The 72089-nt window shown below is 33.6% G+C and overlaps 2 protein-coding genes across 2 annotated transcripts; one reads left to right on the top strand and one right to left on the bottom strand.

The window, feature by feature from the left end:
* Positions 1-875: 875 nt before the first annotated feature.
* On the top strand, positions 876-30010 carry LOC140157462 (uncharacterized). The gene is made up of 14 exons (XM_072180664.1): positions 876-934; positions 6016-6147; positions 6661-6797; positions 11153-12058; positions 13877-14074; positions 15795-16080; positions 16778-16852; positions 17508-17836; positions 20476-20614; positions 22577-22659; positions 24384-24465; positions 25066-25400; positions 26212-26356; positions 27348-30010. The coding sequence occupies exons 2-14, from the start codon at positions 6042-6044 to the stop codon at positions 27443-27445; spliced, it is 2919 nt and encodes a 972-aa protein (XP_072036765.1). The 5' UTR covers positions 876-934; positions 6016-6041; the 3' UTR covers positions 27446-30010.
* A 7902-nt stretch (positions 30011-37912) lies between these two features.
* Positions 37913-52360, bottom strand: LOC140158003 (organic cation transporter protein-like). The gene is made up of 10 exons (XM_072181252.1): positions 51974-52360; positions 51151-51254; positions 43853-44007; positions 43135-43303; positions 42352-42478; positions 41474-41562; positions 40890-41101; positions 40413-40521; positions 39632-39841; positions 37913-38159 (listed from the first exon to the last, which is right to left on the bottom strand). The coding sequence occupies exons 1-10, from the start codon at positions 52343-52345 to the stop codon at positions 38030-38032; spliced, it is 1677 nt and encodes a 558-aa protein (XP_072037353.1). The 5' UTR covers positions 52346-52360; the 3' UTR covers positions 37913-38029.
* Between the last annotated feature and the right edge of the window lie 19729 nt (positions 52361-72089).

Raw genomic sequence — 72089 nt, forward strand, 5'->3', positions numbered from 1 at the left:
GTAGGCCCACTTAATATTGTAACTGAATATAGGCCTACATATAACTAGGACTAGGGCCTACCGATGGAACAACTAATATAAGTTTGCACCCAGGGTGCCGTTTTACCGCATAGGGGGGGGTGTTCCGTTTTGCCCCGATAGTGGGGCAAAACGGATTTATTTTTTTGAAAATATTTCTTCATTTTTATAAAAAATTGTAAGATTCAAGTTATATTGGTTAATGGTATATTAAAGGTAAATACAAACTTCAACTGAATAAATAATTTTTACAGTCATATTACTTATGGTGACGTCACAGAGCATCCTCAAAGTTAAGTGTTCCGTTATGCCCCACCTTCCCCTACAACGTACGGTCTATGGAGCAGTGTAGGCTAATACACATAATCATGCATAACTCGCAAACGCAAATTTTGGGAATATGCTTTTTTCGTGGATATGTACTGAAAAATGTCATAAAAAGAGGATGCTAGGATCACGAAAGGCCTACTCCTTTAAAAGATGTAGGGGCCTAAAATAATTTTCCCGCCAAACACACTGATCCTGCGTGCATAGGCCTATAGATTTTTGTAGTTTCTGGAATTTCCCACATTTTAGCCAATTGTCTTTGTTACTTTTTAAATAAAAGATGTAAAATTCCAACTTTTTCCGCCAAACATAATGATCCTGCGCTGCGTGCATAGGCGCAAGGCGGTAGAGTTTCTGGAATTTCCCGTTTTGGTAACCATTCTATTTATAATCTAGTCTCAATCCCACATTTAAAATCCCAGATAAGCTTATAGCTCTTTCGTCACATGTTTGAGGCATAATACGTCTGGGATTGAGACTATACCCTACCTAAACATGAATGCGATTGCGCGGTTGCATTGACCTTACTTCCGGTGCGGCAGACACAAAAAAATATATCGCTAGTTGATGAAAGTTGGCTCAGAAAATCGTAAGTTATGACATTTTATGCGAACTTATTATAACTACAGTATAATTCGATGACAATTTGGGGTTTTGCAATATTTAATTTGTGAAATTAATTAACAGGGAATGTTGGTTAAATCTCAAATTTGCGTAGATGCTCATCATCATCATGCATGCATGATCTGATTCTTTATTGAATCTAAAATAATAATTAAAAGCTTACGTGTACATGAATGATTGATTGATTTTATTGATTGATTTTCATTATTAATTCAACATTCATCTAAATAATACATCGAATATAGGCGATCTTTTCTTTTAGACCACCCGAGCTTTATAAGGTTAAAGATAAAATTTAATACGAATTTATCAAATTGTTCAACTTTTGCATCAAATCATTCATGCATTTGTCATGATTTGTAGACAAGAGATAATACCCTGTGTGGGCAAGTCATACATTGTACTTCAGTATGACTTGCCCTGAACATCCATATATGCTCGGAAGAGACGGATAAATTGCATGACAGCCTGCCAATTTAAGCTTCCTATAATATCAATTGCACATAACATACGTAAGTCACAAACTTACAAACTTCAATATGCACTTCAAATACAGCAGACCAGCTGTTAATTATTACCGATCCTGCAGAATAACTTAATCGTCCATTTCATGGAATCCGTTGCTCAGAATTGCCAATTTCATTTTTATCTGTCAAATGCGCTGTGGATGTGCTCAGAGATTTTATGATGTGCTTCATTAAATCACAGGTGTGAAACTGACTTTATACCACTCGCTCGCTTTCGCAGAAAAGCGAAGCCTCCGGCTACCTCGTGGCATGACGTCATCATGGACGTGTACAAAATTTCCGATGGGCGCCTTATTTATTTATTTATCCGTTTTGTGATTGGTTGCAAACACCATTCATCACAATCGTAAGCCAATCAATGAACGCGGCGGCCTTTTACGGTATGAATTAATGTGACCCGCCAGTAAAGTACGTCTAACCTGATTGGTTTACAAAACAACTTTGATAAGACAGGGTTCGAGGTTTGAGTACGGTTTCACTGCCAAATGTGTGAAAAAAATATTCAGGTGTGAAGAATACTTCTAAAAATGAGCATACATGTATAGTATTTCTAAGGTCAAAATGTCTGAATTTTCAATTTTTCTAACTTAGAATACTGTATCTTAAGTCATTTTTGGGTTAAACATGGATTTATGGCCATTTTTTACTGAAAATTACCAGTTTTAGGTGAAAAAAAAAATCACCATTAATTTTTAATCCCTAATATTTTCTACTATATAGATAAATGTTGTCTTTCTCTGTTATTTTGTATTACCTGATGGTTTATTTGTTCAAATAAAACTGTTTTTAATTGATTTCATCGCTTACTTTGTATACCATACCGGATAAAGTTGAACTTGAAAGTGAAAAAAACGAAGCCCCAAAAGGTCATTTTTAGAGATTTGTATCTTAGTTTCGCCATAAAATTTGATCTAAAGAGGCTAGAGACCTCATTAACCCCTCATTTTAATGATATTTCAATTTGCCACACACTGATAATAATTTTAACTTCCTTAAAAAAGAGAAATTGAAGAAAATTGCAAAATGTTACCCATACCCTAAGCGTGAAAAAAATATGGCAAATTGTAAAAAATATTTGGGAAAAACTTATGGAGGTACAGCTCTGAAAAGTTGATCGATTGTGCACTCTACCAATCCCCACAATCGATTAGATTTGTGGAATGATGCCATGTATACTTTTTTCAAAATAATTTTTTTTACAACTCAGATTTTGCCCCATTTTGAGGTTCACACCATTTTTCTGATGTACATGTATCAACCCCTTAAACCCAAAGGTCACACCCATAAAAGTTATTCCAGGAAGAGCAGTCAATGCCTTTCATGTTGTGCCCTCAAATATGTAATTATAAAGGGATGATCTGATGATAATACGACCACCGATGATGAAGAATCTTTCACACGGGAGATGTAGTATGGGCAAAGCATGGTTGCTACTGGTATCCAGCTAAAGTCATTTCCCCAACTGATGTACCTGAACATCTATCTGAAGTTCTATCCTGAGAAAACTGAATCAGAATCAAGTAATAGTCAAGTGGTATGGTGAAGAGAACTTTAGTTCTGTACCAGCTCATCACATCAACCATTTATCCAAAAAAAAGTTGATGCAGCCCATGCTGCTAGATCACACAATATTCAGTTGCACTATCAACAAGCCATTTCTGATGTCAGGGGTGAATAAAGTGCTATGCTTCAGTATAAACATTTTAAGATTGTGTAAAGGTAATCAGTTATACATTAACACTTTAAGAACATCATTTCTTTATGAGTTTAGACATCAATAGATTTATTGTCTTGACACCAAACCTGACCGCTATATGTTTACTAAATATATAGGAATACAGGGCCTCAGTACCAACATCATTTCATTTTCATACATGAGAACAGTGTTTAAGCAGTCTTTATAGTTTGTTTAACATATTTATAGATTCAAAACAACTTAACTGAAGTAATAATGCTCTGTAACTTTTTAAAATACAGTTGTGTTCCAAGTAGACTCCCAGGATTCTTCGTAAAAACAACATGCGCTTAGAATTTGTTACATATCTTTAAAATGGTGATACCCTGTGTATTAAAAACTTCAGAAATGGACTCAGCACAAAATTCTAGTCCAGAAAACATGTATAATGTTATGATAACATGAACTTCATTTTTCCCCCATTTTGGCAGTAAAACCGTACTCAAACCTCGAACCCTGTCATAATTGCCAAGGCTAAGCCAGTCAGCGTGCTCGATGCTTAACAACCTGGTCATAGAGGTTTTTTTTTTTTTTTTAAGAGGCGAATTCACATGGTGATCCAGCGATCGAGTATAAATTCAGCATGACTTCTGCTTTCGCAGGTGCAATAACAATACATGGACACAATCAGTGACATTTACACAATGCAATAATGAATTATTTATGACATGCATGGGCTGGATTTTACGATCGAGGTAAGGTTTTTGGCCTGAGTGTCCCTGCGTGAATATTGTTAGTTTTCAGCATCAAAGATACTTGCGATGACCAGTTTTTTGCGGACACTTTGATAACAGGTAACTTTTATAGGTCATAGGGTAAAAAAGATAGTTGTAGGCCTACAATTGTACGAAAATACATGTATACATTTTGTTATAGGCCTAAAATGTTTACAAAAATATATTGGTCCACACGTTGTGCATGTATTCAGTTGTTCGACGTATAGACAAGAGATGCCAGGCAAACCTTTAGGCCAAGTAAAATAAATAATGTGTATATCGTCCCTGCCCTCACCGATTTTTGGAGATTTTCAAATATTTTTGTTATTTTTCCTATTGCTTCCTTGATGCATTTTCACATGTCAAGCAACATCGGCATCGCTGGGGAGATAAGATTTCTTCAACTCACTTTTACCTCAGCGTCAGTGATTTTTATTGCTTAATCAGCTTGCCGCTCTGAAAATGGAAGTAAACACTGAGCATATGTGAGAATTGACTTTCTGCAATTTTAAGCGATCAAGTATAAAATTCAGCTTGTCAAGCCATGCTCTCATCATTGCCCACCCGTGATTACTGCACCGTATCTGATGACAGAAGATTTACATGAAACTGCCAATATTTGCAAACGAACTTGTATTCCAAAGGCTCGGTAATAATTAATAGTTTTTGTAAGTAGTGCAAGTTGAAGTTTAATACTGAAGTTTAATACTGAGTTTGTAGTTTCGTAAGTTATGTACATTTGTACAAAAGTGTTATCTTATCATTATCCATTTTCCAAACACTGTTTGATTGCTCTTTCAACCTGTGGAAATAGAAAAAAGTAAGTGCTAACCAAATGTCAAAAAATGTGATTTCAAAAACGTTTCTCATTTTTGTCCCTATTCACCCCTGCGTCCCTATCCACCCCATTCTAGGAAACTCAAAAACAAGAAAAATATTAGCAAAATTTGCTTGAACAGGTTTGCTACAACTCAATGGTCAAACATCAGTAGTGCAATACGGAATTACACCCTGGCTGACAATTATAATTATAAATTCATCAAGACTTGCAGTTGCAACTTATGTTTTTAAATTATATTGTTTTGAACCATCCAAATATTGACCGAATGCATAAAAAACTATTTATGGACTCCTTTATTTCTAAATCAAAGTGGATTGTAATTCATTTGACAGCTACACCCATAATGTACTCTCAAAATTAATATGATCTCATGGGCCCCCCAATTGGGCCCCAAACATTGAGGTTCATTTTGCAGCAAGATTTTCTGCCTACCTCCCTAAATTTCAAGTTATTACTCCTGCGGGAAAACAAAATGGGAGTAAGAAGCTCAAAATTTCAGGATTTTCATCTCATCAATACATTGTATCTATCACCAGTCACACAAAATAGGAAAAAATAAACAGATATACGCGTTGGGGGTAGCAGATCTGTTTTGCTCAGTAAGGGTGTGCAATATCGCTCGAGGCAACAATATCGTGAGCAAATATTAATTATTGCGATGTGATAATTCTCACTGCTTCATCGATGACCCAACGATAAACTATAGACCGAACATCTCCCAAACAGGCCTTACATGTATATTAAGTATGCCTGGACCAGGAGCTAAAATGAGCTCCTGGTCCCAAAGATGGCTCCCTGGGATGGCTCCTGGTCCTATAGTTCATAGTGTAAAATATTGGATACACCAGGAGCCAAAACTGGGTGCCTGGTTAATATAAGTTTTGCTCCCAAATGAAAGCTGAATAAAGTCGCCAATTTGGCAATAATATTACAAGTTTGTAGTCAGATTTTCGTCATTTTACCTTTCTAATACATGTATAATGAAGCACTAATTCCTTTTATTAATCCATTTAATATTATTTCAATTATTGGTTTGACAAAAATGGCGCGAAAATCAGGCTGAACGTGAACGTTCAAGTTGATCGATATCGTTATTGTTTTTTGAAATAAAATCTTTTAACATTGAAATATTAAAACTTTTTGTCGCAATATGGAAAACCCTGGCGATGCCCACCCTTATTGCTCAGAAACCCTTATTTTTTACCATCTTTGCTATTTTTTTTCCAGAAACTGTGGTAACTTGATAAGCAACAATGGCAAGTAAGGGTGTGAAAGATAAGTGCTCAGATGTCATGGAGGAGGAGAAAGAGATTATTCATAAAGTAACTCAAGAATTTCAGGAAGTCAAAATAACAGATGGTAAGAAAGTCTTCAGATTTTGGTTTTATCAAACTGGATCCTCAGGGTTAGAATTTCAGCACAAATCATAGATCATGTCTTTGTGATTATTATTGCGATTGATTCGTGAAAAACAACAACCAGCAAGAAGTGTTTGTGAGATGAATGAAAATGTCCTTCTGGAATGATACAGCGAAGGCCACTTGTAATCAAATGATAATTGCGCGTCCTAAAGTATTCACACGTATTACAACATTATTCTTCAAAGATTGTTTATACATGTAGGCCCAATGGTAAAATTAAACATTCTAGAAGTACGCTCTCTTCACCTAACATGAGAACACACAAATATGGTGGGGTCCTAATTCTTCCAGCCTACATGTAAGTAATCAGCGGTGTAGCGCGAGTCATCCGGGGTTGGGGGAGGTGACATACACTAGTCATATTTTCTGTGGGATTTGAGTAATTTTGACTTTTAATGAAATGAGACAAACTAATCAGAGAGTGAATTCAGCTGATATTGTTTATTTTCAGATCTTGATATAAATAAAGACCAGCCAGAAGAGGTGAAGGTGAAAGAATCCTTGGAACTAAAAAGCAATGAACAAGTCATCAATACGTCTACGCTCATCAAGAAGGCAGAAGGAAAAGATAAAGGCCAAACTTATGAAGTAAGTGTCATTTTGGTGAACTTGTACAACTGTATATGAAGCCATATGATATCAAATGTAGGGGTTTAAACTGATTTGTTAACATTTGACAGTAGATATTGACAATTTTTCAAAGACTGGTAATCCATTATTCAACAACTCTTCCTATACCTTTGTACAGGAGCCAACCGTTGTTAATCCGTGATGAATCTACACTTGCAGTAAGCGTATAGCGTATACGCGAACGCCAGCGCACATCCGTATTACGCGTGAGCGCTTAAAATTCTTCATGTCTGGAATCTGTGTGCGTATCACGCTTACAAGTTGAATTCAGTATTTTGGAAGTATCGGATCAAGATTGCCGTTTTATTCAGTTTTATTGCTGATATCAACAGAAATCACCGATCTTTTTGTAACTAATTAAGGCTGACTGTCAATGATTACTAGTAACTGACATTCCTCATGAAATAATAATGTGAATTATACGATCTTAAGCTTGTTTTCGTTGTTGAAAGGGGTTCAATCATGTTTCACCGTTGTTCATCACCTATTAACAACTCGCGTCCAGCGCGTCTGCGTGGTTTACTTTGCTCGGGCTTAGCTGCCCTTGCGAAGAAACACGGGCACGCCATATCGGAGCTGCTCCAAAGGTACTCTTAAGAAGCTACTCTGAAGTACATCTGATAGCTGTCAGCCACGAGCCAACCCTGGAGTAACACCGAAGTCAGCTCCGGTGTACAACCCCAGCCAAACGGGTCATTGACCGGCAGCGGTAAACAACTCGCCGAACGCGTAATCGGCCCCGTAGTACGGCGTACTAGTGCGCGTACCTAGCTATTTTTAGCAAAGCGAACGTTTGTTGTTTTGATTAATTGATTGACCATGTTTGTACGTTTGCATAGGGCATCATGAATCGTTTTCAGCCACACGGAGCGAGAATTACCGTTGTATGTCACGGAGACATTTTGTTTCTATGGTTGTTTCCTTTGTAGAAACTTGTTCTTTTGTTTAACGACAGTACGACTTCTTCTCAATTTGTTTTTTAAATCATTTTTAATCATTATTTAATTTTGTGTTTCTTGTTATGTTTTTAGTTTTGCTAAACTTGAGATGTTTGCGTGACATTGTTTTTCTGTATTTTAAAGAAAGTGTGCACACTGCGGTGTGCGGTTCTACTTTCCCATGTTGTTTTTTATTACCCAAGTTTATTATTAGGCCCACAGTTAAAATTTATTCATGATTTATACTTCCTGAATTTCTTGTTTTCACGCCGTTTTCCTAACATTTTGCACCACATTACTTTACTGTTGCAAGTCGTAGGCCTAGGCAGTTTTGATATCTTACATGTTTTGGTTAGGCCCTACTACATGTAGTCTTTCATCTTTCATTGATGTTATTCGCAGTTTTCATATTTTTTTTACTTGGTTGTTATATTACTTTGACTTACCTATTTGATATGTGTTTTTTCGTTTGTTTGAGTAGGCCGTATTTTGTTTGTTTTTAAACATTTTTTCTTTGCTTATTATACTTGAATGATTGGTCACTTATTAAAAAGTAAATATTTAAATAACTTACTAAACAATTAAAGGAGTATTTCGTGATCCTAGCATCCTCTATTTATGTAATTTTTCATTAGATATCCACGAAAAAAACCTATTCCCAAAATTTCAGTTGCTTCCGATTTTGCGTTCGTGAGTTATGCATGATTATGTGTATTACACTGCTCCATAGACAATGCGTTGTAATTTCGTTCTGGTGCACCAGAGCGAAATTCAAATTTCACGATATCTTTGCTAAACGAATTAATCTGCAAGAAATATTTTGTACATAAACATTATGTAGCCAGAGGTTTCCAGTGATATAAAAATCTCAACTTTTTTTGAGAAAAGTGGAGGGATGAGGCTGTGGATCACGAAATGCCCCTTTAAATAGTAAATAAGTAAAATATAATACATATAAAGAAATAATAAATATAAAATTAAAAATAAATTTAATAAAAGCGTAAAAAATAACTGAATAAAAGTGGGGTCCTAAAATAAATATTAGCTATAAAATGGCCAATCATTCAAGTATAATATGCAAAGAAAAATGCTTAAAAACATACAAATGCAGGCCTACTCAAACAAATGAAAAAACATGTAAGCAAACAGGTAATCAAATTAAAAAGCTAAATAACAACCAAGTTAATGATATTTATTATCATTCTATAATTGATTATTTTACATAGGCGTAGGCCTACGATTACTACTATTCATTTTTTTTTTTTATTTAGGCCTAATACACATGTTTACTTACCGGTATTTACTTTCTTATAAATGTGTAGTTTTTACTTGTTAATTTAATTAGGCCTACCGGTACCTATTATTTTATTTACTTGTTTATTCATTGATAAATTTATTTAGTCAGTCATTTACTTCATTAATTTTACTTAATTTTCTGAACTTGTTTATGTATTTGTGTAGGCCTACATTTGTATTTACTTGTTTACTATTTTCTATTATTATACTATTAACATATATTTGAAAAATAATAAAAAAAGAAAGAACAAAAATCCCTAATATATCCTAATAAAAGCATAAAATAAAGCCAAATTGAGAAAATAGCATTCAATCTGGCAACAGATCATCACACATTTTTTTACGGAGTACCTCTAGAGGTACTCCGCTATAGAATGTCTCTACGGGAGTAGTCCACGGATTTTTGACTCTCGTTACGGTGCACCGCTGCAGAGTAGCCCTGGGGGTAATCTGGAGTAGCTCCAGAGTACATCCAGTGAGAAATTGGATGTGTAGAATTCACGCTCTTCAAGTCTCTTTGGCCCAGTACATGTACATTTTGTATCATTAGCGCAGCAAATGTGTTCGTAACATTTTCAAATGACCAAAAAAATCCCAAAACAAAACACCAAATTTGTTTCCTGCAGGCTGCATGGTATGCACATTTTGTTTTTGGGAGCAATTTTACTGTACTTATGTATTTTTTTTTTTTTTGAAATCCAAAAAAAATTTAGCAAAAATTAATTTTTTTCATACTTTTTGTTACAACCAATACAAAACAAACAAACTTTGGGTTTTTTAACCATAGATTATAAAATGTTTTAAATAACATTCTCAAAATATTTTCAAGTGTTGCCACACAACATGTGGAAAAATATTTTGTGACAAAATATTTAACATTTTTTTTATAGTAAATATTTTTGGAAAATTTAATGTTTTGATATTCATTCATTTCATTTAATTTCATTTCCACAATTCACATAAAAATACAAAATATGCACTAAAATATCATTACATCAAAATACCATCAACGAATCATGGAGGAGATGGCCAAAAGGCCAGTAAGGCCAGAGGTAGCCACCCTCTTTAACAGAAAAGTTACCAAACACAAAACACTACAGCAAAAAATTAAAATTAAAAACAACAAATAAACAAACAAGAACCAAAAAATCTACAATGCTCGGCAATTAATCATATTTTGAAATTAAGTGTCTCTTACGTTCCGGAAATGTTTCACAGAATAAGACGGGTAAAGACGCTCTTAAAGATTTTTGCAATGAGTTCCATAATATATGGACAGCGTGATCGGTGAATACCCTGCTATTTTTAGTTAAGTTATAGTTATTAGCGTTTCTTGTTTGGTAATCATGAATATTTAGATCGTAGGGTAAATAAACTGTTAAATAAGCTCGGTAATTCATTAATACTGTACTTATACATATAAAAACTCTAAATAAATTATAATTTATAGGTGTCATTGTTTGCCAAAATGTTATATTTGGCAAACAAGGGGGCTGTAAGACTTCTATAATGACTATTGGCTACTGTCCTTATTGCCCATTTTTGGAGTTTCACAATTTTATCCAAATATGTTTTGCATGTGTTTCCCCAAATTAATATTCCATAATTCACATTTAAAAAGGTTGAATAAAGGTACAATATAGAGTATTTATTTATTAAGAATGTGATCTGGTACAAAGAATTTGAGTTTGTTCATTACACCAATATTCCTTGAAATAGTTTTTGTTATAAATACAGTTAATATGACACTTCCATGTTAAGTTTTCGTCTATGAGTACTCCCAGAAATTTGGTATTATCTACCCTTTCAAGAACGAAATATAGCCCAATCTTTTTATAATTAAAAATGTTTTTACAAGGTTAAAAAAATGTTTTAAACATGTTCTTAAACATCTGTGCATTTGTTGGGAACTTCAAGAACAAAGGAACCTGTTATCTTTTCACACTTCGCACAATCCTTGTTGTATGCATACAGATTCCAGTTTAATGTACACAAATGTCATTGGGTTAAATGTATTGATTCTTGACTGTTTCATTAATATTATAATTTTGTTTTGTTTTGTTCTTATTTAATAATTAGAATCTAAACGACAAAGATTCACAAGCATCGGTTCATGCCATCGATTGTCTGACACAGCCACAACATCGCGACACCATACTTGGATCATTTCATCAAGGAGACTACCAACGTTTCTCTGAATCATCAGCAGGCAAACAATGTACTGTAGTCTCATTAGTTGCAGCTGTAGATGCTCAACATAATCTTCCCGACCAATGGAAAACTGCTGATTTAGATAGAGTTGTGATAGCTGGAGATGAGAGGTACAACTCCCTTAGACTATCTGGCTATCCTCATATAGATGAGGTACCTAAATTTTTTTTCCTTGGAGATTATGCCATTGAATGGCAAGTCAAAAAAACTTTTACGGGTACCCTCTGCATGGAGGATTTAGTCAATCTTTCCAGTGGCCTTCATCTAGCATTTGACAATGAAGGATCAAAAGCGTGTGCATTACTGGTTTGTAATTGGTACACTACAGCCATTGTGAAGATTGGTGATTTTGATACTTATGCCCTGGTGGATTCGCATGGAAGAAATGCAGACGGAGTATGTGACCCCAACGGAAAAGCTGTTGTGCTCATCTTCACTTCTTTGACAAAACTTTACAATGGTCTTCTACGACTCTTTAAATCACTTAGAGCTAGAGGTGATACACAGTATGATCTACATACATTGGCAATTTTAACGAGTACACTTGATGAGCAACAAGCACAGCAGGCACAGGCGCAAAACAATGATGACAGTAAATTTGATGCTACTAAGGAAAGGGAAGAAGATTTGAATAAAAAAGAAGGACTTAGATTACTGAACGAAAGGGCATTGCTAGAGCACTTTTTACTGGATCTTGTCCATGTCATTGACTGCAGTGGCTGTAAAAACTGTTTCGGAAAAAGAGGTTCCATGACCTATGTAACTCCCCGAAATGTAAGTATGCTAGTCACCTCAGTATTTGGGTAAAGCACCCTCCTCTGAAAATCCCAGCTTACAGGATGGCTTTTTACACAGCCGTGACGTTAGTCACGGCTGTGTCTTTTTTCTTACAGGTTCTTTCTTCTTTCTTTCTTTCTTTCTTCTTCTGTCAACCATTACATTTGCTCTAGCACTCACACGCTTACATCGATTTTAACCTAACTTGGTCACAATGTTCATTGACCGTGCCCCTACATGTCACATGAAACTTGTGGGGTCAAAGGTCACGCAGAGGTCATAGGGGTCAAAAACGTGATTTCAACTAAAATGCATCTTCTCCCACAACTTACGTAGGACAGTGACGCCACTAGCACACAAGCATTGTTATCATCCAGTGTCTATATGGTGTACACAGATTTGGGGTCAAAGGTCGTTAATGGGTTACTTCCGGTGTAAAATGAAATACCTTCAAAAAATTGTATTAGCTAAACAAAATATAGGGCAGTAACGGTATGTTCACATCTGAGTTGCAGTTACCTAGTGTATATGTGATATTTTTTATATGGGTCAAAGGTCATTAAGGGGTCATTTCCGGTATAAAACGAAATAACCTTTAAAATGCATCTTCTCCCACAAATTACGTGAGGACAGTGACGCCACTTGCACACATGTATTGTAATTACCTAGTGTCTATAGGGTGTACACAGATTTGGGGTCAAAGGTCATTAAGGGGTCACTTCCGTATAAAACGAAATATCTTCAAAAATTTTTATTAGCTAAGAAAAACGAGGACAGTAACGGTATATGCACACATAAATTGTGGTTGCCCAGTGTATATGTGGTATTTTTTATTTTGGGGTCAAAGGTCATTAAGGGGTCACTTCCGGTATAAAACGAAATACTTATAAAATGCATCTTCTTCCACAAATTACGTAGGACAGTGATACCACTTGCACACATGCATTGGTGTTACCCAGTGTATATGGGGTGTACACAGATTTGGGGTCAAAGGTCATTAAGTGGTCACTTCCGGTATAAAACGAAATACCTTCAACAAAAATTTTATTAGCTAAGAAAAACAAAGGACAGTAACGGTATGTTCATATATGAATTGTGGTTACCCAGTGTATATGTGGTATTTTTTATTTCGTGTCAAAGGTCATCAAGGGTCACTTCCGGTCTGAGACGAAAAACCTTCAAAATGCCCCTTCTGCCACAAGTAACATGGCATAGTGATGCCACATGCAAATGTACATTGACACTAGCCAATGTCTATGGGACTTTCATATATTTTGGGGTCAAAGGTCAATAAGGGGTCACAACACGGCTGTGTTCGTGGTCTTAGACCACAGCTAAGTCTAGTTTAGTTTGTGCCTAAAATTCCAGTTCTATCATATAGGCAGCCCATGTGCGCCATTAGGCCAAAAGGCCTTGAATTTGTCTTTGGTGGAAATTCTGTGGTCAGTGAGTGTTTTACATACAAGTTGAAGTTACTTTTGGTACTTGAAAAAAGAAAAGATATTAGAAAAAAAAGTTAATACCTTGGCTGTTTTAGCCAAGGCTGATTTTGGTATTACATAGAAAACACAGCTATATAGTCACATTTTTATGAATGTAACATCTTTTTTTTGTCATTAATTGATGAAATATAATGTTGGGGCATGTATGAATAGATTTGATAGAATTGAGGGCATGATTGTAGTTTATGCTGTCAATTCTACTATTCAAGGCTTTTGAATAATTTTAATTATTATTGCCCATACCTATTTTAAGATGTCTTTTCAAGATTACAATTTGCCCAATTAAATATTAATTTTTTTAAATACATTGTAGGGCATTTTATCAGGTGAATCCGGGCAACAATATTTTGAGGGAGAGCACTACCGTGAAATTGATGAAGACCCCGATCCAGAACCAAATCCTATACAAAGTGGAGTGACCAAATCGTCCAGTGATGAAACAAATGCAGGAAGTTACGGCATCGTAGTTAAAGCAATTGATGTTACAACAAACAGAATATTTGCTTTGAAAGTAAGTACAATTTTTGTCTTTTCAACCCAAGCTTTCTCCTAGCTACACTATTTTGCTAAGACCTTTCGCATTGCCCAATTTGGCACTGTTTACACTGACTTTACAGTGTTTACAGGAAGCAGGTTCTGATTGGCTAATTGAGTCACGTCATCATCACATCAGCACCTCGTTTGTTGAACATGCTGTATATATATACGATCATTCTTTTTATGCGATGATCAGGACAAGTGATTGGCCTGAGTGCAAAGTATTTGCAAAGTACTGTAGTGCTTTCAAAATATCTCATATTACATGTAGTGCCATAAGTTTTCCGTGATCAACAGAAAATGGACACATTTCACAGAATTGAAGGTAGAAAAGGGAAACAGGATTTCATGAAATTGAAATAATTGAAAAAAGTGAATAAAATACATAGGAAATTAAAAAAATGTGTGTCTGTTGTTTTCAATAAGTAAATGTGTGCATGTAAAAGTATTTGTAGTTTGTAATATATATATGTATATCTTTTTAGACTTCTTGTAAACCAGACAAAACATGATAAAACGGACAAAACACAGAAAGCCACAAGAAAACAGAAACAACACGGAAAGTGACATATAGACAAATCGGAATTTAAAAGTAGAACACAGACAACTTATGGCTTTACCATACATCCCCTTACACCCATCGAATGTGTGTTATCAGTCCTCAGACCGCCCTCAGACACACACACACACAGGCATAGAGTTGTGCAGTAGCATGTTTTGTTGACATTTTTTTTGTCAATGTTTACATCAATGACAGAAGTACTCCCATAATTGAAAACTCAAATACAAAGGACATCAGTTGGCAATCTTAATGTTATGCAATCAAGTTTACAACACATCAGTCTTACAATGGGCAGAAAGTCACTGAGTCATGCCATTCAAGTACCAATATTGATTACTTCAAGTGGCCTACTGGAGTGACCAGATATAACCCTGTATGATTTTCATGTTATTTTGCAATAACAAAACCATGTTTGCCTTGATTTTGGTATGAAATTGAGCAAATAGAATTCAATGTCATGTCAATTTGGAGTTATTAAGGGCAACTAAAACTGATGTGAGGTAAGTTTTATCTGTTTGGAATCTGTATTGACTATTCTGAAGGAATTACTTCAATGTAAACAAACTAACTCATGGCCCATTGTGTACTGGTTTCAGTACCCTGTTTTCCATGGGTGACTGTAGGAACCCATGGATTCGATCAATGTAACATCCCCTATATGGAAGACATGACCTAATAATATGCCACACTGTGACACAGGTGGTGTAGAGAGAGTCAACCATTCAGGTAACCCCATTTGGAATTCACACACCCTGTGTAGAGGATTAAGATAATGTCTTCCATAGGAGGTGCATGGCTTTGAACTGGAATATCCAATTTTTATGAAAGGTGGTGTGAAGCATGGTCTCTTCTACCAGGTGGTGCAGTGATGGAATTGCGTCACTGAATATTTCGCATGTGCATGGGAATAATTTATTCCACTGGCTTCATCATTTAATGAACATCAAAAGTGATAGAACCTGTTCTGTTCTGTTGCTATACATGCGGCTTAAAATATGGTGTATTATTTTCTTTCATAGTCATCAAATAATAATGACGACAACTGGATATCTTTGGGAAAAAATGTGGCTATATTTGCATGTCACAAAATTCTTGTTAATTTTGTTTTCTGTATTATATTGTTATACAACAGAAGCTGAAGAAAGCCTCGGAATTTCGAAGAGAAGAAGTTCTCATATCCTGGATATTAGTGGGCTCTGGGTGCCCTGATTTTCTGGGAGTGCACTACGAAGTGGATGATCAAGGATGTAGTAATATCTACTTGATGTTTAGCCTTATGCTGGGACCAACTCTAGTTGACATGATGAGGCAAAACTACATTCCAGTCACAACAGAGTTGTGCGTACGTTGGTTACGTCAAATGCTGTGTACCCTTGACCGCATGTTCACACATGGGATTGTACATAATGACATTCATGGTAAATACTGACAACTTTGTTTCCTCCACCAGTAGCGTATAACTATACGGACCTTAAAGGGAAACAAAATTATAAAGTTCTCCAACTTCTCTTGCAGTGCAAATGAGAGAAGCCTTCCTGGAGTAAATAAGTAGAAGTTTTTATATATTTTTTTTAGCTATATTGTCCAAAAAAAAGTTAGTGAATTGACACCTAGTGTCCTTGTTACATGTATATGTTGTTAAGCCTCTGGGGTGAGTATAATGTGTGTGTAAGATTAACAAGCATTGGTGTTACTTTTCGGTCAGATATCTTTACCAATTATTGTGTAATCTAAAAAAAACACCTTGTAATTTCAATCCTTCCTTCGTCTTTTTACTTAGTTTACTATTTTGTGCTTGTTTGTTTGAATAAGTGTCTGCGTCAAGCTGTGCTGTCAGCTTCGGGTACCAACCAATTATCTGCAAATCGATGATCACGCTATACAATGAAACTGCGAAAGTTCCTGCTAAATTAAGGTTTATGACCAAAAATCGACCATGTGTTTTTTTCCTGACTAAAAACTTTTTTACATGGAGCAAAGGGTCTATTGGATAATATTACTTTGTAAAGAAAGAAAACACATTATCTGTGTCTGATTGTGTACTGTGGAAAAATGTATTATTCTTTGTAATTCTGACAAATTATGATACTTTATAACTCTGTTTTTACCCGTCAGGTAAGAATATCATGTTCCGTACTCTAAAATGTCAGGTGATCGTTTTGATTGACTTTGGAAATGCTCAACAATTCGGTAAGTATCCAAAATTGAATTAAAATCATAATTTTGTCATGTGAATTTGTGTATGTTATTAGTCACCCCCTGTTTTTTCACGAAATACGGGAAAATATATAATTCCATGAAGCCGAATGAGATTGCAGAATTATCAACTAAAGGATAAAAAACAATGTTATTTTATTATTTCAGTGACAATTGTATTTCAATAAAAAATATTTTGCCGAACTGCTCCTCAGCAAGCATACATAAGTAGATCAATTTGATCATATTTATAGGTTCATGCAGATTTCATGACATTGCCAATGAATTTTCCTGTATCCCCAGCAACAGTGTCAAATGCTGGTATTCGAGTGTTTTGTTTCCAAAATGCAATAGCCTCACTTAGTACATATTTCCATACTTTTATCATACCTTTGTGTTGGATTTCAGATTTTGTCTTTTATTGTTTTCACATTTGTTCCTTTTGTAAATTTATAATGATTTTATTATTCGAGTTTCTGTCGATAAATTTTCTTTTCTGTGGGTAATTATACTTTCAAAATAAGTTGATGACATATAATAAAAAACCAGAATCCCCAATATATATAATAATTTAGAAATTACCAGTAACTTTGATGAAAAAGGGGTCGTATAATCAAATTATTCTTTATATTGTATTGAATTATAACAGATGTATACGTACCTCTTGGAATGGAGAGTGGAAAGATTAAAGACAAACATATTTGCGCATCATCTGAAAAGTTGCCTCGATATTCTAAATCCAGAGCTCGTTTGAATCAACTGAGTGGCCAACCATGGGAATCTGCAGGTGCTTGGAGGCCAAATACAAATGAGCAAACTGAGTGGATAGGAGTGCAATTTGCCAAGAACACACCTCTCAAAGGACTCATACTGCAAGGGTGTCACATGGAAGAGGCCTGGGTGACGGGGTACCAATTACAATACAGAAAGGAAGATGGCATTTTGCAGGTTGTGAAGAATGCCTATGGACTAGTTCAGGTATTTAAAAAAAATAGTTTCAGGTTGTGGTGGCTGCACCTCCAGACAGATGTTTATGATAAACACCCTCTCTCACTTAACTGAATTGCCACACCATTTTCTTGCATGGAACCCCTTCACAAAATACACTAATGCCTGATTGTGATTTGAAAATGTGTGCTTAAACAGCCATATTTGAAAGTGTATCAGATGTGGCATTTAAATGCATTCTGTTATTTTGTGCAATAATGAACTCCACTGAAGGCCCTTGTTTACAATTGGTCATATCAACACAACATGCAATGGTCCTGCGCATTAAAATTAACCCATGGACAAAATTGATTTTTGTCACTTCGAGAATAAACAAATTCAAATATTTTCTTTTTTACTATCCTTTATCTTGTGATAAAGGATAGGCAAGTCCCAATCTATAACATGATAGAGGAAATTAAACAAAAATTCCTAATGTTTATTCTCATTCTTAAATTTAGTTTTCTCATGAAGATATACAGGGTGTAATAATAAATTTTATACAATTACATTTGGACTTTTCAGGAAAAAACAATTAGTAATATCTTGGGTAAAAGAAGACATTTAGTTGGTTTCTTTACTATCTTGGGTTCAAAAGCTATGTCCGATTAGCTAAATCGTCCAGAATACGTGTTGGGCCACTTTGCCAAGTTTGCGTATAACAAGTTTGCGACGCATTAAATGCTTATCGTGCATTAAACATAAAAAAACTGACACAAAAGAATTATAAGTGGTTTTTCTTTATATAATTAACATATACAGGGTGCCCCCCCCCCAAAAAAAGAAGCCCCTCATTGCGCCCTCTTTTACTCCTATTTCTGATAACTTAATCAAATATGTTTTGGTATGTAAAGAAACCTTGACTCGTTAGCTTTAATAAACCAAAACAATTATATCAATCGGTTTACAACTTTTGAAGATATGCTCTTTTAAAGAAATGTACCCGTTTCTCACTCTGTCCATGGAGAAGGTTTGGCTACTTCAAAGATTGAAAAGGAGTACACATACCATGCATGAATATCAAACATTCCTCAATGATAACTTTATAAAATAACTTAATTTATGGAATGGGCTTTACCGGTGGGTTTATGGGCAATGGATTTTGTTAATAGTGTCAAATAGGAGAAAAAGAGGGCACAATGAGGGGCCTCTTTTTTTGGGACACCCTGTACTAAATAATAATATGACATTTCTTAAAAATTTATAACTGAAATCATGATATATATTTCAAATTATCTTATAAATAAAGTAATTTCCCATATCCCGAGATCACATCATTGGTGAAACTAAGAACAGTTTTTTGCATCCATAAGTACAAAACAAAATGGTAATGAAAAGTTTTAAAATTATAAGTTCAGCTGGACTTCTAGCTGTTTTGGGGCATCCACTATTGCCAGCATTTCTGTTGGTACTCTTACCAAATTCTACATACTTCTCATAGCTATACATAATTGTATGCCTTGATGGAAGATGTGAGTTTGGAATATAAGCTATATACAAACAGTCTTAAATTTCTGCTTGACTCCATGTGCTGCAGTATGTCACAACCTCTTCCAACGTGAATTGGGGTTGAGACATCAATTGTCGAGCTGCAGCCATGATTCCTAATAATGAGGTTGTTATCAGTGTTTAGTTGTGACTTTCAGAAACTCTGTTGTGTAATAATTTCTACCACTTCGAATACCCAATTGTTTAAAACTACCTATCATAAGATGACCGACCATCTGGTCCATGGGTCAACTCTGTTCAGTCATTTTTGTCACACACAGATAAAAGTGGCCCAAGCGGTTTTGAGACTAGCTGACATAATTGGCCATATGTGACCGTACACCACGAATGAGCCGTAAATGTCCTCAATTGTATTCTGAGTTACAGTGTAAAATGGGCATGAAGGTTGTATTCATAGGTACCTCAATTTGGTGCTACGTGTACCTCATTTAATGAGATACACGTAGCACCAAATTGAAATACCTATGAATATGACCTTCATGCCCATTTTACACTGTAACTCAGAATACAATTGAGGACATTTACGGCTCATTCGTGGTGTATGGTCACATATGATAGTCATATAAATATCAAACCAAAATATAAGTGGCATACTTGTGTAATTCTATTTTCCAAATTGTATAAATTTTATTGTTACACCCTGTAGATATTGAGGAAAATTTGAGCGTACCCAATATTTGTGTACTGCATTTGAAATTAAACACCCCTATCAAAATAATTAAGTTGCCCTGTGATGATGCTGGCTCATATACGGCCTGATAGATGACACTCGAAATCATGCGATTGTCCAATCAGATTTTGTGTTTACAAGCTAGACCACACCAGCGATACGACTTTACTTCACATTTTGTAGTTAATACAATAATCTTATTCTGGTGACGTTTTCTTAATTTTTTACACTACTTTATGCTTCAAAGCTAACACTTTATAATAATATGTAAATGAATTGTGAAAATTTCTGCCACAAGTGGGTTTCCTAACTTTACTTTTTTTACCACCCTGTGGTTATTGTTTGTGGATAGTGGATCTTGTTTTCCTTAGATGGTTAAATAAGAATAATACATAAGATAACCAATTATTGTCTGTCTTTTTCTCCATACATTTTTTCTCCACACGTGTAGGATTTTGTGGGCAACATGGATTCCAGTACACCTCGAGTCCAGATGTTACCACAGGCCATTGATGCCTGCGACATGCGGATCGATCCACAGAAATGGCACAAATCAATTGCATTGCGATTTGAATTACTGGGACCACCAGGTGAGTATTTTTCCTCCAAGGGGTATGGTCATGTGTCATATGGTGGGGCACATTTGCGTTACAAGCACTGATTTTGATCATTTGTCCTCATTTTCACTTAAGGTTGGTCTGAACCCTGGAATTATGGAAACTTTAGGGCCTCATAACTGCTAAATTGTTGGTCTAAAGTATATAAAAGTATACATATTTAGAATGGCAAAGACTTGATAAGTTCATCAGTGAGGTCAAATTTGGGCCAAAATGCTCATTTTTGGCCCAAAATCCCAAAAAACTGTTTTTGGCCCACTTCTTTTTCGTACATCCTATCAAAAAAATTCTTGGGCCAAAATTTTTTTTTTTTTATTAATTTTGAAAAACTAGATAAAAATATCTAGGAGCTGTTTTTTCATTTATTTAAATTGCACCAACTTTCGAAATTTGCACCAAAAATGGTCAAAAAATGCTGAATTTTCAAAAAATCATAAAAAGCCAGATTTTTGCCCAAATTTCAAATATTTTTGGTGAAGTTGGTCAAAACTAAAAAAAAAATAAAAAAACGGCTCTTAGATAAGATATTTTTATCTAGTTTTTAAAAATTAATAAAAAAAAAAATTGGCCCAAGAATTTTTTGGGTGGGATCTTTTTAAAAACCAATTTTTGGCATATCATAATACTAATCATGGCGTGTCCGTCCGTCTGTCCCTCTGTCCATGGGCTATCGCGCGGCGTAGTGGCTCGCTAACGTGTGCTCGCGTAGTGCGCGGAGTACCGACTGGCGCAGTGCGAGCATCGGAAAGCATTACAGTGTGGTTAATTGTGCAGGAGCATCTCATCGGATTCCAAAACGGCACACGGCAAAGTAGTTTAAAAGGTCAGGGCAAGTAGGCCTATATGGGTAACGGGTGTTGGGTATAAATTAGAGATAGTCACAAAACCACCCAACCTGAGAACCGCGAAATCTAGTTTGTAATACTTACACATGTTCCAACTTAAATCTATGAGCAAAGTGTCAAATTCGCCCTAATTTTAGTAACATGGGATGATTTTCTGTTGGTCCGACATATCATAATTTTCAGATTATGAAAATATGTCAGAACGATTGCAAATCGTAGTCTCCTACAAAGCCAGTTTAATAATTACGCTCCCTCCACACGTGGAGGGAGCGTAACCAAACTGGCTGAGTAGGAGACTTTGCTTTGAGGCCGAACTCGCCGTCCTAGCGAGATATTTTGAGTGATAGAGGTGAAGTTTATGAGGTTGTTTCTTTGCAAATTTCCAATGTTTTTGTGTCCAAATGTATTGGGAACTTTCATAATGATTGCATATTAACTATTTTATCATTTTGGAAGAAAAAATCTAAAAATTAAAAAAGATCGTACATTAAGGCTTTAACGTAGCGAAAACATTCCAGGTGAGCGAAAAATTATGTATAGTGTTGAAGATACGCTCTTAAATTATTTTATCTACCACTTCGTATGGCTACGTATGAATATCCACTCGTGTAGAGATAGGGACTATATGATTTTACTAACAACTTAATGCAATGATTCTTGTGTACAGGATTACTAATGCCATTCTTTAGTATTAAAGCCTTAATGTTCGATCTTTTAAAATTCCCGAGCCAAAATTGTACAGTGCAATGACGTCGTGTTTATTTCTGCTCAATTGTTGTCAGCCTTCCTTGTATATACTGGGACATCATTGCATTCAACAATCTTGGCACCCGGGAATTTTGAATATCGTGTGTTTAGAGACAGCTGTTTTAATTTGTTTTTATGGTCAATATGAGTTTGTTTAAAATAAAACCAAGTGATTCGTGCTTGATAATTTATTTTCTAACATACGAGGCATAATGTTGTGATTGCCAGAGTGCTTTAAATGTTAAGGGGCCCAATATAAGACACCTCATCAGTCTTGTTTTTCAAGTGCTTGTAGTTTAATTAATTTTAAATTGTTAACCCAATTCATACTTATGTATTTCAGGTCAAGCTTTTCTGCTTAAACATGACGGTGATGTTAGAGATACAGTTGGATTGCTAACAAACATACTGCCATATTCTAACACGGTAAGAAGCTATATTGTGACAACTTTATATTGACAAAAGTAGGAAACTTTAAACCGTGTGCATCACTCTGTATCCTTTTGTATTCTGTGCACTGAGTGACTTTACTCATTTTTGAAGGGGTGTGTTAAAAGGGAGGGGCTACATCATGTATTGGTGGGGTGCAAGTAGGGGGTAGGGTGTGGTGAGGTAGGGGTGTAGTTAGAGCCCAGCACACATGCATGTGATATAAATGCTTTTTGGTTTTGGTCAAAACTACATTTTAATAGAATTTAATGTGGAGCAATGTACAAGTCATGAAAACATTTTGAAAATGCTTTATGTGAAAAAACACTGAATGTCAAACTGTTATTGTTAAATATTTGTTTGCAAACATTTTTATGACATATTTTGTAAACATATGTTAGAAAAGGCTGGGATAAGGGTTTTGGGTATGGGGTTGGGGTGGGCTACATGTAGGTGTGGGGTAGGGTGTGGTTTGGATAGTGGGTGGGGTAGGATAGGGGTGTAGTGGAAGCCCAGCAAACACCCAGGTTAAAGATGCATGGTTATATACTTTAATGACAATTCATCCAAACTGCTCTTCAAAAAACTCTTATTGAGGAGATCAGTAGAACATTCTACAGCTTCGTAACACAATTTGAAAAGACGGTCCATGCAAAATAATCATGATAGCAGGCGGTCATGAAAGCAGGCAATTGCAAGACATGCCAAATCGGGTACACTACATCAACTGACCCATTTTGTTCTGTATTACTCTAGTATTCGGTCTACTGAGTGACTTTTACTCATTTTTGAAAGGGTGTGTTAAAAGGGAGGGCTACATCATGTATTGGTGGGGTGCAAGTAGGGGGTAGGGTGTGTTTGGAGCCAAGCACACATTATTAACTTTTTGGTTTTGGTCAAAACAATTTAATAAATTTTAATGTGGGGTAATATACAAGTCATGAAAACATTTTGAAAATACTTTTTGTGAAAAAATAATAATCATAATTTGTTATTTTCTTCTGTTGTGTACATGGTAGTTATCCAAAATGACTTGAAAATACAGGGATGTCACAGTGGCCAGCTATGTTTGTAGTTCTTTTTTATATGAAAGTGTGTACTCCAATATTGGGTTTCACCATGTTTACAGAGAGGCATTTTCCCGTGGGGTTGGGGTACTCAAGTTTGGTTTTGGTAGAGATGTGCCACTGAATGGACCCATATCCATATACAAATAAATTTGGACCCATTGCTTTAACAAAAAAAAGTTTTTACAACTTTTCCCAACATTTTTAGGCACAATTGGGCTATTTTACAGAAAAAATGTAAAATGCAGGGACTGCCTTTTGAGGAGAGCAAGAGCAATCGCTCTCTACTGCTCTCCTTAAATCTGATATAGGAGAGTGTTTTTAGCTCTCCTTAATTGACCATTCTCTCCTTACATTCTTTTGTATTGTAAATGCTCTAAACAGCTCTCCTTGAAGGCACCAGAAGAGCTATTTAACGCTCTCCTGCAAATTCCAAAAGAGTCAGTCCCTGAAAATGTTTGAAAAAATGACCCATCCATCTACCAAAACTGGGCTAAACAAGGGGTCATTGATATAATGTATAATCAAATGGCTGAAAATGTGACCCATGTTTGTGGCACATCCCCGTATGGTAATTTGTACTGAGTTCATTCCCAGGCACTTTTCAACACATGTAAGTAATTTCTGATGGTACATTTTGTCATTATATTTCAGATACGCAAGAAAGCCGGAAATAAGGTACAATGTTCTGGGGACAATCAGACAGCACCAGGTCTTTTACAGGACATGGCTTTCTGTAAGTGGAATGTAAACAAGAACAATAATAAAGATCAAGATTTTCCAATTACCCTCTTCCTAATAGACTGATGAAGTCCATTTGCCAAGTCCAGATTTAATTTACAGAAAATGAAAGAAAAAAAAAATTATTAATAATAATAAAAATAAGCCTCTTGGAGTTCAGGCATTATCAGAACAAATTCCTGACTTATGATTGATGATAAGATAAGGGCTCTTACATTATTCACAAATTTTATAAATATTCAAGGAGGTCGACTAGGTCTAGGAAGAAGCTGGATTCTGTATGGTAATGTGACTAAAAATTGTATATCCTGCATTTGGTAATCAAAGAGAACATGCTTGAATAAGCATAGAAAGATGTTCACATGTTGCAATACCGTGAGTTGTCAGCACAACGCATAACTCACATCACAAAATGGACTGACTTTAATTATCATAGTTTGCTGGGATCATTAATTGCAATTTTAACCCAGAAATACATTTTTATCCTTCATGAGTTGTATGCAAACATGGTGGTGAAGTTAGGGCACCCCTATAGTCTACATGTAAATGCTTTTTTGCATGGAACTCATTTCATAATTTGTTTGTTTCTTCTCAGGGAAGTATAACAAAATGGGAATGGAGGATTGGACAATTGGTGACGAATGCCTTAGTGCCTCTTCATACTTAAATGAAGACCATGCACCCTCTGCTGCTCGTCTTGGCATCAAACCAAATTATGGTCCATACAAGCCATTGAATGGATGGTGTCCAAATCTGGTGGATGATTGGGGTCTATGGATAAAAGTGATGTTCAAGGTACCACAAAATATTACTGGGATCATCACACAGGGACATGGCTATGAGAAGATGTGGATAGAGGAATACAGTATGCTGTATCAAACTCCCAAGGGTGCGTGGCAACATGTTACAGATTCTGATGGACGGAGAATGGTAATCTTTTAATTGATTCTGTATTTTATGCTGCCTTTATACGAAGTATTTTTAAATGTATAACATTTCAGATCCATGTGGACCTGGCTTGAGCAAAAGCATTTCCCATCAGTAATCAAGCTTTTGTGATAAGAGTTAAAACATTGATGATTGACATGAAAGCATTTTGAATAGGGTATTAAATAAAAGGCACTAAATTTAATGCCCATGTGACCCATATGGGCGCCGCCATACCAAGACCACCAAGTGATCAGTAGATGACGTGCTACAATGCTAAGATAGGAATTTTTCAGACAAATATCAAAATTGCTGAAAATTTAATAGGCAACTGAATTAAAAATTGGAGGATTCTGTTTTTTTAGTATGTTTTCAAGAACTAATTTTTGAAAGTTTTGGTCGACGGAAACGCTTACTACAAAGTTGCAAAAAAATGACAAATTTGCTAGAAAATTTGGACATGCATCCCGCTGTGCCAAAGGTCAATTTTCCAGACATCCTGTCTAGACGCTGTAATGTCTGCGCCCATGTGGTCACGGGGGCATTAAATTAAGTGCCTTTATTTAAATGCCCTAAGACGACTGTTTACCCTCAAGGGGAGCTGTTGACAGCTTGCGTGGAAAATTCTAAAGTATTTACCCATGTGTAAACACCAATATTGAATGTTCATAATACTTTTTTTTGGTTTCCTTGCTTCGTGTAGGCAGGGAGGGTGGACACTCCTAGACCTCACCCACTCATGTGGTCATCCAATAGCAGAACTAATTTAGAAAACCTGGTGAAAATTGTTTTCATATCTTAAAATCACATGCAGGTCTTCAAAGGTAACAGAGACAACCATACGCCAATGGAGCAGTTTTTTCCAAAAGAAGTCCAAGCTGTGGCAATACAGATTCAACTTGTAAAGGACAAATGGCACCAATATCCAGCCTTAAGATTTGAGCTGCTTGGAGAACCAGGTAATAATGGGTGTTTTTTTTATGCCTCCACCGGAGGTATTATGTTTCCTGGTTGTCCGTCCGTCCGTCCGAGCTTGCTAGTGCAATTTCTCGGAACTGGTAAGGTGTATAGTAATGCAATTTGGTGGAGGGGTGGCAATTGGCAGTCTCCTAATTTTAGCAAGTTTTTGTTGCAAAATATGGTAATTGAGTACCTAATTTGCATAATTTATGCATATCAAGCAAAATAACCTTGTGCACAGATTATCTGGAGATCTGTACGAGTAGTAGCACAGCCAGAGGTTCTTGACCTGATTTGCTTTTCAGTGCAAAATTTGCGTAATCGCAAGGTCATTTGGGGTCATCCAGGGTCAAATCGCCATATATTGTTGCAGGTTCATGAAATTTGGTGGGAACGACTACTGTAAGAAGAAAAAAAAATGTCAAGGTCATTTTGGGGTCATCCAAGGTCAAATTGCCATAGATTGTCGCAGGTTCATGAAATTTTGTGGGGATGACCTCTGAAACAAGGCAAAAAATGTCAAAGTCATTTCGGGGTCATCTGGGGTCAAATCACCATAGACTGCTGCAGGTTCATGAAATTTGGTGGAAACGGCTACTTTAGTGAGGCAAGTGAAATTGCGCCGGATAAAATGATGGGCATCAAGGTGGAGGCATTGCGGCCGACGCTTTGCGTCGAGAACCGCGCAGGTCGAGAACCGCTAAATTCTAGTTAAATTTTAATACGGATTTATAATCATCAGATCTACTTCCAAGCAAGGAAACTGGTTTGAGCTGTTTCCATTGCTCCTTGGTATTTGCCCTCCTAAGGTCTTATCACCACATTGTTCCCATAACTCTTTTTTCATGCTCCAAGAAGGAGCAGAGATTTGTATGGAAAGGTAACATTGCTAATATCTACAGAAGGTCAAAAACCAGATATTGCTACAAAAATGTATAGAAAAGAAATATCGCTAATGGCAGATGCATGTTTTTGGTTTCTTGATTACAGTAGGTCCAAGACCACCGATTGGTGAAGAACATTGGCTGGCTAGATATCTACAAGCTCTTGAGGATTATAAAGCAGCAGAAAATGCTATATGCACATAGGACAGTTTGTGATTCATCAAATTTCATGGTCACTCATCTAGACAACATGTAGACGCTGCCACTATTACCAATTCAAATACCTTCAGGTGTTATATTAGATCAAATTCAAAAGAAATCCTTCATGATTAACTATTTAAGAGTTGGAACTACTTGGCTAAAAAGCTTACAAATTATATGCCAGCTCTACTAGGTTCAGTCACCTGTTACAATCGACAGACGCCACCTGCATAACTTGTGCTTATAACTGATTGAAGGGCTCCAAAACTCTCTTTTCTCAAGAAACTTAATTGACTAGATCATGTGTCTTCCTTCCATAGCAATATACATTATAAGGTAATTATTTTCATTGACAAAGTCTGCATTATATTTTGATAGTACTAAAGCAATAATGTGTGATTTTCTCATAGCGACGCCCTCAATTTGTCTAGAATTATTACTTTTTACATGATTGTAACACACACAATGGTGTACTAAAATGCCATGTGAAAGACTAAACTTGAAGTGCTTTAAGTACAGGATAATTTAAAGAGTTTGGGATTAAAGCCCAGAATCCATGGTTTTATTTGCCAATTTCCACAGTTTTTAAGCAGCTAAGTGATTTTCTTTCATTTCACCTCATTATTTTGGCATAAAAGATCAGAAACCCTCCTTGACAGTTGTTACTAATTATTCCGATAATTTTTGGCAAAGAATAATAAAATTAAAATTTAACAGAAATCATACATTATGGCTTTAAAGCACAAGTGAAAATGTTATTTCCATGTATTAGTATACTGATGAACATATAGTATATACAAGGATAGAATGGGTAACAGCAGGTCACTTGTAGCCTCATATTATACTTCTCAGTAAATACAGGTTTGTTTAATTAATATCACTGAAGTACTTGAGAGTTGACAGGGATTTTTCTAGAACATTGTGCCTTTATAATAAAAATGTTTGTAAAGATTTTTAATGCACTTATTTCGAAATACTGTATAATATAATAATGGAGTTTATATTTGTACTTTTCAAAATGAAATATACCAAATATGTTTGTAATCCTAGCATCCTCTGTTTATGTTTTATGTTTATGTTTTAGATATTTACCAAAAAAGCTCATTCCCAAAATTTCAGTTGATTCCGATTTGGGTTTGCGAGTTATGCATGATTATGTATATTAGTCACTTCTCAAAAGACAATTGTGTTGTAATTTTGTTCATTCAAATTTTGCGATATTTTTGCTAAATGAATTAATCTGCAAGATTTTTTTTACATAAACATTATGTAGCCAGAGGTTTCCAGTGGTATAAAAATCTCAACTTTTTTTTGAGAAAAGTGGGGATAATGCTGTGGATCACAAATTGCCCTTTTAAGATGACATTGTGATTACATTTGAAGTAGATGAACTAGTTTTGTAAAATGAAAAAATTTTCAGACTATATTTTTTATGTTGATCATCCATGGTCATTCTTTTTAGCATTTTCAAATTGATGTTTTATTTAATAGTAATTGTAAAACACAAAAATGTGGACATGTACAGCTTACAGTAAGGCGTTGAAAAAATAAACTGTTCTACGGGCGAACGGACCTTTCAAGAAGGGTTGGTCGGTCGGCCTTATTTTTTTTTTTGAAATGACCCAAAAAATCACCGAAATTTGGGTCGGCATTCATCTGTACAGGAAATTTTTTTTTTCTCAATTTGTTCAAAATCTGGGTCGGTCGGGCCCGTAGAACAGGGTTTTCTTTTTTCGTCGCCTAATAGGTTAGTAGTAATCACAATTAAAAATATGATGATAACAACACATGTTGGTATTTGGCAAAACCACAAGTCACATGTTGCCTAGTAGTTTTCTAGAACATATTGCGCCTTTTTTAATATAATAAAAAAGTTTGTGTAGTTAAAAGATTTTTGAATGTACCTTTTTTGATACAATATTTTTGTGTTGTGTACAAAAATTTGTAGTAAATATTATACTTAATAATAATTATGAAGTTTATACTTGTACTTTCTGAAATGAAATTGTTTTATGTGAAGTATTTATGATGACATTGTGATCATATCGCTTTCAATTGTGCCTTTTTAAAAATATAATAAAAGCATTTGTGTACTTAAAAGATTTGTGCCTTTTTTAATACAATATTTATGTTTTGTGGTACAAAAATGTGTAGTATTATACTTTATAATATAATATGAAGTTTATACCAACCCCTTTAAAAATGAAATCACAATTAAATATATGATGAATAACAACAGAAGTTGGTATTTTTTTTAACCACAAGTCACATGTTGCCTCATATCCCTTTATATTGTGCCTGTTTTTAAAATAATAAAAACGTTTGTGTATAAAAGATTTTTGAATGTGCCTTTTGTAATACAATATTTATGTTTTGTGGTACAAAAATGTGTAGTATACTTTATAATATAATATGAAGTTTACACTAACTTTCAAAAATGAAATTATGTTTTATGTTAAGTATTTATGATGACATTTTGATTATATTTGAAATAGATGAATTAGTTTTGTTTTAAAATGAAACATTTTCAGACAATACATTTGGTGATCATCCGTGGTCATTCTTTTTAGCATTTTCACATTGATGTTTGATTTAATAGTAATGGTAAGACACAAACATGTGGACATGGACAGTGTTGTGAGTTGGTAAATTACCGGTTAATTTACATGGTAAATTACCGGTTAATTTACATGGTAAATTACCGGTTAATTTACATGGTAAATTACCGGTAATTTACAGCCATCTTAATTTACCGTGGTAAAATAGGGTAAAATAAGTAAATTAAGTAAAATATGAAATAAAAGGATTTTTTTTTATTAAAAACTTCTAATAATATTGTTTTTATTTGTTTGTTTTATAGTAGATGCCCATTTTGTTTGCAATATTTGCACAACATACTTGAAATAATGATTTTGTAGACCCTTACTACCTAACTGCCCATACTGTACTATACCGTATAGTGTACAATAGACTAAAGTAGCAAGTAGAGAAAGTGTCAGTGATTGTGCATGATTCAGCTGATTAACATGTTCATTTACTGCATTTAAATTGTGGTATCACTTTTTTTACAGGTCATTTTATATATGGACGTATAATCGCATAAAATCACAAAAAATAGGACACAATTACATGTAAGGGGTAGGGGAGATATAAACTCCAAGAACTCAACTTTAACTCGTGATTTTGAATTCATTTTGGTATCAATATGTAGCTAAATGGTTTTCCTAACTTTCTAGTATTATTTTTAAACAAAACAGGTTTCATTTGAGCATATTTGGAAGTATATAGTCCATAAATGAGTGGTAATCTGACTTTTTGTGAAGTTTGACATTGACCTCAAATCTCACAACTATACCACTTTATATTTTCAAAATTGATTTAGTTTCCATTTTTAATTTTTTAATTTCAATTGTTTTTAATGTTAAGCATATCAAGGGAAACATTAATGTAACAGTTCCAATAATTATAATATGTTTGAGTTTGTTGGAGTGTCTGTGGGACGGGGTGTGTGTGGGGTGCGGGGTGTACATAGGGTATGCGTGGGGGTGCGGGGTGGGTGTGTGTGTGTACATGTCTTAATATGTCACTACACTGCACCAACTTCCATTTACAAAATCCGTTAAGTTTCCATTGATGTAATATTTTGAATATTTATGTGTAGGACGTGAGTAACCACTGGGAAAAAAGACAAAAAATGTTTTAGAAAACCAAAAAAAACCCAACAAAAACTGATGTTGATTTCCCTCGTATATCAGCATAACATAGAAAAGTATTAAGGGGTAGGGGAAAATAAATCATCAGAACTCAATATTTTACTCATGATATTGACTTCATTTTGGTATTAATTCTATTCAATATGTATCTAATTGATTGTTCTAACTTTTTAGTATTATTTTAAAGCAAAGCGACCATTAGTTGTCAGGTAGATACACAGAAACTGTGAGAAAAGGGTACGTTTTCTATGTCTAACAGCGTAAATATGACAATATTAAGGGGTAGGGGAAATATAAACTGTCATAACTCAACTTTTACTCATGAAAATGAATTCATCTTGGTATCAAAATGTATCTAAGTGATTGTTCTAACTTTCTAGTATCATTTTAAAGCAAAGCAACCATTAGTTGTCAGGCAGATATACAGAAACTGTGAGGAAAAGGTAACTTTTCTATGTTTAACAGCATAAATATGACAATATTAAGGGGTAGGGGAAATATAAACTGCCATATAACTCAACTTTTACTCATGAAAATGAATTCATCTTTTCTTGGTATAAAAATATATCCAAGTAATTGGTCTAGCTTTCTAGTATTATTTTAAAGCAAAGCGACCATTAGTTGTCAGGTAGATACACAGAAACTGAGGAAAAGGTAAGTTTTCTATGTCTAACAGCGTAAAATGACAATATTAAGGGATAGGGGAAATTTATAACTGCCATAACTCAACTTTTACTCATGAAAATGAATTCATCTTGGTATCAAAATGTATCTAAGTGATTGTTCTAACTTTCTAGTATCATTTTAAAGCAAAGCAACCATTAGTTGTCAGGCAGATATACAGAAACTGAGGAAAAGGTAACTTTTCTATGTTTAACAGCGTAAATATGACAATATTAATGGGTAGGGGAAATATAAACTGCCATAATTCAACTTTTACTCATGAAAATGTGTTCATCTTGGTATCAAAATGTATGTAAGTGATTGTTCTAACTTTCTAGTATTATTATAAAGCAAAGCAATCATTAGTTGTCAGGTAGTTACACAGAAACTGTGATAAGAAGGTACGTTTTCTATGTCTAACAGCGTAAATATGACAATATTACGGGGTACATGTAGGGGAAATGTAAACTGCCATAACTCAACTTTTACTCATGAAAATGAATTCATATTGGTATAAAAATATATCCAAGTAATTGGTCTAGCTTTCTAGTATTATTTTAAAGCAAAGCGACCATTATTTGTCAGGCAGATATACAGAAACTGAGGAAAAGGTAAATTTTCTATGTCTAACAGCGTAAAATGGCAATATAAGGGTAGGGGAAATTTATAACTGCCATAACTCAACTTTTACTCATGAAAATGAATTCATCTTGGTATCAAAATGTATCTAATTAGCTCTAATTAGCTCTAATTGGCTGTTCTAACTTTCTAGTATTATTATAAACAAAGCGATCATTATTAGTTGTCAGGTCAGAGGTAGTTACACAGAAACTGTCAGAAGAAGTCTTTTTTTTTAATATCTAGCAGTGTAAATATGACAATATTAAGGGATAGGGGAAATATAAACTCCCATAACTCAACTTTTACTCGTGATAATGAATTCATCTAACGTTCTAGTATCATTAGTTGTTATGTAGATACAAAGGAAATGTGAGACAAAAATTGATACCAAAATGAATTCATTTTCATCAGTAAAACTTGAGTTTTGGTGATTTGTATATCCCCTACCCCTTAATATTGTCATATCCGTCGGTACATTACTGTTGATAGCTGCCACAAACTTGTCCGCTCACTGATTTTATACATCCAAAGATCTGAAGAAACTTCAATCTCTGCAAAATAGGGCGGCGCGGATTATGTTTGGATTGGATAGGAGACATTCATCAGCTCCATTGCTCAGAGAACTCCATTGGCTGCCTCTTGAATTCCGGATAGTTTTCAAACTCATGCTGCTGGCTTATAAAGGTATCCATGGACTACTGCCGTCTTATCTCACCGAGTATCTCATTCCTTATGTTCCATCTAGTTATGTCTTAAATTGCCATACCACGCACAAAACGAACACTTGGGGACAAAGCCTTCACGGCAGCTGCACCGCGCCTTTGGAACTCTCTGCCCATTCACATCCGCCAACTCCCTTTCATCCATAGATTCAAGAAATCGCTCAAAACCCACCTTTTTCCAATATGTTAATTTTCTACTTGCCTCTTTATAGTGAGCTTGTCACCTGTTTATATATGTTTTTAGCATGTGTATATTTAATTGTTGCTTAACAGTGTATGCAATGTTTTTAGTATGTGTAATGTAAGTTGTAATTTAAGATGTAATTTTTAAAGTCTCTTTGTACAGCGCCTTGATCTCTTTGATAAGGCGCTTCATAAACGCTGTCTAATAATAATAATAATAATAATAATTAGCTACATATTCATACCAAAATAAATTCATTATTATGAGTAAAAGTTGAGTTATGGGAATTTATATCTCCCCTACCCCTTAATTTTGTCCTATTTTTTGTGATTTTATGCGATTATACGGCCATATATAAAATGACCTGTAAAAAAAGTGATACCACAATTTGAGACCACTACCTACCTAGCAGTGATCTAGAGGGTCCATACTAACTACCTGTGGTGTCAAACCTTGTATGTAGTGGGGGATGAACCAACTCTTTATTTAGGGCCCCTGAGAGATCTTGCTCCTGGACTATATAGTGCTGCATAATGGTGAATCATAGCAAAAAATTTTTTAAATGTTTGTGAAAAGTGTGAAATTTGGCTCAGATGTAGTATTCAGTCTGGTGAACAATTCTAGGGGGAGGGCCAAAAATATTTTGTCCAATATAGCCGCCATAGAGGTCATCGAACTTTATACAGGGAAAAAATTCGGTTCTCAAGTTATAAGCAAAAAGGTCAAGGTTTGAACTCTACAGTGGTCAAATTTGAAAAATTGCTCCGATTGTTATCAAAATGGTCTCGAATTGTTCCTCTCAGCATACTAGTCCATAATAGGATAGGTTTTATATATGTAGGAAGTTTGCTTCCCAAGGTTGCAAAGGCAAATAGGTCAAGACCATATCAAACGTGTACATAGACCTATTGACTGACCAATCTTATTATGAATTATTATGACGAGAGGAAGAATTTAAGACCATTTTGACAACAATCGGAGCAAGTTTTCAAATTTGGCCCCTGTAGAGGTCTAACCTTGACATTTGACCTTTTTGCTTATAACTTGAGAACCATACATCACAGATAGGTCAAACTATACTTTTTCTGGATCCTTGTGACCAGGGGAACACGTTGGCATGGTTTATAACTTTGAACTTTTTCCCTGTATAAAGACCGATGACCTCTATGGCGGCCATATTGGACAAAATATTTTTGGCCCTCCCCCTAGAATTGTTCACCAGACTGAATACTACATCTGATCCAAATTTCACACTTTTCACAAATATTTAACAATGGTTTCACCATTCTGCAGGACTAATAAAGTATAATTGTAATTATCAAAATTAAATATATCACAATTTTTACGCTGATTTAAAAAATATTTACGGACAAAATGCAGTAAAACAAACAGCAGTCGCCGCTAATTAGTGTATTGCATTTCAAGTTAGTGTACTGGAAACAAAACCTGGGTTTTACCTGAAAACAAATCGATTTTTCTTGTAATAGCAATATCATATGGGGTACTAGAGCATGCACAAATCGTAATAATGTGTAGAATATAGAAACTCTGTGGTATCTCATATGATAGACATATGGTGTAAATGCGTATGCTTAGCCTGAGTCGCTCGGCCTATCTCGAACAAAATCGCCATGCGTAGCTGTTGCAAAACGAGAGGATTCGCTGTACTATCACGGCAATTTTTGACACAAAGATTATAGGGATGATGACGATGTGTAACATCCAGTTATATTTCAAATAAAATATGACCGAAGTTCCATCCATGGCAAATTATAATTTCTGACGCTTGTTGGCTCTTTCAACCTCTACGATTTATGATACAGACTATTTTCAATTATCAAAATATCTTTATTAGGTTTGCAGGAAATGACAGGAAATGACAGGAAAATACATAAAACAATAAAATAAAGATGATCAACAACCATCTCTTTTCTAACAAAATCCTAAAACACTCTCCCTAAATAATTAATATAATGTTCCAAAATGGGCGGATTTCTTTCTTGTAGTATCCACGTGTGGTATCCCATCAGAGCAACAGGTACTTCACACACACGTGTCATACTTTCAAGGAATTCTCTATAGAAACATTGGAAATATTTCCAATTCTGGAGTGAAAATTAATCAACCGTGGTCGGCAACACACATCACATCAACATGATCAAAGGCTACTTTCAAGTAGATGTGTAACTACTTGAGAATAAAGGACTATGAATAGGTGCGACAGGATTACCTACGGGATTATCTCAAGGATGTAATTCTGTTCTCCCTCCTTTTACATCTCTGATTTTAGAGACTAAAACGATGTCAATGGAATCAATTGCTACAAAAGTAATCTCTCACCAATCGGCGCTATAGTTTATTGCTTTAAACAGGAAAGTTGAAAAAGAAGGAGGGAGAACGGAATTATATCCTTGAGATAATCCCGTAGGCAAATGGTAGGTAATCCTGTCGCACCTATTCATAGTCCTTATTCTCAAGTAGTTACACATCTACTTAAAAGTAGCCTTTGATGTGAGGTGTGTTGCCGACTACGGTTGATTCATTTTCACTCCAGAATTGAAACCATATCCAATGTTTCTATAGAGAATCCCTTGAAAGTATGACACGTGTGTGTTAAGTACCTGATGTTGCTCTGAAGGGATGCCACACGTGGATACTATAAGAAAAATGTAGTTTTGTAAAGATTCCAAAAAAATCCGCACATTTTGGAACATATATTAATATTTAGGAGAGTGTTTTAGGATTTTGTTATGTTTTATGTATTTTCCTGTCATTTCCTGCAAACCTAATAAAGATATGTTGATAATTGAAAATAGGCTGTATCATAAATCGTAGAGGTTGAAAGCGTAACCAATCGTGCAAAATTATTATTTGCCATTGAAATTCGGTCATATTTGATTTGAAATAAACTGGATGTTAGGATCTGCATGCATGGTATGCATAGTATTGATGGTATACAGACACTGACCTTTCCCTAAAACTAGTAAGCAGCAACTTGTGTATCACACCCGTCATGGGTTCGAACCCTTTTGTTTTTTTTTATTGTTAAACCTAAATAGCGTGATTGCTTTTGAATGAGCGGCAACACACATATTTTGTTTGAGGATAGCTGGATCTATCTCCTTTCTTTACATCTTCTCTGCTTTAAAGAACGAAAACGTTCTGCATTTACTTGGATCATGGAAGAAAGAGATAAGAAGGAACCACAACGAACGCATTCACTTTGTCCACTCCCTTTACCGACATATAATTGACATTGTTATTCATGAGGATTTACTTTGATCAATACCCCGCGTTAAATAGGTGATTGGTATTGTACTCCATGTATTTGCATGTCTTCTGGAGCGTGTCTGAAGGATGATTTGAACTAATGACCTTCCGTGCAAGCACTCTATAGGATTTTCTCTGGTGACGTGATCATCGGTCATTGATGGCCTACATCTCTTTCTTCCATTTTGCCCAATTTTCCCGAACTTTGATGACTTTTTTCTCAGAGTTGGCAGTCTTTGGCACTGAAACGAGTTAGCTAGTTACGATTATACACATATAAACTATTAAATTAAACAGGTTTCATGTACCGGACTCAACCGGAACATTGTACATTATTTAAGAACATTTTGCATCTATTTTTCATCGAAAAATTCACCAAAATCTTACCTTATTTGCTAAAGATGAAACTCAGCAAAAAAACGACCGATTTTGATGACCTTTTCGATTTTTTAAAGGACATTTTCTACACAACACGATCAAGAAAACAGCTTGACTGTAGATCCCAAAACAAAGCTACTATACATGTTCAGAGCATCAGTGAAATTCCATAATCTTACTTCTGGCAGGGCGATGTGACTTCATAAGGGCAATGTCGGGGATTATAGGACACAATCGATGGGGAGAGATGAGGTCCGACCAGGTCCGACCGAGTCTCCTACACAGGTTACGCTCCCAGTGGAGGGGCGGAACCAAACTGGCTGATGTGGAGACTAAGCCAGTTTGCGTCGGTCTGATACTCGTCTTTGACCATGCGCAGATCTGGCTGGTCAGGAAGATATTTAATATCCCGAATTTATAATATGCCTACCAGTTCCATCTATAACCGAATTGCTAGAGAATATTTGTAACCATGTTTAATAAATTCGTATTAATCGTATAATAAAATGTGGCCAAATGTATATTTGTGTACATAGTGTTTGGATCCACTCTTCTACGGACTTGGCTACGAAGCATGTCGGGAAGGATATGGCGGTATGCTGACCTAGGTCAATATGTTCTGAGCAGATGAGGTCCGACCAATTGCCTACGACCTTGTGTGCGATCATGTGTAACAGGCAATTCCCGATAATAATAGAGATTCCCTGCTTCTGGGTAGCGTTTGTTTGTTCTTGGATGGGTTTGTTATAGTTTTTTTCCAGTAATGATTTCGCCAAGCATCGATCGCGGTAAATGGATCATACATGAAAGTAAGTACCATTGATAGCTTTTCTTTTCATGCGTCAATAGATAAGCGGATTAAAACTTGGCCGATCGAAGTCGTTGTGGTTCCTTCTCATCTCTTTCTTCCATGCTTGGATATATTATTTCAACTTTTATTTACATTTTTATATAGGCCTATACGCGCCTATATATGAACTCGATTCCTAGCCCTGTCGACCCAAAATTGTAGACAATTTAATGTCAAGCCTTCACCCTATACAGTTTCTTCCGTTTCCAATGCTGTGTATTCCGGTCCACCATTATAGTCCGATATATTTAGGTTAGGCTCTTGGGGTATTTTCTCTTTCTGTTCAGAACCACACAAATGCTTCATCCAATTGGGTCTGAAAAAAGTAAAAGGGAGAATGTGACACAAAAGGATTCCGATTTCCGATGCAACTTTATTATACTAAAAGTTCGAATCAAAAAGTGATTTTTCACTTCAATATCATTTCGGGAAAACAAAAGATACGAAATCACCCCGGGGAAATCACCAAATGAAAGTAAGTAGATAGGCTTTCAGAAGAGCACCAACAAGTAAGTATCAAATTATTTATCTTTTACTGCCGTTTTTTGGTGATTTTTATTAAATAAACTGTACATTTGTGTACAAATTGAGGGCACTATCTACATATATTTTATATATAAAATTAGCCAAATAATGACTTATTCCTTATATTTCCTGATAAAAAGTTTTTTGAAAATGTCCCTGCTATTTGTTAGTCTGTTTTGCTGATGTTCTAATACCATTATGCAAGTATCTAACCATTTTAAAGATGCAATCAAGATTTAAGATAAATAGCGCCATCATTGTTCACCTTTACATAAAAATTACTACATTTTACATGCCATCAAACAACAGTGACCGGTGCAGCCTGTAAATGTGTGAAAACTATAGTACTGGTACAGCTATGCATGCAGTACTGGCATACTACATCTTGGCTCTCTAGGCAAGGATGATGTATGGGACAACTCTCTTCGTTGAAATCCCAGGCTCTAGCCTGCTGTCGTGGTCAGTTTAGTGACAATTGGATTGCACGATATAGCGCTACACAGGGTAAGACCAAGAATATATACGCTGTTTGCTTCATGATCCAGCCTTGTACCAAAGAAGTTGAGCTCAGGAATCAGGATGGTTACCTTCCGTATTCGAGATTACCACAGACTTGCACTTGGTACTTCCGAACCGGATGTTCTTTGTTGAAGCCATTAGATCTTGATTGAGAGATGCACCAGATGAGCTCCTGTCTTTTATGGATTAGCTGAAGGACATGATGGTAGCATCATCAGCTTATTATATGGACTGATTTGAAACGTTTGTCGATGAATATGATAAACAAAAGGGGCCTAATATGGAACCCTGAGGTACACCAGCATTGATCAGATTTACATCTGATGCATGCTTTGCCATTGAGAACAACAGTCGGTTAACCAGGCATGTAGTGTCCCAGTGAATCCAAGTGCAGAGAGTTTGGTATACCAGATACGGTCAAAAAGCCCTGCTGGTGACGAGGCAGACAACGCGGGGTTATATCGAAAGTAGATTACCCAGCCCTGAAACCAAACTGTCTTCAAGTATTCTCTGTATCTTTGCCTACTTGTAAATATTACATTTTGTTTTTATTTCCGAGCTAAAAGATGCAGGGGGGGGGGTGAAATTAATTAATTCTTTTGCTGTCTGTATACACACAAATAATACATTTTACGTGGAGAGAAAATATAAAGAGCAAAAGTCAAAATTCTTTTAATTTTGAAATGAAATATGAAATAAATTAGTAAAAACCGATGCATTGAAAAGTTACGAAATGTCACATACTTTCCAAATTCCTCTCCTTCCTCTAAAGTCTCAGGTAAGTTTTTATTTCTCGTCTCTGGTAACAATAGCGTCAGAACACCAGCTAATAATGCACATGATCCGAATATCATAAATGGTAATGGCTTCCAAGTGTCCTCCAGTAAAAATATCAAGGGCGCCACCATACCGCCAACGCGCGATGCGGCCGATGAAAGACCAGTACCAGCAGTTCTAGAAAATAAATGAGCTGTATTATTCGTTATTGTTTCTTATACTAACAAATTACACATAACTATAAACGTTCTTTTTTAATATCATGAGACACCCGATACACACATATGTACACGTAACACATTGTGTACATACGGGTCGTATGAGCACGGTAAATGCCCTGCTGGGATGGATATGCTGTATTACAGCATACGTATGGGCACGGTGTACCCCGTTGTCAAAATACGTAGTACGTATTTTAAATTTGCAACATAATTAATACCCCTAACCCTAAACCCTAACCCTAAAACCTAACCCTAAACCCTAACCCTAAAACCTAAACCGTAACCCTAAACCCTAATCCTAATCCCAACCCTAGCCCCTAACCGGCCCTAACCCTAACTCTACTTTTATTTTTACTTTTTACCCCATAATTTCCCTCATTTTTCAAGCCCTGCCCTCTTTCTGGGGTTAATTTATAGTTTAAGCTTGTTGGATATCAATATTTTGCGGTTAGTGCTTCTTTGTAGCCCTGCGGGTCAAACAAGTTGGATATCCACATTTCGCAGTTAGTGGTTCTTTATTCATTTACCTGACGGGAGTGGGGTAGATTTCAGCGGAGAAAATATAGATAATAGAGAACGATGCCGCAGCGCTGAATTTACCCAGCATGGCAACGCAGGTGACGGCCAAACCAGGATCTGGAATAATGAAAACAACAGGCTGGTCATGCAATTGTATACACACAGTGCCGCCGACAAGAGGGGTTAAGGGGGTGCGTTACCCCCGGGGCTCGTAAAGATAAAGAAAGCATACCTTTACGGGCCCATAAAAGCAAAGAAAACTAGACCTCAGGGGCCCTCAGTATCGTATATCGGTGTCTTGTACTGACGAACCACAGTTAACTACAATGTTATTCTGACTGGAGAGGGTGACTTTATTCTCTTTTACCGTGCAATGCCGTAGTCGCTAACTGCACGTGTTGTGTTATAAAGGAACGGTTTATAGTAATCAAGTATTCGTCGGTATGCAGAAATCGCGTCGAGACTAAGCCATGAATAAATCTTACCTAAGAAACTGGTAATCACGCATGTAGTACCAGACAGAATCAGTGTTCCCGCCAAATTCAGTTTTCGACCGCCAAAGTGTTGACATGCCCACATAGTATAGAAATAGGCTGGGAATTCTACCAATCCAGAGAAGAAAAATGCCAAGTAATCATTGGATCCGAGATTAGGGATGTTGAGTGCTATGCCGTAGTAGACAAGACTGTTGACGCACCTTCAGAATTAATAAATACATTCAAGATCCATCAATTTTATGCATGACATTAAAATGGTGTTTTTCGCATTCTTTCAAAAAATGCCTGTTTCCGTCTGAATACTCAAATGTTTCTTTATCTTTTGTTCACCCCTTCGTTGTGTCAGTTTCGTATATCCCTGCATAAGACATGTCAGAGTCATTTGCATTTAAAGCTCTCATAGTGACGAAACCCAGACTATGCTATGAACCGCAACTTGCACCGAACGATGAGGGCGATGTTATTGCTTCATTGCAGTGAGTAAAAAAAGAGTCTCGCGCCAGAGAGTGATTGTGTTTCATATTAATTTGTTTAAGATTTAAGAAAAAAAAAACAATGGTATAATAACTTACCAATTCCACATAACGTTCATAGTTTTACATGCCATATTCGGAGTCTTAAATAAGACTAAAAAGTTTGCAGGCTGTTCCGTATTATCGGTCTGAAATCCAAACAGAATAACATTGAGATGAAATGCTCATTTATTTCTCAGTCTTCCAGCAATGGGTGCTATAGTACCCAGGATATTATGTTGGGCATAAAGGCCGCTAGAGACTCCTAGTATTCGAGCAATTTTGAAATTTGACCACTGTGTTGACCTTTAACCTTGAATATGGCCGGAGTGCCGGGAAATATTTTTTGTTAACATTTTGAATGTGTTATAGGACCATAAAAGGAAGCTAAACAGTTGGTTTGGTAGAGTCCTGGGGGAATGCACATTAAACCCAGGTAGATACTGTACTAGAATGTGAATAGTTTAACCGGAGATATGTTACATCGTATATTCTACAACCACTAGAAAGTCTGTAGGCTCCTTTTAGACCTTTTCAGCAGGAGATCGGAAATCGTTTGGAAATGAGTTCAGAAAGATGTAAACAAGAAAACCATAATCAATAACAATCTGGCAACACAGGGCGTTTGATTATTGCGGAGTAATAGAACATTTCATGAAGAGTATTGGTTCTACTGGACCTTTTTGCGGGCGCGAAGCGCGCGAAAAATTTCAATTTTAGACTATTTAACCCCCTATCGAAGGTTTGATTTACTATTTAATGGACCAATGCACACGAAGCGCGCAAAATGAAGCAATTTTACCCCATTTGTGCCCGAAAGAGGGTATTATTTCGTGCTATAAAGGAACATGGAAAGAGCAATATTATTGCTTTTTTCCTCTATATGTAGGGGGACATGTCCCCCATACCCCCAGTTCCGCGTCCTATGTTTTACTTGCCTCATCTTTCGTGAACAACTCTGATGGAAGTTGTTTTTTGTTCACCTCTGCAACCCTTCTGATGATTTTCTCAGCTTTGTCATATTTTCCACGAGATATCAGCCATCTTGCAGATTCTGCTAAGAAACTACGAAAAAAGAAGACCAGAAACATCAGCTCTGTCATGATTTTGTCATAATAACGAATAACACTTTACTAGAAACCGACTCATTTTATTGTACTATAACGAGGGCGCTGTTTATGGCATTTTGAAGGCACGTCAAAGCCATTGCCACTGCCCGTGGTAGGCACTTTACGTCTTAAAAAGTTATATTATTATAAAGGTTTATACGAGGACAATATGATGTATAACTGACTACAATATATTTTCGACAAGCGTAAGAAAACTAGGAGTAGGTTTTGCGCAAAATCTTGGGTTTTAGCTACGAGACGGATGCGGAGTGCAGTATACCGTTGTTAATAATTATGCGCAGAGCGTGGTCATGCTGCTTTGTTTATTTGTTAATTAGTAACGTAAGATGTGTAGTATAAGATATTTTTTTGTAAAGCGCCAAGGTCGTGTTTGCTCATGTTACGGCGCTATATAAAAGCTGCTTGTTGTTGTTGTTGCTGGACCATTTGAGTAAGGGCTGAATACGACCAACACGTTTTACGCACGGTAGCTATAACTATAGAACTCCTCATCCACCTCTTATGCAAACCTCGTTAACAATTTCGAGGTACGGTACGTGGTGTGGAATTTTGCGCCACAAAATATCACTGCTTATAAGTCAGCAAACTCACGGTATGTAAAGAAAAAATAAGACTACGGGTACAGTGATAGCGATCTGTAGATTCCTCCAATCTCGTATGAAGTAAGCTATACCTGCTAACGTCATGATCCCTGTTGCAAAGGCAAATTCATTGGCTATACCTGCAATGTTACGCATGGATGGTCCTACAAATTCAGTGCCTGTATTAGGTCAAATGAAGGTTAGAAAGCTCTTCGTGTAACATTAGTTGGATAAATACAATGTTTACACCACAAACCCCCACACTCAAGCAAACTACACCTCACATTCATTAACACGCCCACACACACACTCACTCGGAGTGGCTCCAGGGACGGAAGGGCCTGGTCCCTTAATAATTTGACCATAGGCAAAGCATGTATAAATGTATAAAGCTAACGCTAAATACGGCACCTCCGCCTAATGGAAATTTTCGGCCTCATATGGATGGTCTCCCTAATATTTAAAATCTTATGGAGTCTATGCCCTGCACTTGCCCACAGGCCCGGATCTATGGACCAGGGTGCCCTAAAATTATAAGTACACACCCAATTCATAATCATTTAACCCATTCTGTATAACATTGATTTAGTCAAATGATATGGTGTTCAAAGATGACTCTTGCAAGTTTATTATCATACGTGTCTCGGTTGGAAGAGAATTGAATCTACAACGTAAAAACTAACATGCATATCAATCCACCTATTACGAGCTAAGCTACGTTCTCATACCTAGAATATACGAAGGCAGAAAAGTGCCATAAGCACCACAGGAAACGAAAAATCTTAGTGTCATATAGGTGTATACGTCACGGGCAAATATAGTACCAATGGCTGAGCCAAACCACATGATTAATGCTACTAACATGGTACGAGTGCGACCGATACTATAAAACGAGAAGAAAAATCTTTATTAGAATATGAGCCAAACTCCCATTAGGTACCACGTCTGAAGTTGTCCTATAGCACTATCGGCGTCCGGTTAAAGTACCGATGACTCTGTGTTTTTACCGACTAGCCTGGTGGTGTAATGAATTATATAAACCAATACACAACTTATAAGTACCCCATAATACTTTTTAAAAGAAGTCAAAAAATATTTTACGAAATGTAAAAATTTAAAAAAGATATGTATAGCCCTATTTGTTTTACACGTGTGGACCAATTTGTAGCGTCACACATCGTTGCGTTCAATCACAATGGTTAATAATTGTGTAAGAAAAGAGGCCGTTTTAAAAGTTGCACCTGAGTGCATAGCAGTCAGATTTTCTTTCAAACACATGAATAGACCTGGCTGACTGTATTGTTTCAGAGTTGAATCCTATAGACTCAGATGCAACTTTTATCACTGTTTAAAATGGTTTCTTTTTTTTTACACAATGAACCATTGTGACTGAACGCAATGACGTGTGACGCTATAATTTGGTCCGTATGTGTAAAACAGGTAAGACTACCCATACATTTTTGTTTTACCCATACATGTTTGCATTTCTTCAAATATTTTTCGATTTATTCTAAAAAGTATTTAGGGGGAACTTATAACTTGTGGACCCTATAATTCAGCATTTGCAGAGTGTTATCGTTTTTCGTTTAAAAAAAAAAAAAAGCACTGTGCAAATGTTCAGGGTACGATAGAAAGAGCCATCGGTAAGTATCGGGGCACTGATTCTGCTATAGGACCAACTTAGACGATATGCCTTAGACTATCCATAGTCGATTTTTGATCAATAAAAAATATATGATATAAATCATGATGAACGCATTCAGTTGATCTCGAAATTATACCGATGTTGATCACAATGCATTCCATAAATGATCAAAAAAGTGTTATATCATTAGTGATAATAAACATGAAGTATACATTTGTTGTTGAATGCGCACATATTGGCATAATAGGGCTCAAAAATTATTGAACAATTCTGATTTTTGGATATACCCGCTACCGTGAAACCTCGATTAAAAAAATCGACTATGTACTTTTGATTTTGAGCAGCTTTTTGCCCGGGAACATTTAAATTTATCAGTGACTAACCGCATTGTGAGTTCAAATTTCGCGCCAACACAAAGCGCCGCAAATTCCACAGATAGTTGTGTACGCTGTAGTTTAATAGAACGTGCCCGGAGGTTTAAATCATCACGAGATCTGGACAAGCAAAAACAAGTGTACTCAATTTCTGGATCACACTGAATAATCTCACTCACTGAGCGTGTTTATAGTGAGCCAGATTATCCGGTATGTAGCGTATAAGTGCATTTTATACGGTATAAACAGACCAATACTGGTTATTGCCGCATATTATATGGAATGGATATCCTTCGAAATCCATGGATATTGCCGTATAATCTTTGCTTGTACGACCACTATAAACAGTCAGGGCGCCACGATACCATTATTCAATGAAGTGGAGCAAGGTTATATATAACTCACCGAGCTCAAATTTATCACTGTAATAACACATCACCTACAAAGTTGATACAGAATTGTAACAATTGAACTTACGAGGAATATATTCAAAACCACTTTCCTGTGATGGGATTTTGAATAGATTCCACGTACGTTCGATTCTACGTTTGGAAATCGCAATCTCTTTATTGTATCGTTTCGACGGCAAACTATTTGAGACTGGCACCATATACACCAACATCGCCTGGCTAATAATTACTTGGTAAGCCTGGCTAATAATTACTTGATACTAAAATGAATACCCGGGATCGATACACGTGAATGTGCTATGCACGATTTGATATTCAGACGATAAAACTTTGGATACCGGGATAGAAAATGATGAATATCTCCCGTAATTTTTTTATTCTAAAGAAGCCAGATTTAGATCCTTGCAATTGAATATATATGTTGAACGGATATGATAGTCGTTAGCTTGCGTCTTGAGAAAGAACCGTGCGTCTTGAACTCAAAAACTGACAAAAAATTCTGATTTTATATGTGCCGAACTATAGCGCATCGTATTCTAGCTGCACCTTCTCGTGGAGGCAGTCAAAAAAAAAGCCTGACCTCATGAAGATATCGGGGCGATGACATTGTGCCATGTTTTTCCATATATATGTTGCGGTGGCCTCGAACACGCTGAGGTCAACCACCTGTGTCGGAATCGGATTTCGAATAGCGCTATAGAGTACAATATTTGATGTTTCACGGCTCATCAATTAATACGATGTCATAAATTATAGCGCTACACATTATAAACTTGAAATGTGCATGAATTACCCAAAGCAGCAAACGTTATAGCAGGAAAACATAAAAAAATAAAAATCACGGTTCAGTATTCAATATAATGCCATGCCATACCTAGCAAACACATCCACACACACACAAAATGTTTTTAAAACGTTATAAACGTGTGTTTGTTTTGATCAATACCGTTTAATAACATTTAAAGGCCGAGTCATGAAAACGTTTCGTATGAAAAAAAACAGTACAACAATATCTTTAAAAAAATGTTGTCCAAATGTTTTTGAAAAATATGTTTTGACAAGCAGTTTTTCAAAATATTTTGTAAACGCTGCAGGGCTCGGATAAGTTTGTACAGTATTTTTGTAGGACCTGAGAGCACAACAGACACACCAACTTGCATTCTGAATGCGAGGAAATGTCCTTCTGATATCAAATAATTTGATTTTTTTGAAATTCGAGATATGATACAAATTTTATGACAAGTTATCAAAAAATTACATTTAGCAGTCCTCGAAGTAATCTTTATAAATCTAATGACATTGACTTAAAGTGTATGTAGCTGAATGTTTTAGCTCATTTGGGAAAAATGTATATCTTCAATACGAAAGGTCATCATGTTCATCCTTTCCTCGCAGGTATATAAGTGAAGGCCTCGTTCACAATGTAATTTGGTGTATATGTTAAAATGTTTCGTTTTACACATATTTTCAACAATGTTTTGAATGTTAAGGGGGTACTACACCCCTGCCCAATTTTGTGCCTATTTTTGCATTTTTCTCAAACATTATAGAGCATTAGTGACAAGTAAGATATGTATATTACAGGGGCAAGGATTACAACTGTTACACTGGAAATTTTATTTCAGCACAGGCAACAGTTGTGGTGTTACAGTCAAAAATGAGGGAAAACCAATATTTGATCAATAAATCATTAACTACTTGCCTTGAGTTGCTGAATTTTCAGTGCAGTAGTTGTAGTCCTTGCCCCTATAATATACATATTTTACTTGTCACCAATGCGCTATAAGTTTTGAGAAAAACGCAAAAATATGCAAAACATTAGCTAGGGGTGTAGTACCCCCTTAATAAAACGTTTTATAGGCATACCATTTATTATATACAACCTTCATATAACCCAAAACGTTTTGTAAGGCGTTTTGTGGTACGTAGTAGCTAAATAATGATGTACATTCCAGACTTAAAAACATGAATTAACCATGTTATATTAAAACTCAAACATGAAAAGTGAGAGCAGGAAAAAAAAAAAGGAATTAATTGCGTTATTAAAAAAGCTGTGTACACCCCGTGCGTGTAAATTGAAGTGGAGTGAATTACAAAATATCCAGTAAGTTGGGCATATTGGGAATAGAGAACAACTGGAGTTGGAATCGGGTGATGTATGAAGGACTCAAGTAATGTTGGAAAGTTTGTTTGAACCAAAAAAAAAAAAAAAAAAAAAAAGAATTGAAAGAACGCAAAAATCATCCTTGATTTAATATAAAGTCAGTTTCAGATTTGGTGTCTTTATTGTGCATTGTGTGCTCTCATTCAAAATACATGGCAAATAATTGAATTGGCTATCGTAGTATAGTAAGAGAACTCAAAAAAATTAAACGGTTCTATAAAAAAGTTACGATTCACTTCATTTTTTTCACAAAAGGTGATTGAGTGTGACATTTAAATAAACATTAAAGAATGGGATTCCTTGCCCTATTGCGCTTTTTTGACTTACCCTGTATCAATGGTAAATTTAGCCTAAGTACAACAAAATCGGATCAAAAACGTATTCCATGGTCTTTTTTCTTCAAATAATTATGTCGCCCCAAACAACACCGAGTCATTGCGTTTCCTTTTTTGGATTCTGCTACAAACCGATCAAAAAAGTAATGTTGCCATTTATCAGAAACAAATGCAGTACCGATTAAATTTTAGAGGCCCGTTTCTGGGAAACATTTTAGCGAATATTGCAAAATTTTTGTGTTATCTTGATTGTGGAACATTATTTTGGACATCTAACTACCTACTTCTGTCACTTCAATTTCATCACAGATGTCAAGGATAATTTAACATTAGGCCTTTAGATGTGAAACAACCGAGAGCAGAAACAGTTCTTTTAATTGGTTAGATGTGATACAACCGAGTGCAGGAACAGATATTTTATTTGGTTAGATGTGATGCAACCGAGTACAGAAACAGTTCTTTTGATTGGTTAGATGTGATGTAACCGAGTGCATGAGCAGTTCTTTTGATTGGTTAGATTTGATGCAACCGAGTGCAAAAACAATTCTTTTGATTGGTTATATGTGATACAACCGATTGCAGAAACAGTTCTTTTGATTGGCTAGATCTGATACAACCGAGTGCAGAAACAGTTCTTTTGATTGGTTAGATGTGATACAACCGATTGCAGAAACAGTTCTTTTGATTGGTTACATCTGGTGCAGCAGAGTAAAGAAATAGTTGTTTGCTTGGTTACACCTGGTGCAGCCGAGAACAGAAACAGTTCTTTTGATTGGTTAGATCTGGTGCAACCGAGTGCAAAAAAGTTCTTTTGATTGGTTAGATATGGTGCAACCAAGTGCAGAAACAGTTCTTTTGATTGGTTAGATCTGGTGCAACCGAGTGCAGAAACAGTTCTTTTGATTGGTTATATTTGGTGCAACCAAGTGTAGAAAAGGACCCTTTGATTATTTAGATGTGATACAACCGAGAGCAGAAACAGTTCTTTTGATTAGTAAGATGTGGTGCAGCCGAGAACAGAAACATGTTTTGTGATTATTTAGATCTGGTGCTACCCGAGTGAATAAACAGTTCATTGATTTCTTAGATCTGGTGCAACCGAGTGCAGAAACAGCACATTACGCTGCAGACTCCTTTTTTCTTCAAATAATTATGTCGCTCCAAACAACACCAAGTGATAGCGTTTCCTTTTTTTGGATTCTGCTACAAACCGATCAAAAAAGTAATGTTGCCATTTATCAGAAACAAATGCAGTACCGATTAAATTTTAGAGGCCCGTTTCTGGGAAACATTTTAGCGAATATTGCAAAAATTTTTGTTATCTTGATTGTGGAACATTATTTTGGACATCTAACTACCTACTTCTGTCACTTCAATTTCATCAAAGATGTCAAGGATAATTTAACATTAAGCCTTTAGATGTGAAACAACCGAGAGCAGAAACAGTTCTTTTAATTGGTTAGATGTGATACAACCGAGTGCAGGAACAGATATTTTATTTGGTTAGATGTGATGCAACCGAGTACAGAAACAGTTCTTTTGACTGGTTAGATGTGATGTAACCGAGTGCATGAGCAGTTCTTTTGATTGGTTAGATTTGATGCAACCGAGTGCAAAAACAATTCTTTTGATTGGTTACATCTGGTGCAGCAGAGTAAAGAAATAGTTCTTTTGATTGGTTAGATGTGATACAACCGATTGCAGAAACAGTTCTTTTGATTGGTTAGATGTGATACAACCGATTGCAGAAACAGTTCTTTTGATTGGTTAGATGTGATACAACCGAGTGCAGAAACAGTTCTTTTGATTGGTTAGATGTGATACAACCGATTGCAGAAACAGTTCTTTTGATTGGTTAGATGTGATACAACTGAGTGCAGAAACAGTTCTTTTGATTGGTTAGATGTGATACAACCGATTGCAGAAACAGTTCTTTTGATTGGTTAGATGTGATACAACCGAGTGCAGACACAGTTCTTTTGATTGGTTAGATGTGATACAGCCGAGTGCAGAAACAGTTCTTTTGATTGGTTAGATGTGATACAACCGATTGCAGAAACAGTTCTTTTGATTGGTTAGATGTGATACAACCGAGTGCAGAAACAGTTCTTTTGATTGGTTAGATGTGATACAACCGATTGCAGAAACAGTTCTTTTGATTGGTTAGATGTGATACCGAGTGCAGAAACAGTTCTTTTGATTGGTTAGATGTGATACAACCGAGTGCAGAAACAGTTCTTTTGATTGGTTACATCTGGTGCAGCAGAGTAAAGAAATAGTTTTTTGCTTGGTTACACCTGGTGCAGCCGAGAACAGAAACAGTTCTTTTGATTGGTTACACCTGGTGCAGCCGAGAACAGAAACAGTTCTTTTGATTGGTTAGATCTGGTGCAACCGAGTGCAAAAAAAGTTCTTTTGATTGGTTAGATCTGGTGCAACCGAGTGCAGAAACAGTTCTTTTGATTGGTTATATTTAGTGCAACCAAGTGTAGAAAAGGACCCTTTGATTATTTAGATGTGATACAACCGAGAGCAGAAACAGTTCTTTTGATTAGTAAGATCTGGTGCAGCCGAGAACAGAAACATGTTTTGTGATTGTTTAGATCTGGTGCTACCCGAGTGAATAAACAGTTCATTGATTTCTTAGATCTGGTGCAACCGAGTGCAGAAACAGCAAATTACGCTGCAGACTCCTTAGAAAAATGGCCATGTTTCACTAGGGCGATAGTAACTCATTACACCATACTCGTGATGCCAGTATCAATCATAGCATAACACCAACATTTGATATAAACAAATTGCTTATAGTTGAAGGTCACTTCGAACATGATCACATGATGCAGCTATATAAACTATCAATCTGTATCACGTAGCCCTGGCTGTATGCATTTAAGGGACAGGGAACAATTCTTTTGGGACTTAAAGCTCCCAAGTAAAATTGATGAAACTTTTAAGGGAACAAGTAGCGTAATGAATCGTAAGTAGTACAATTATTGAGAAGGTCAGGCAGAACAAAAGATTTCATGAGTTTAAAATGAAAAATATAAGAATGAATAAAAAGGTCCAGTGATTCATTTTAAGATTTATGTTATACATACCAATCAGCCATGGACCCAAATAGCACAGATCCTGCTAGATTCCCAGCAAAGAAAACAGACTGAGCTACATGAGACAATCCTTTCCTGTCGCATACCAAAGAATACTATAAGAAATCACAATAAGCAAAAATGAATAAAGAAATAAAACCTTACTACTGTTTATTGGGAGGTTTGTACAAGAAGGTCACATCTGCAATAGCTGCCGGATGAAATTATTATTTGGCTATAAGGTAGCAGCTATATAATGTATGGGATTGACCAAAATATGTGTATGTGTATGTGTGTGTGTGGGGGGGGGGGGCATTTGATATTATCCCCACTTTATGTTCCCCTACCCCACCTGATTTACGCCATTTGTCATCACTGGATCGGTGAAATCGGTACCTATAACCCCGGGTTGATTATAAAACTAACTGTAATTGAGCCACCTCAGGCGTTTAGTGTTTCTTATTAGTACATCATCGGGCATTATAATCATGCAAAAAGTAGCAATTCGAGGAAAATTAGGCTGTCGCTGTGGAGCAAATCAAACATTAGCCTACCGTAAAAACTCAATAGTTAGCATACATGTATGTGCTTACTATCGAATGCTTTTGAAAACATGAAATTGTACCAAAGTCCGGCGCTTTACCCCAACTGAGCTAATTGGGTTGAGATACAAATGTGCAGTTTTACTTGTTCGTATATAACTATGTAAATTATATTGATTATGTACTTAAAAACCCTTTTCAGATGGGGCTCTTCATGTTTGCATGCTTTAAAAGCGCTCGATAGTAAGCACATGTGCTAACTATCGAGTTTTTACGGTGTGGCTATAACTTACATCTTCAATAATGGTTGACTTATATTGACTATGATCGAACTCCCAACCCGCATCGCATGCGACGACATCGTCTTCAGAAATATTGGTTATATTGGGACTTCGAGATGGATTCAATTCTGTTCTGTTATTCATCATCATACAAGTCCCTATGGAGCTGGCTAAATCATTTTGTGCCGGAGCAGAACGGTTTTGGTGTATTACTGTGCCATTTTCCACTGTGTTTGCACACCAAAAATTGCTATTTCCCGCAAAAAATACTTGGCCTAATTTATGCCAAGCACCAGGAATGCTGATTAAGCATAACAGAAAGTATACGCGCCTTTGATACGGTCCAAAAGCTCCTAAATGAGTCAATATTTCGTCAAATTTCATGATGTTAGCTGCGTATATGGTAGGATTTTAAGTCGGTTAATTAGTTGTAATTAACATCCAATCTCGATGTCGTACTGTATTATCTTTAATAGGATACCTGCAAAAATGGAAATGAACAAATCGTAATTGCATTTAGGCAAAAAAATTATAATAAAAAACCAACTTAATTATAAAATTAACTACTCTCGAATGTAAGTTGATACGTGCTGGTAATGCATTAATATCTGCAACAGTTATACTGAATTTCAGCAGATTATATTGCATTGCATTGCCTTACATTACATTACATTACATTACATTATACTCTTATAATATGTGACCGGACACTACGAATCAGCCGTAAAGTCGGCCCCGGTCAATTTTGTTTTATTTCGTATTTAGAAAATATATATCATAAGCTTTAAAATGGTATATCATTTAACATTGCATTGCATTACACTCTTATTACATTACATTACAATTTTATAACATTACATTACATTACATTACATTACACTCTTATTACATTACATTACACTTTTATAACATTACATTACATTACAATGTATTACACTCTTATTACATTACATTGCATTACATTACACTCTTATTACATTACATTACACATTTATAACATTACATTACATTACACTTTTATAACATTACATTACATTACAATGTATTACACTCTTATTACATTACATTGCATTACACTCTTATTACATTACATTACATTACATTGCATTACACTCTTATTACATTACATTACATTACACTCTTATTACGTTGCATTGCATTACATTCTTATTACATTACATTACATTACACTCTTATTACGTTGCATTGCATTACACTCTTATTACATTACATGACATTACACTCTCATTACGTTGCATTGCATTACATTCTTATTACATTACATTACATTACACTCTTATTACGTTGCATTGCATTACACTCTTATTACATTACATTGCATTACACTCTTATTACATTGCATTGCATTACACTCTCATTACATTACATTACATTGCATTACACTCTTATTGCATTACATTGCATTACATTCTTATTACATTACATTACATTACACTCTTATTACATTACATTGTATTACACTCTTATTACATTACATTGCATTACACTCTTATTACATTACATTGCATTACACTCTTATTGCATTACATTGCATTACACTCTTATTACATTGCATTGCATTACACTCTTATTACATTACATTGCACTCTTATTACATTATATTGCACTCTTATTACATTACATTGCATTACACTTTTATTACATTACATTGCATTACACTCTTATTACATTACATTGCATTACACTCTTATTACATTACATTGCATTACACTCTTATTACATTACATTGCATTACTCTCTTATTACATTACATTGCATTACACTCTTATTACATTACATTGCATTACACTCTTATTACATTACATTGCATTACACTCTTATTACATTACATTGCATTACACTCTTATTACATTACATTGCATTACACTCTTATTACATTACATTGCATTACACTCTTATTACATTACATTGCATTACTCTCTTATTACATTACATTGCATTACATTACATTGCATTACACTCTTATTACATTACATTGTATTACACTCTTATTACATTACATTGCATTACACTCTTATTACATTGCATTGCATTACACTCTTATTACATTACATTGCACTCTTATTACATTACATTATATTGCATTATATTGCACTCTTATTACATTACATTGCATTGCATTACACTTTTATTACATTACATTGCATTACACTCTTATTACATTACATTGCATTACACTCTTATTACATTACATTGCATTACACTCTTATTACATTACATTGCATTACACTCTTATTACATTACATTGCATTACACTCTTATTACATTACATTGCATTACACTCTTATTACATTACATTGCATTACACTCTTATTACATTGCATTGCATTACACTCTTATTACATTGCATTACACTCTCATTTCCTTGCATTGTATAACACTCTTATTACATTACATTGCATTACACTCTTATTATATTGCATTATTATCCGCTTATTGCATCGCATTGCATTACATTTCATCACACTACACTCATATATTGCAGTACATTGCCATGAATTACACGCTTATTACACTGCATTGCACTCTTATTACATTGCATTACATTACATTACATTACATTGCATTACACTCTTATTACATTACATTGCATTACACTCTTATTACATTGCATTACATTCTTATTACATTACATTGCACCACACTCTTATTACATTGCATTGCATTACACTCTTATAACATTGCATTACATTGCACGGTTGTTTGATATGATCATTTATTAATTTGTCTTTACCTGAATAATGCCAACAGTTGTCACGGTAATAAACTGTTTATACACAAAATATATTTTAAGCAATTTTTAACATTTTTCATTTCTATATCAAATTATTTATCCTTTTCTGCATTTTGCGAGTAATTTCTATTTTATAAACTGTACATTTGTTTGCAAATTGAGGGCGCTATTTACATTTATTTTAAATTTCAATTAGCCAAATAATATGACTTATATCTTACATTTCATGATAAAAGGTTTTTGAAAATTCCCTTTTAAGATAAATAGCGCCATCATTGTTCAACTTTTTCTTAAAATGACTCAGTTTTACATGTCATCAAACAACCGTGATTGCATTACACTGTATTACATTGCATTACACTCTTATTACATTACATTGCATTACACTCTTATTACATTACATTGCACTCTTATTACATTATATTGCACTCTTATTACATTACATTGCATTGCATTACACTTTTATTACATTACATTGCATTACACTTTTATTACATTTCATTGCATTACACTCTTATTACATTTCATTGCATTACACTCTTATTACATTTCATTGCATTACACTCTTATTACATTTCATTGCATTACACTCTTATTACATTGCATTACATTACACTCTTATTACATTACATTACACTCTTATTACATTACATTGTATTACACTCTTATTACATTACATTGCATTACACTCTTATTACATTACATTGCATTACACTCTTATTACATTACATTACACTCTTATTACATTACATTGCATTACACTCTTATTACATTACATTACACTCTTATTACATTACATTGCATTACACTCTTATTACATTACATTGCATTACACTCTTATTACATTACATTGCATTACACTCTTATTACATTACATTACACTCTTATTACATTACATTACACTCTTATTACATTACATTGCATTACACTCTTATTACATTACATTACACTCTTATTACATTACATTGCATTACACTCTTATTACATTACATTGCATTACACTCTTATTACATTACATTGCATTACACTCTTATTACATTACATTACACTCTTATTACATTACATTGCATTACACTCTTATTACATTTCATTGCATTACACTCTTATTACATTTCATTGCATTACACTCTTATTACATTGCATTGCATTACACTCTTATTACATTGCATTGCATTACACTCTTATTACATTACATTGCATTACACTCTTATTACATTGCATTACATTACACTCTTATTACATTACATTACAATCTTATTACATTACATTACATTACACTCTTATTACATTACATTGCATTACTCTCTTATTACATTACATTACATTGCACTCTTATTACATTTCATTGCATTACACTCTCATTACATTACATTACATTGCATTACACTCTTATTACATTACATTGCACTCTTATTACATTATATTGCACTCTTATTACATTACATTGCATTGCAGTACACTTTTATTACATTACATTGCATTACACTCTTATTACATTACATTGCACTCTTATTAAATTATATTACACTCTTATTACATTGCATTGCATTACACTCTTATTACATTACATTACATTACACTCTTATTACATTTCATTGCGTTACACTCTCATTACATTACATTACATTGCATTACACTCTTATTACATTACATTGCACTCTTATTACATTATATTGCACTCTTATTACATTACATTACATTGCATTACACTTTTATTACATTACATTGCATTACACTTTTATTACATTTCATTGCATTACACTCTTATTACATTACATTGCATTACACTCTTATTACATTGCATTACACTCTTATTACGTTGCATTGCATTACACTCTTATTACATTACATTACATTACACTCCTATTACATTACATTGCATTACTCTCTTATTACATTACATTACATTGCACTCTTATTACATTGCATTGCACTCTTATTACATTACATTGCATTACCCTCTTATTACATTACATTACATTGCACTCTTATTACATTACATTACATTACACTCTTATTACATTACATTGCATTACTCTCTTATTACATTACATTACATTGCACTCTTATTACATTACATTACACTCTTATTACATTACATTGCACTCTTATTACATTATATTGCACTCTTATTACATTACATTGCATTGCATTACACTTTTATTACATTACATTGCATTACACTCTTATTACATTACATTGCATTACACTCTTATTACATTACATTGCATTACACTCTTATTACATTACATTGCATTACACTCTTATTACATTGCATTGCATTACACTCTTATTACATTGCATTACACTCTCATTTCCTTGCATTATATAACACTCTTATTACATTACATTGCATTACACTCTTATTATATTGCATTATTATCCGCTTATTGCATCGCATTGCATTACATTTCATCACACTACACTCATATATTGCAGTACATTGCCATGAATTACACGCTTATTACACTGCATTGCACTCTTATTACATTGCATTGCATTACATTACATTACATTGCATTACACTCTTATTACATTACATTGCATTACACTCTTATTACATTGCATTACATTCTTATTACATTACATTGCACCACACTCTTATTACATTGCATTGCATTACACTCTTATAACATTGCATTACATTGCACGGTTGTTTGATATGATAATTTATTACATTACATTGCATTACACTTTTATTACATTTCATTGCATTACACTCTTATTACATTACATTGCATTACACTCTTATTACATTGCATTACACTCTTATTACGTTGCATTGCATTACACTCTTATTACATTACATTACATTACACTCCTATTACATTACATTGCATTACTCTCTTATTACATTACATTACATTGCACTCTTATTACATTGCATTGCACTCTTATTACATTACATTGCATTACCCTCTTATTACATTACATTACATTGCACTCTTATTACATTACATTACATTACACTCTTATTACATTACATTGCATTACTCTCTTATTACATTACATTACATTGCACTCTTATTACATTACATTACACTCTTATTACATTACATTGCACTCTTATTACATTATATTGCACTCTTATTACATTACATTGCATTGCATTACACTTTTATTACATTACATTGCATTACACTCTTATTACATTACATTGCATTACACTCTTATTACATTACATTGCATTACACTCTTATTACATTACATTGCATTACACTCTTATTACATTGCATTGCATTACACTCTTATTACATTGCATTACACTCTCATTTCCTTGCATTATATAACACTCTTATTACATTACATTGCATTACACTCTTATTATATTGCATTATTATCCGCTTATTGCATCGCATTGCATTACATTTCATCACACTACACTCATATATTGCAGTACATTGCCATGAATTACACGCTTATTACACTGCATTGCACTCTTATTACATTGCATTGCATTACATTACATTACATTGCATTACACTCTTATTACATTACATTGCATTACACTCTTATTACATTGCATTACATTCTTATTACATTACATTGCACCACACTCTTATTACATTGCATTGCATTACACTCTTATAACATTGCATTACATTGCACGGTTGTTTGATATGATCATTTATTAATTTGTCTTTACCTGAATAATGCCAACAGTTGTCACGGTAATAAACTGTTTATACACAAAATATATTTTAAGCAATTTTTAACATTTTTCATTTCTATATCAAATTATTTATCCTTTTCTGCATTTTGCGAGTAATTTCTATTTTATTAACTGTACATTTGTTTGCAAATTGAGGGCGCTATTTACATTTATTTTAAATTTCAATTAGCCAAATAATATGACTTATATCTTACATTTCATGATAAAAGGTTTTTGAAAATTCCTTTTTAAGATAAATAGCGCCATCATTGTTCAACTTTTCTTAAAAATGACTCAGTTTTACATGTCATCAAACAACCGTGATTGCATTACACTCTTATTACACTGTATTACATTGCATTACACTCTTATTACATTACATTGCATTACACTCTTATTACATTACACTCTTATTACATTATATTGCACTCTTATTACATTACATTGCATTGCATTACACTTTTATTACATTACATTGCATTACACTTTTATTACATTTCATTGCATTACACTCTTATTACATTTCATTGCATTACACTCTTATTACATTTCATTGCATTACACTCTTATTACATTTCATTGCATTACACTCTTATTACATTGCATTACATTACACTCTTATTACATTACATTACACTCTTATTACATTACATTACACTCTTATTACATTACATTGTATTACACTCTTATTACATTACATTGCATTACACTCTTATTACATTACATTGCATTACACTCTTATTACATTACATTACACTCTTATTACATTACATTGCATTACACTCTTATTACATTACATTGCATTACACTCTTATTACATTACATTGCATTACACTCTTATTACATTACATTACACTCTTATTACATTACATTGCATTACACTCTTATTACATTACATTGCATTACACTCTTATTACATTACATTACACTCTTATTGCATTGCATTGCATTACACTCTCATTACATTACATTACATTGCATTACACTCTTATTACATTACATTGCATTACACTCTTATTACATTACATTGCATTACACTCTTATTACATTACATTGCATTACACTCTTATTACATTACATTACATTGCACTCTTATTACATTACATTACATTCTTATTACATTTCATTGCATTACACTCTTATTACATTACATTACATTGCACTCTTATTACATTGCATTACACTCTTATTACATTACATTGCATTACACTCTTATTACATTACATTGCATTACACTCTTATTACATTACATTACATTCTTATTACATTACATTGCATTACACTCTTATTACATTACATTGCATTACACTCTTATTACATTGCATTACATTCTTATTACATTACATTGCACCACACTCTTATTACATTGCATTGCATTACACTCTTATAACATTGCATTACATTGCACGGTTGTTTGATATGATCATTTATTAATTTGTCTTTACCTGAATAATGCCAACAGTTGTCACGGTAATAAACTGTTTATACACAAAATATATTTTTAAGCAATTTTAACATTTTTCATTTCTATATCAAATTATTTATCCTTTTCTGCATTTTTATGAGTAATTTCTATTTTATTAACTGTACATTTGTTTGCAAATTGAGGGCGCTATTTACATTTATTTTAAATTTCAATTAGCCAAATAATATGACTTATATCTTACATTTCATGATAAAAAGGTTTTTGAAAATTCCCTTTTTTAAGATAAATAGCGCCATCATTGTTCAACTTTTCTTAAAAATGACTCAGTTTTACATGTCATCAAACAACCGTGATTGCATTACACTCTTATTACACTGTATTACATTGCATTACACTCTTATTACATTACATTGCATTACACTCTTATTACATTACATTGCACTCTTATTACATTATATTGCACTCTTATTACATTACATTGCATTGCATTACACTTTTATTACATTACATTGCATTACACTTTTATTACATTTCATTGCATTACACTCTTATTACATTTCATTGCATTACACTCTTATTACATTTCATTGCATTACACTCTTATTACATTTCATTGCATTACACTCTTATTACATTGCATTACATTACACTCTTATTACATTACATTACACTCTTATTACATTACATTACACTCTTATTACATTACATTGTATTACACTCTTATTACATTACATTGCATTACACTCTTATTACATTACATTGCATTACACTCTTATTACATTACATTACACTCTTATTACATTACATTGCATTACACTCTTATTACATTACATTGCATTACACTCTTATTACATTACATTGCATTACACTCTTATTACATTACATTACACTCTTATTACATTACATTGCATTACACTCTTATTACATTACATTGCATTACACTCTTATCACATTACATTACACTCTTATTGCATTGCATTGCATTACACTCTCATTACATTACATTACATTGCATTACACTCTTATTACATTACATTGCATTACACTTTATTACATTACATTGCATTACACTCTTATTACATTACATTGCATTACACTCTTATTACATTACATTACATTGCACTCTTATTACATTACATTACACTCTTATTACATTTCATTGCATTACTCTTATTACATTACATTACATTGCACTCTTATTACATTGCATTACACTCTTATTACATTACATTGCATTACACTCTTATTACATTACATTGCATTACACTCTTATTACATTACATTACACTCTTATTACATTACATTGCATTACACTCTTATTACATTACATTGCATTACACTCTTATTACATTGCATTACATTCTTATTACATTACATTGCACCACACTCTTATTACATTGCATTGCATTACACTCTTATAACATTGCATTACATTGCACGGTTGTTTGATATGATCATTTATTAATTTGTCTTTACCTGAATAATGCCAACAGTTGTCACGGTAATAAACTGTTTATACACAAAATATATTTTAAGCAATTTTTAACATTTTTCATTTCTATATCAAATTATTTATCCTTTTCTGCATTTTGCGAGTAATTTCTATTTTATTAACTGTACATTTGTTTGCAAATTGAGGGCGCTATTTACATTTATTTTAAATTTCAATTAGCCAAATAATATGACTTATATCTTACATTTCATGATAAAAAGGTTTTTGAAAATTCCCTTTTTAAGATAAATAGCGCCATCATTGTTCAACTTTTCTTAAAAATGACTCAGTTTTACATGTCATCAAACAACCGTGATTGCATTACACTCTTATTACACTGTATTACATTGCATTACACTCTTATTACATTACATTGCATTACACTCTTATTACATTACATTGCACTCTTATTACATTATATTGCACTCTTATTACATTACATTGCATTGCATTACACTTTTATTACATTACATTGCATTACACTTTTATTACATTTCATTGCATTACACTCTTATTACATTTCATTGCATTACACTCTTATTACATTTCATTGCATTACACTCTTATTACATTTCATTGCATTACACTCTTATTACATTGCATTACATTACACTCTTATTACATTACATTACACTCTTATTACATTACATTACACTCTTATTACATTACATTGTATTACACTCTTATTACATTACATTGCATTACACTCTTATTACATTACATTGCATTACACTCTTATTACATTACATTACACTCTTATTACATTACATTGCATTACACTCTTATTACATTACATTGCATTACACTCTTATTACATTACATTGCATTACACTCTTATTACATTACATTGCATTACACTCTTATTACATTACATTACACTCTTATTACATTACATTGCATTACACTCTTATTACATTACATTGCATTACACTCTTATTACATTACATTACACTCTTATTGCATTGCATTGCATTACACTCTCATTACATTACATTGCATTACACTCTTATTACATTACATTGCATTACACTCTTATTACATTACATTGCATTTACTCTTATTACATTTCATTGCATTACACTCTTATTACATTTCATTGCATTACACTCTTATTACATTTCATTGCATTACACTCTTATTACATTACATTGCATTACACTCTTATTACATTACATTGCATTACACTCTTATTACATTACATTGCATTACACTCTTATTACATTACATTGCATTACACTCTTATTACATTACATTACACTCTTATTACATTACATTGCATTACACTCTTATTACATTTCATTGCATTACACTCTTATTACATTTCATTGCATTACACTCTTATTACATTGCATTGCATTACACTCTTATTACATTGCATTGCATTACACTCTTATTACATTACATTGCATTACACTCTTATTACATTGCATTACATTACACTCTTATTACATTACATTACATTACACTCTTATTACATTACATTACATTACACTCTTATTACATTACATTGCATTACTCTCTTATTACATTACATTACATTACATTGCACTCTTATTACATTTCATTGCATTACACTCTCATTACATTACATTACATTGCATTACACTCTTATTACATTACATTGCACTCTTATTACATTATATTGCACTCTTATTACATTACATTGCATTGCATTACACTTTTATTACATTACATTGCATTACACTCTTATTACATTACATTGCACTCTTATTAAATTATATTACACTCTTATTACATTGCATTGCATTACACTCTTTTATTACATTACATTGCATTACACTCTTATTACATTACATTACACTCTTATTGCATTGCATTGCACTCTCATTACATTACATTACATTGCATTACACTCTTATTACATTACATTGCATTACACTCTTATTACATTACATTGCATTACACTCTTATTACATTACATTGCATTACACTCTTATTACATTACATTACATTGCACTCTTATTACATTACATTACACTCTTATTACATTTCATTGCATTACACTCTTATTACATTACATTGCATTACACTCTTATTACATTACATTGCATTACACTCTTATTACATTACATTGCATTACACTCTTATTACATTACATTACACTCTTATTACATTACATTGCATTACACTCTTATTACATTTCATTGCATTACACTCTTATTACATTTCATTGCATTACACTCTTATTACATTACATTGCATTACACTCTTATTACATTGCATTGCATTACACTCTTATTACATTACATTGCATTACATTACACTCTTATTACATTGCATTACATTACACTCTTATTACATTACATTACATTACACTCTTATTACATTACATTACATTACACTCTTATTACATTACATTGCATTACTCTCTTATTACATTACATTACATTGCACTCTTATTACATTTCATTGCATTACACTCTCATTACATTACATTACATTGCATTACACTTTTATTACATTACATTGCACTCTTATTACATTATATTGCACTCTTATTACATTACATTGCATTGCATTACACTTTTATTACATTACATTGCATTACACTCTTATTACATTACATTGCACTCTTATTAAATTATATTACACTCTTATTACATTGCATTGCATTACACTCTTATTACATTACATTACATTACACTCTTATTACATTTCATTGCGTTACACTCTCATTACATTACATTACATTGCATTACACTCTTATTACATTACATTGCACTCTTATTACATTATATTGCACTCTTATTACATTACATTACATTGCATTACACTTTTATTACATTACATTGCATTACACTTTTATTACATTTCATTGCATTACACTCTTATTACATTACATTGCATTACACTCTTATTACATTGCATTAGGTTACACTCTTATTACATTACATTACATTACTATTACATTACATTGCATTACTCTCTTATTACATTACATTACATTGCACTCTTATTACATTGCATTGCACTCTTATTACATTACATTGCATTACCCTCTTATTACATTACATTACATTGCACTTTATTACATTACATTACATTACACTCTTATTACATTACATTGCATTACTCTCTTATTACATTACATTACATTGCACTCTTATTACATTACATTACACTCTTATTACATTACATTGCATTGCATTACACTTTTATTACATTACATTGCATTACACTCTTATTACATTACATTGCATTACACTCTTATTACATTACATTGCATTACACTCTTATTACATTACATTGCATTACACTCTTATTACATTGCATTGCATTACACTCTTATTACATTGCATTACACTCTCATTTCCTTGCATTATATAACACTCTTATTACATTACATTGCATTACACTCTTATTATATTGCATTATTATCCGCTTATTGCATCGCATTGCATTACATTTCATCACACTACACTCATATATTGCAGTACATTGCCATGAATTACACGCTTATTACACTGCATTGCACTCTTATTACATTGCATTGCATTACATTACATTACATTGCATTACACTCTTATTACATTACATTGCATTACACTCTTATTACATTGCATTACATTCTTATTACATTACATTGCACCACACTCTTATTACATTGCATTGCATTACACTCTTATAACATTGCATTACATTGCACGGTTGTTTGATATGATCATTTATTAATTTGTCTTTACCGGCATAATGCCAACAGTTGTCACGGTAATAAACTGTTTATACACAAAATATATTTTAAGCAATTTTTAACATTTTTCATTTCTATATCAAATTATTTATCCTTTTCTGCATTTTGCGAGTAATTTCTATTTTATTAACTGTACATTTGTTTGCAAATTGAGGGCGCTATTTACATTTATTTTAAATTTCAATTAGCCAAATAATATGACTTATATCTTACATTTCATGATAAAAAGGTTTTTGAAAATTCCCTTTTTAAGATAAATAGCGCCATCATTGTTCAACTTTTCTTTAAAATGACTCAGTTTTACATGTCATCAAACAACCGTGATTGCATTACACTCTTATTACACTGTATTACATTGCATTACACTCTTATTACATTACATTGCATTACACTCTTATTACATTACATTGCACTCTTATTACATTATATTGCACTCTTATTACATTACATTGCATTACATTACACTTTTATTACATTACATTGCATTACACTTTTATTACATTTCATTGCATTACACTCTTATTACATTTCATTGCATTACACTCTTATTACATTTCATTGCATTACACTCTTATTACATTTCATTGCATTACACTCTTATTACATTGCATTACATTACACTCTTATTACATTACATTACACTCTTATTACATTACATTGTATTACACTCTTATTACATTACATTGCATTACACTCTTATTACATTACATTGCATTACACTCTTATTACATTACATTACACTCTTATTACATTACATTGCATTACACTCTTATTACATTACATTGCATTACACTCTTATTACATTACATTGCATTACACTCTTATTACATTACACTCTTATTACATTACATTGCATTACACTCTTATTACATTACATTGCATTACACTCTTATTACATTACATTACACTCTTATTGCATTGCATTGCATTACACTCTCATTACATTACATTACATTGCATTACATTTCTCTATTACATTACATTGCATTACACTCTTATTACATTATATTGCATTACACTTTATTACATTACATTGCATTACACTCTTATTACTCTTATTACATTACATTACATTACACTTTTATTACATTTCATTGCATTACACTCTTATTACATTACATTACATTGCACTCTTATTACATTGCATTACACTCTTATTACATTACATTGCATTACACTCTTATTACATTACATTGCATTACACTCTTATTACATTACATTACACTCTTATTACATTTCATTGCATTACACTCTTATTACATTACATTACATTGCACTCTTATTACATTGCATTACACTCTTATTACATTACATTGCATTACACTCTTATTACATTTCATTGCATTACACTCTTATTACACATTGCATTACACTTTTATTACATTGCATTGCATTACACTCTTATTACATTACATTGCATTACACTCTTATTACATTTCATTGCATTACACTCTTATTACATTTCATTGCATTACACTCTTATTACATTTCATTGCATTACACTCTTATTACATTACATTGCATTACACTCTTATTACATTACACATTGCATTACACTCTTATTACATTACATTGCATTACACTCTTATTACATTACATTGCATTACACTCTTATTACATTACATTGCATTACACTCTTATTACATTACATTGCATTACACTCTTATTACATTACATTACACTCTTATTACATTACATTGCATTACACTCTTATTACATTTCATTGCATTACACTCTTATTACATTTCATTGCATTACACTCTTATTACATTGCATTGCATTACACTCTTATTACATTGCATTACACTCTTATTACATTACATTGCATTACACTCTTATTACACATTACATTACACTCTTATTACATTACATTACATTACACTTTTATTACATTACATTACATTACACTCTTATTACATTACATTACATTACACTCTTATTACATTACATTACACTCTTATTACATTTCATTGCATTACACTCTCATTACATTACATTACATTGCATTACACTCTTATTACTTATTACATTACATTGCACTCTTATTACATTATATTGCACTCTTATTACATTACATTGCATTGCATTACACTTTTATTACATTACATTGCATTACACTCTTATTACATTACATTGCACTCTTATTAAATTATATTACACTCTTATTACATTGCATTGCATTACACTCTTATTACATTACATTACATTACAATCTTATTACATTTCATTGCGTTACACTCTCATTACATTACATTACATTGCATTACACTCTTATTACATTACATTGCACTCTTATTACATTATATTGCACTTTATTACATTACATTACATTGCATTACACTTTTATTACATTACATTGCATTACACTTTTATTACATTTCATTGCATTACACTCTTATTACATTACATTGCATTACACTCTTATTACATTGCATTACACTCTTATTACGTTGCATTGCATTACACTCTTATTACATTACATTACATTACACTCCTATTACATTACATTGCATTACTCTCTTATTACATTACATTACATTGCACTCTTATTACATTGCATTGCACTCTTATTACATTACATTGCATTACCCTCTTATTACATTACATTACATTGCACTCTTATTACATTACATTACATTACACTCTTATTACATTACATTGCATTACTCTCTTATTACATTACATTACATTGCACTCTTATTACATTACATTACACTCTTATTACATTACATTGCACTCTTATTACATTATATTGCACTCTTATTACATTACATTGCATTGCATTGCATTGCATTACACTTTTATTACATTACATTGCATTACACTCTTATTACATTACATTGCATTACACTCTTATTACATTACATTGCATTACACTCTTATTACATTTCATTGCATTACACTCTTATTACATTTCATTGCATTACACTCTTATTACATTGCATTGTATTACACTCTTATTACATTACATTGCATTACTCTCTTATTACATTACATTACATTGCACTCTTATTACATTACATTACATTACACTCTTATTACATTACATTGCACTCTTATTACATTGCATTACACTCTTATTACATTACATTGCATTACACTCTTATTACATTATATTACATTACACTCTTATTACATTTCATTACATTACACTCTTATTGCATTACATTGCATTACACTCTTATTACATTGCATTGTATTACACTCTTATTACATTGCATTGTATTACACTCTTATTACATTACATTGCACTCTTATTACATTACATTGCATTACACTCTTATTACGTTGCATTGCATTACACTCTTATTACATTTCATTGCATTACACTCTTATTACATTGCATTGTATTACACTCTTATTACATTGCATTGCACTCTTATTACATTACATTACACTCTTATTACATTACATTGCATTACACTCTTATTACGTTGCATTGCATTGCACTCTTATTACATTACATTACACTCTTATTACATTACATTGCATTACACTCTTATTACATTACATTGCATTGCATTACACTCTTATTACATTGCATTACACTCTTATTACGTTGCATTGCATTACACTCTTATTACATTACATTACATTACACTCCTATTACATTACATTGCATTACTCTCTTATTACATTACATTACATTGCACTCTTATTACATTGCATTGCACTCTTATTACATTACATTGCACTCTTATTACATTACATTACATTGCACTCTTATTACATTACATTACATTACACTCTTATTACATTACATTGCATTACTCTCTTATTACATTACATTACATTGCACTCTTATTACATTACATTACACTCTTATTACATTACCTTGCACTCTTATTACATTATATTGCACTCTTATTACACTACATTGCATTGCATTACACTTTTATTACATTACATTGCATTACACTCTTATTACATTACATTGCATTACACTCTTATTACATTACATTGCATTACACTCTTATTACATTTCATTGCATTACACTCTTATTACATTTCATTGCATTACACTCTTATTACATTGCATTGTATTACACTCTTATTACATTACATTGCATTACACTCTTATTACATTACATTACACTCTTATTGCATTACATTGCATTACACTCTTATTACGTTGCATTGCATTGCACTCTTATTACATTACATTACACTCTTATTACATTACATTACATTACACTCTTATTACATTACATTGCATTACACTCTTATAACATTACATTGCATTACACTTTTATTACATTACATTACACTCTTATTGCATTACATTGCATTACACTCTTATTACATTGCATTGCATTACACTCTTATTACATTACATTGCATTACACTCTTATTACATTGCATTACATCACACTCTTATTACATCACATTGCATTACACTCTTATTACATTACATTGCATTGCACTCTTATTACATTGCATTGTATTACACTCTTATTACATTACATTGCATTACACTCTTATTACATTACATTGCATTACACTCTTATTACATTACATTGCATTACACTCTTATTACATTACATTACACTCTTATTGCATTACATTGCATTACACTCTTATTACGTTGCATTGCATTGCACTCTTATTACATTACATTACACTCTTATTACATTACATTGCATTACACTCTTATTACATTACATTGCATTACACTCTTATTACATTGCATTACACTCTTATTACATTACATTGCATTACACTCTTATTACATTGCATTGCATTACACTCTTATTACATTACATTACACTCTTATTACATTACATTGCATTACTCTCTTATTACATTACATTACATTGCACTCTTATTACATTGCATTGCACTCTTATTACATTACATTGCATTACACTCTTATTACATTACATTACATTGCACTCTTATTACATTACATTACATTACATTACACTCTTATTACATTACATTGCATTACTCTCTTATTACATTACATTACATTGCACTCTTATTACATTACATTACACTCTTATTACATTACATTGCACTCTTATTACATTATATTGCACTCTTATTACATTACATTGCATTGCATTACACTTTTATTACATTGCATTGCATTACACTTTTATTACATTACATTGCATTACACTCTTATTACATTACATTGCATTACACTCTTATTACATTTCATTGCATTGCATTACACTCTTATTACATTACATTGCATTGTACTCTTATTACATTGCATTGCACTCTTATTACATTACATTGCATTACACTCTTATTACATTGCATTGCATTACACTCTTATTACATTACATTGCATTACACTCTTATTACATTGCATTACATCACACTCTTATTACATCACATTGCATTACACTCTTATTACATTACATTGCATTGCACTCTTATTACATTGCATTGTATTACACTCTTATTACATTACATTGCATTACACTCTTATTACATTACATTGCATTACACTCTTATTACATTACATTGCATTACACTCTTATTACATTACATTACACTCTTATTGCATTACATTGCATTACACTCTTATTACGTTGCATTGCATTGCACTCTTATTACATTACATTACACTCTTATTACATTACATTGCATTACACTCTTATTACATTACATTGCATTACACTCTTATTACATTGCATTACACTCTTATTACATTACATTGCATTACACTCTTACATTGCATTGCATTACACTCTTATTACATTACATTACACTCTTATTACATTACATTGCATTACTCTCTTATTACATTACATTACATTGCACTCTTATTACATTGCATTGCACTCTTATTACATTACATTGCATTACACTCTTATTACATTACATTACATTGCACTCTTATTACATTACATTACACTCTTATTACATTACATTGCATTACTCTCTTATTACATTACATTACATTGCACTCTTATTACATTACATTACACTCTTATTACATTACATTGCACTCTTATTACATTATATTGCACTCTTATTACATTACATTGCATTGCATTACTTCTTTTATTACATTGCATTGCATTACACTTTTATTACATTACATTGCATTACACTCTTATTACATTACATTGCATTACACTCTTATTACATTTCATTGCATTGCATTACACTCTTATTACATTACATTGCATTGTACTCTTATTACATTGCATTGCACTCTTATTACATTACATTGCATTACACTCTTATTACATTACATTGCATTACACTCTTATTACATTACATTGCATTACACTCTTATTACATTTCATTGCATTACACTCTTATTACATTTCATTGCATTACACTCTTATTACATTACATTGCATTACACTCTTATTACATTACATTACACTCTTATTGCATTACATTGCATTACACTCTCATTACATTACATTACATTGCATTACACTCTTATTACATTACATTGCATTGCACTCTTATTACATTACATTGCACTCTTATTACATTATATTGCACTCTTATTACATTACATTACACACTTATTACATTACATTACATTGCATTAGTGATAGCAGTAAGATTAGGAACAACGTTTATGTCGAGGGAGCGGAACCAAACTAGTTGCTGAAGAGACTACATCCGTCGCGAATTCCAGAAACTCCAAAAATGACAAAGCAAAATGGCTGCTGAAGAGACTCAATTCATCGCGAATTCCAGAAACTCCAGAAAATGACAAAGCAAAATGGCGTTTTGCGTGTTTCTACCAGTATGGTAAGCCGAAAAGGCATTTTCATCAATTTCGTATTTCAAGCGTTAATTCCGCTGTATTACTACTTTACTTGCATGCAATGGATATTAGTAAAAAGTAATAAAATGGGTATCTTCTCAGTCCCAGATGAATGAACAAATGGTTGATAGCCATGGTCTATTACCATTTGGTGTAATCGTCATTTTGTTTGGTCTATTATCAGTTGGTTTAACAAAATTTTAGCCTAACTACCATTTCATAAATAACACTTGTACATACCTTGTGGACATCAGTTCCGATAACATCAAGATAGTGAAATGACACCGGCTTCCACAGTAACGTCAAATCATTTCAACACCTATATCCAACTATAGGCCTGCAACAT

Source organism: Amphiura filiformis, chromosome 7, assembly GCF_039555335.1.
Source record: "Amphiura filiformis chromosome 7, Afil_fr2py, whole genome shotgun sequence".
NCBI classification, from domain to species: domain Eukaryota; kingdom Metazoa; phylum Echinodermata; class Ophiuroidea; order Amphilepidida; family Amphiuridae; genus Amphiura; species Amphiura filiformis.

Bases quoted from the DNA above. Each gene is read 5' to 3' on its own strand.
- LOC140157462 (XM_072180664.1), top strand. From the start codon at position 6,042: ATGGCAAGTAAGGGTGTGAAAGATAAGTGCTCAGATGTCATGGAGGAG. The intron at 6,148-6,660 runs GTAAGAAAGTCT...GTTTATTTTCAG, and splicing joins GGAAGTCAAAATAACAGATG to ATCTTGATATAAATAAAGAC. The intron at 22,660-24,383 runs GTAAGAAGCTAT...ATTATATTTCAG, and splicing joins TACTGCCATATTCTAACACG to ATACGCAAGAAAGCCGGAAA.
- LOC140158003 (XM_072181252.1), bottom strand. From the start codon at position 52,345: ATGAAATTTGACGAAATATTGACTCATTTAGGAGCTTTTGGACCGTAT. The intron at 43,304-43,852 runs GTATGAGAACGT...GACCTAATACAG, and splicing joins TCTGCCTTCGTATATTCTAG to GCACTGAATTTGTAGGACCA. The intron at 40,522-40,889 runs GTAAGATTTATT...TCATTATTCCAG, and splicing joins CGTGATTACCAGTTTCTTAG to ATCCTGGTTTGGCCGTCACC.